We start from the raw sequence: 72,089 nt of genomic DNA, 5'->3' as shown, positions 1-72,089 counted from the left end.
GATTTATTTGGACACTAGGGGAACATATTCTAAGTAACAAAGACTTAATTTAGAGTTATTTGGACACAAGGGGAACATATTCTAAGTAACAAAGACTACACTTAGAGTTATTTGGACATTAGGGGAACATATTCTAAGTAACAAAGACTACATTTAGAGTTATTTGGAGACTAGGGGAACATATTCTAAGTAACAAAGACTAAATTTAGAGTTATTTGGACACTAGGGGAACATATTCTAAATAACAAAGACTACATTTAAGAGTTATTTGGACACTAGGGGAACATATTCTAAGTAACAAAGACTAAATTTGAGTTATTCGGACACTAGGGGAACATATTCTAAGTAACAAAGACTTAATTTAGAGTTATTTGGACACTCGGGGAACATATTCAAAGTAACAAAGACTAAATTTAGAGTTATTTGGACACTAGGGGAACATATTCTAAGTAACAAAGACTACATTTAGAGTTATTTGGACACTAGGGGAACATATTTTCAGTAACAAAGACTAAATTTAGAGTTATTTGGACACTAGGGGAACATATTCTAAGTAACAAAGACTTAATTTAGAGTTATTTGGACACTAGGGGAACATATTCTAAGTAACAAAGACTCAATTTAGATTTATTTGGACACTAGGGGAACATATTCTAAGTAACAAAGACTCAATTTAGATTTATTTGGACACTAGGGGAACATATTCTAAGTAACAAAGACTTAATTTAGAGTTATTTGGACACAAGGGGAACATATTCTAAGTAACAAAGACTAAATTTAGAGTTATTTGGACACTAGGGGAACATATTCTAAGTAACAAAGACTTAATTTAGAGTTATTTGGACACTAGGGGAACATATTCTAAGTAACAAAGACTCAATTTAGATTTATTTGGACACTAGGGGAACATATTCTAAGTAACAAAGACTTAATTTAGAGTTATTTGGACACAAGGGGAACATATTCTAAGTAACAAAGACTACACTTAGAGTTATTTGGACATTAGGGGAACATATTCTAAGTAACAAAGACTTAATTTAGAGTTATTTGGACACTAGGGGAACATATTCTAAGTAACAAAGACTTAATTTAGAGTTATTTGGACACTAGGGGAACATATTTTAAATAACAAAGACTAAATTTGAGTTATTCGGACACTAGGGGAACATATTCTAAGTAACAAAGACTTAGTTTAGATTTATTTGGACACTAGGGGAACATATTCTAAGTAACAAAGACTTAGTTTAGATTTATTTGGACACTAGGGGAACACATTCTAAGTAACAAAGACTTAATTTAGATTTATTTGGACACTAGGGGAACACATTCTAAGTAACAAAGACTACATTTAGTTATTTGGACACTAGGGGAACATATTCAAAGTAACAAAGACTCAATTTAGAGTTATTTGGACACTAGGGGAACATATTCTAAGTAACAAAGACTACATTTAGAGTTATTTGGACACTAGGGGAACATATTCTAAGTAACAAAGACTACATTTAGAGTTATTTGGACACTAGGGGAACATATTCTAAGTAACAAAGACTAAATTTAGAGTTATTTGGACAATAGGGGAACATATTCTAAGTAACAAAGACTCAATTTAGATTTATTTGGACACTAGGGGAACATATTCTAAGTAACAAAGACTCAATTTAGATTTATTTGGACACTAGGGGAACATATTCTAAGTAACAAAGACTTAATTTAGAGTTATTTGGACACAAGGGGAACATATTCTAAGTAACAAAGACTACACTTAGAGTTATTTGGACATTAGGGGAACATATTCTAAGTAACAAAGACTACATTTAGAGTTATTTGGAGACTAGGGGAACATATTCTAAGTAACAAAGACTAAATTTAGAGTTATTTGGACACTAGGGGAACATATTCTAAATAACAAAGACTACATTTAAGAGTTATTTGGACACTAGGGGAACATATTCTAAGTAACAAAGACTAAATTTGAGTTATTCGGACACTAGGGGAACATATTCAAAGTAACAAAGACTAAATTTAGAGTTATTTGGACACTAGGGGAACATATTCTAAGTAACAAAGACTACATTTAGAGTTATTTGGACACTAGGGGAACATATTTTCAGTAACAAAGACTAAATTTAGAGTTATTTGGACACTAGGGGAACATATTCTAAGTAACAAAGACTTAATTTAGAGTTATTTGGACACTAGGGGAACATATTCTAAGTAACAAAGACTCAATTTAGATTTATTTGGACACTAGGGGAACATATTTTAAGTAACAAAGACTCAATTTAGATTTATTTGGACACTAGGGGAACATATTCTAAGTAACAAAGACTTAATTTAGAGTTATTTGGACACAAGGGGAACATATTCTAAGTAACAAAGACTAAATTTAGAGTTATTTGGACACTAGGGGAACATATTCTAAGTAACAAAGACTTAATTTAGAGTTATTTGGACACTAGGGGAACATATTCTAAGTAACAAAGACTCAATTTAGATTTATTTGGACACTAGGGGAACATATTCTAAGTAACAAAGACTCAATTTAGATTTATTTGGACACTAGGGGAACATATTCTAAGTAACAAAGACTTAATTTAGAGTTATTTGGACACAAGGGGAACATATTCTAAGTAACAAAGACTACACTTAGAGTTATTTGGACATTAGGGGAACATATTCTAAGTAACAAAGACTTAATTTAGAGTTATTTGGACACTAGGGGAACATATTCTAAGTAACAAAGACTTAATTTAGAGTTATTTGGACACTAGGGGAACATATTTTAAATAACAAAGACTAAATTTGAGTTATTCGGACACTAGGGGAACATATTCTAAGTAACAAAGACTTAGTTTAGATTTATTTGGACACTAGGGGAACATATTCTAAGTAACAAAGACTTAGTTTAGATTTATTTGGACACTAGGGGAACACATTCTAAGTAACAAAGACTTAATTTAGATTTATTTGGACACTAGGGGAACACATTCTAAGTAACAAAGACTACATTTAGTTATTTGGACACTAGGGGAACATATTCAAAGTAACAAAGACTCAATTTAGAGTTATTTGGACACTAGGGGAACATATTCTAAGTAACAAAGACTACATTTAGAGTTATTTGGACACTAGGGGAACATATTCTAAGTAACAAAGACTAAATTTAGAGTTATTTGGACAATAGGGGAACATATTCTAAGTAACAAAGACTCAATTTAGATTTATTTGGACACTAGGGGAACATATTCTAAGTAACAAAGACTCAATTTAGATTTATTTGGACACTAGGGGAACATATTCTAAGTAACAAAGACTTAATTTAGAGTTATTTGGACACAAGGGGAACATATTCTAAGTAACAAAGACTACACTTAGAGTTATTTGGACATTAGGGGAACATATTCTAAGTAACAAAGACTTAATTTAGAGTTATTTGGACACTAGGGGAACATATTCTAAGTAACAAAGACTTAATTTAGAGTTATTTGGACACTAGGGGAACATATTTTAAATAACAAAGACTAAATTTGAGTTATTCGGACACTAGGGGAACATATTCTAAGTAACAAAGACTTAGTTTAGATTTATTTGGACACTAGGGGAACATATTCTAAGTAACAAAGACTTAGTTTAGATTTATTTGGACACTAGGGGAACACATTCTAAGTAACAAAGACTTAATTTAGATTTATTTGGACACTAGGGGAACACATTCTAAGTAACAAAGACTACATTTAGAGTTATTTGGACACTAGGGGAACATATTCAAAGTAACAAAGACTCAATTTAGAGTTATTTGGACACTAGGGGAACATATTCTAAGTAACAAAGACTACATTTAGTTATTTGGACACTAGGGGAACATATTCAAAGTAACAAAGACTCAATTTAGAGTTATTTGGACACTAGGGGAACATATTCTAAGTAACAAAGACTACATTTAGAGTTATTTGGACACTAGGGGAACATATTCTAAGTAACAAAGACTAAATTTAGAGTTATTTGGACAATAGGGGAACATATTCTAAGTAACAAAGACTCAATTTAGATTTATTTGGACACTAGGGGAACATATTCTAAGTAACAAAGACTCAATTTAGATTTATTTGGACACTAGGGGAACATATTCTAAGTAACAAAGACTTAATTTAGAGTTATTTGGACACAAGGGGAACATATTCTAAGTAACAAAGACTACACTTAGAGTTATTTGGACATTAGGGGAACATATTCTAAGTAACAAAGACTACATTTAGAGTTATTTGGAGACTAGGGGAACATATTCTAAGTAACAAAGACTAAATTTAGAGTTATTTGGACACTAGGGGAACATATTCTAAATAACAAAGACTACATTTAAGAGTTATTTGGACACTAGGGGAACATATTCTAAGTAACAAAGACTAAATTTGAGTTATTCGGACACTAGGGGAACATATTCTAAGTAACAAAGACTTAATTTAGAGTTATTTGGACACTCGGGGAACATATTCAAAGTAACAAAGACTAAATTTAGAGTTATTTGGACACTAGGGGAACATATTCTAAGTAACAAAGACTACATTTAGAGTTATTTGGACACTAGGGGAACATATTTTCAGTAACAAAGACTAAATTTAGAGTTATTTGGACACTAGGGGAACATATTCTAAGTAACAAAGACTTAATTTAGAGTTATTTGGACACTAGGGGAACATATTCTAAGTAACAAAGACTCAATTTAGATTTATTTGGACACTAGGGGAACATATTCTAAGTAACAAAGACTCAATTTAGATTTATTTGGACACTAGGGGAACATATTCTAAGTAACAAAGACTTAATTTAGAGTTATTTGGACACAAGGGGAACATATTCTAAGTAACAAAGACTAAATTTAGAGTTATTTGGACACTAGGGGAACATATTCTAAGTAACAAAGACTTAATTTAGAGTTATTTGGACACTAGGGGAACATATTCTAAGTAACAAAGACTCAATTTAGATTTATTTGGACACTAGGGGAACATATTCTAAGTAACAAAGACTTAATTTAGAGTTATTTGGACACAAGGGGAACATATTCTAAGTAACAAAGACTACACTTAGAGTTATTTGGACATTAGGGGAACATATTCTAAGTAACAAAGACTTAATTTAGAGTTATTTGGACACTAGGGGAACATATTCTAAGTAACAAAGACTTAATTTAGAGTTATTTGGACACTAGGGGAACATATTTTAAATAACAAAGACTAAATTTGAGTTATTCGGACACTAGGGGAACATATTCTAAGTAACAAAGACTTAGTTTAGATTTATTTGGACACTAGGGGAACATATTCTAAGTAACAAAGACTTAGTTTAGATTTATTTGGACACTAGGGGAACACATTCTAAGTAACAAAGACTTAATTTAGATTTATTTGGACACTAGGGGAACACATTCTAAGTAACAAAGACTACATTTAGTTATTTGGACACTAGGGGAACATATTCAAAGTAACAAAGACTCAATTTAGAGTTATTTGGACACTAGGGGAACATATTCTAAGTAACAAAGACTACATTTAGAGTTATTTGGACACTAGGGGAACATATTCTAAGTAACAAAGACTACATTTAGAGTTATTTGGACACTAGGGGAACATATTCTAAGTAACAAAGACTAAATTTAGAGTTATTTGGACAATAGGGGAACATATTCTAAGTAACAAAGACTCAATTTAGATTTATTTGGACACTAGGGGAACATATTCTAAGTAACAAAGACTCAATTTAGATTTATTTGGACACTAGGGGAACATATTCTAAGTAACAAAGACTTAATTTAGAGTTATTTGGACACAAGGGGAACATATTCTAAGTAACAAAGACTACACTTAGAGTTATTTGGACATTAGGGGAACATATTCTAAGTAACAAAGACTACATTTAGAGTTATTTGGAGACTAGGGGAACATATTCTAAGTAACAAAGACTAAATTTAGAGTTATTTGGACACTAGGGGAACATATTCTAAATAACAAAGACTACATTTAAGAGTTATTTGGACACTAGGGGAACATATTCTAAGTAACAAAGACTAAATTTGAGTTATTCGGACACTAGGGGAACATATTCTAAGTAACAAAGACTTAATTTAGAGTTATTTGGACACTCGGGGAACATATTCAAAGTAACAAAGACTAAATTTAGAGTTATTTGGACACTAGGGGAACATATTCTAAGTAACAAAGACTACATTTAGAGTTATTTGGACACTAGGGGAACATATTTTCAGTAACAAAGACTAAATTTAGAGTTATTTGGACACTAGGGGAACATATTCTAAGTAACAAAGACTTAATTTAGAGTTATTTGGACACTAGGGGAACATATTCTAAGTAACAAAGACTCAATTTAGATTTATTTGGACACTAGGGGAACATATTCTAAGTAACAAAGACTCAATTTAGATTTATTTGGACACTAGGGGAACATATTCTAAGTAACAAAGACTTAATTTAGAGTTATTTGGACACAAGGGGAACATATTCTAAGTAACAAAGACTAAATTTAGAGTTATTTGGACACTAGGGGAACATATTCTAAGTAACAAAGACTTAATTTAGAGTTATTTGGACACTAGGGGAACATATTCTAAGTAACAAAGACTCAATTTAGATTTATTTGGACACTAGGGGAACATATTCTAAGTAACAAAGACTCAATTTAGATTTATTTGGACACTAGGGGAACATATTCTAAGTAACAAAGACTTAATTTAGAGTTATTTGGACACAAGGGGAACATATTCTAAGTAACAAAGACTACACTTAGAGTTATTTGGACATTAGGGGAACATATTCTAAGTAACAAAGACTTAATTTAGAGTTATTTGGACACTAGGGGAACATATTCTAAGTAACAAAGACTTAATTTAGAGTTATTTGGACACTAGGGGAACATATTTTAAATAACAAAGACTAAATTTGAGTTATTCGGACACTAGGGGAACATATTCTAAGTAACAAAGACTTAGTTTAGATTTATTTGGACACTAGGGGAACATATTCTAAGTAACAAAGACTTAGTTTAGATTTATTTGGACACTAGGGGAACACATTCTAAGTAACAAAGACTTAATTTAGATTTATTTGGACACTAGGGGAACACATTCTAAGTAACAAAGACTACATTTAGTTATTTGGACACTAGGGGAACATATTCAAAGTAACAAAGACTCAATTTAGAGTTATTTGGACACTAGGGGAACATATTCTAAGTAACAAAGACTACATTTAGAGTTATTTGGACACTAGGGGAACATATTCTAAGTAACAAAGACTAAATTTAGAGTTATTTGGACAATAGGGGAACATATTCTAAGTAACAAAGACTCAATTTAGATTTATTTGGACACTAGGGGAACATATTCTAAGTAACAAAGACTCAATTTAGATTTATTTGGACACTAGGGGAACATATTCTAAGTAACAAAGACTTAATTTAGAGTTATTTGGACACAAGGGGAACATATTCTAAGTAACAAAGACTACACTTAGAGTTATTTGGACATTAGGGGAACATATTCTAAGTAACAAAGACTTAATTTAGAGTTATTTGGACACTAGGGGAACATATTCTAAGTAACAAAGACTTAATTTAGAGTTATTTGGACACTAGGGGAACATATTCTAAATAACAAAGACTAAATTTGAGTTATTCGGACACTAGGGGAACATATTCTAAGTAACAAAGACTTAGTTTAGATTTATTTGGACACTAGGGGAACACATTCTAAGTAACAAAGACTTAATTTAGATTTATTTGGACACTAGGGGAACACATTCTAAGTAACAAAGACTACATTTAGAGTTATTTGGACACTAGGGGAACATATTCAAAGTAACAAAGACTCAATTTAGAGTTATTTGGACACTAGGGGAACATATTCTAAGTAACAAAGACTACATTTAGAGTTATTTGGACACTAGGGGAACATATTCAAAGTAACAAAGACTCAATTTAGAGTTATTTGGACACTAGGGGAACATATTCTAAGTAACAAAGACTACATTTAGAGTTATTTGGACACTAGGGGAACATATTCTAAGTAACAAAGACTAAATTTAGAGTTATTTGGACAATAGGGGAACATATTCTAAGTAACAAAGACTAAATTTAGACTTATTTGGAGACTAGGGGAACATATTCTAAGTAACAGAGACTAAATTTAGAGTTATTTGGACACTAGGGGAACATATTCTAAATAACAAAGACTAAATTTGAGTTATTCGGACACTAGGGGAACATATTCTAAGTAACAAAGACTTAGTTTAGATTTATTTGGACACTAGGGGAACACATTCTAAGTAACAAAGACTTAATTTAGATTTATTTGGACACTAGGGGAACACATTCTAAGTAACAAAGACTACATTTAGAGTTATTTGGACACTAGGGGAACATATTCAAAGTAACAAAGACTCAATTTAGAGTTATTTGGACACTAGGGGAACATATTCTAAGTAACAAAGACTACACTTATAGTTATTTGGACATTACGGGAACATATTCTAAGTAACAAAGACTTAATTTAGAGTTATTTGGACACTAGGGGAACATATTCTAAGTAACAAAGACTTAATTTAGAGTTATTTGGACACTAGGGGAACATTCTAAATAACAAAGACTAAATTTGAGTTATTCGGACACTAGGGGAACATATTCTAAGTAACAAAGACTTAGTTTAGATTTATTTGGACACTAGGGGAACACATTCTAAGTAACAAAGACTTAATTTAGATTTATTTGGACACTAGGGGAACACATTCTAAGTAACAAAGACTACATTTAGAGTTATTTGGACACTAGGGGAACATATTCAAAGTAACAAAGACTCAATTTAGAGTTATTTGGACACTAGGGGAACATATTCAAAGTAACAAAGACTTAATTTAGATTTATTTGGACACTAGGGGAACACATTCTAAGTAACAAAGACTACATTTAGAGTTATTTGGACACTAGGGGAACATATTCAAAGTAACAAAGACTCAATTTAGAGTTATTTGGACACTAGGGGAACATATTCTAAGTAACAAAGACTACATTTAGAGTTATTTGGACACTAGGGGAACATATTCTAAGTAACAAAGACTAAATTTAGAGTTATTTGGACAATAGGGGAACATATTCTAAGTAACAAAGACTAAATTTAGACTTATTTGGAGACTAGGGGAACATATTCTAAGTAACAAAGACTAAATTTAGAGTTATTTGGACACTAGGGGAACATATTCTAAGTAACAAAGACTTAATTTAGAGTTAGTTGGACACTAGGGGAACATATTCTAAGTAACAAAGACTTAATTTTGAGTTATTTGGAGACTAGGGGAACATATTCTAAGTAACAAAGACTAAATTTAGAGTTATTTGGACACTAGGGGAACATATTCTAAATAACAAAGACTAAATTCAAGAGTTATTTGGACACTAGGGGAACATATTCTAAGTAACAAAGACTAAATTTGAGTTATTCGGACACTAGGGGAACATATTCTAAGTAACAAAGACTTAATTTAGAGTTATTTGGACACTCGGGGAACATATTCAAAGTAACAAAGACTCAATTTAGAGTTATTTGGACACTAGGGGAACATATTCTAAGTAACAAAGACTACATTTAGAGTTATTTGGACACTAGGGGAACATATTCAAAGTAACAAAGACTCAATTTAGAGTTATTTGGACACTAGGGGAACATATTCTAAGTAACAAAGACTACACTTAGAGTTATTTGGACATTAGGGGAACATATTCTAAGTAACAAAGACTTAATTTAGAGTTATTTGGACACTAGGGGAACATATTCTAAGTAACAAAGACTTAATTTAGAGTTATTTGGACACTAGGGGAACATATTCTAAATAACAAAGACTAAATTTGAGTTATTCGGACACTAGGGGAACATATTCTAAGTAACAAAGACTTAATTTAGTTTTATTTGGACACTAGGGGAACACATTCTAAGTAACAAAGACTACATTTAGAGTTATTTGGACACTAGGGGAACATATTCAAAGTAACAAAGACTCAATTTAGAGTTATTTGGACACTAGGGGAACATATTCTAAGTAACAAAGACTACATTTAGAGTTATTTGGACACTAGGGGAACATATTCAAAGTAACAAAGACTCAATTTAGAGTTATTTGGACACTAGGGGAACATATTCTAAGTAACAAAGACTACATTTAGAGTTATTTGGACACTAGGGGAACATATTCTAAGTAACAAAGACTAAATTTAGAGTTATTTGGACAATAGGGGAACATATTCTAAGTAACAAAGACTAAATTTAGACTTATTTGGAGACTAGGGGAACATATTCTAAGTAACAAAGACTAAATTTAGAGTTATTTGGACACTAGGGGAACATATTCTAAGTAACAAAGACTTAATTTAGAGTTAGTTGGACACTAGGGGAACATATTCTAAGTAACAAACACTTAATTTTGAGTTATTTGGAGACTAGGGGAACATATTCTAAGTAACAAAGACTAAATTTAGAGTTATTTGGACACTAGGGGAACATATTCTAAATAACAAAGACTAAATTTAAGAGTTATTTGGACACTAGGGGAACATATTCTAAGTAACAAAGACTAAATTTGAGTTATTCGGACACTAGGGGAACATATTCTAAGTAACAAAGACTTAATTTAGAGTTATTTGGACACTCGGGGAACATATTCAAAGTAACAAAGACTAAATTTAGAGTTATTTGGACACTAGGGGAACATATTCTAAGTAACAAAGACTACATTTAGAGTTATTTGGACACTAGGGGAACATATTCTAAGTAACAAAGACTAAATTTAGAGTTATTTGGCCACTGGGGGAACATATTCTAAGTAACAAAGACTACATTTAGAGTTATTTGGACACTAGGGGAACATATTCTAAGTAACAAACACTAAAGTTAGAGTTATTTGGACACTAGGGGAACATATTCTAAGTAACAAAGACTTACTTTAAAGTTATTTGGACACTAGAGGAACATATTCTAAGTAAGAAAGACTTCATTTAGATTTATTTGGACACTAGGGGAACATATTCTAAGTAACAAAGACTTAATTTAGATTTATTTGGACACTAGGGGAACATATTCTAAGTAACAAAGACTAAAGTTAGAGTTATTTGGACACTAGGGGAACATATTCTAAGTAACAAAGACTTACTTTAAAGTTATTTGGACACTAGAAGAACATATTCTAAGTAACAAAGACTTAATTTAGATTTATTTGGACACTAGGGGAACATATTCTAAGTAACAAAGACTTACTTTAAAGTTATTTGGACACTAGAAGAACATATTCTAAGTAACAAAGACTTAATTTAGATTTATTTGGACACTAGGGGAACATATTCTAAGTAACAAAGACTCAATTTAGAGTTATTTGGACACTAGGGGAACATATTCTAAGTAACAAAGACTTAATTTAGAGTTATTTGGACACTAGGGGAACATATTCTAAGTAACAAAGACTTAATTTAGAGTTATTTGGACACTAGGGGAACATATTCTAAGTAACAAAGACTTAATTTAGAGTTATTTGGACACTAGAGGAACATATTTTAAGTAACAAAGACTCAATTTAGAGTTATTTAGACACTAGGGGAACATATTTTAAGTAACAAAGACTCAATTTAGAGTTATTTGGACACTAGGGGAACATATTCTAAGTAACAAAGACTTAATTTAGAGTTATTTGGACACTAGGGGAACATATTCTAAGTAACAAAGACTTAATTTAGAGTTATTTGGACACTAGGGGAACATATTCTAAGTAACAAAGACTAAATTTAGAGTTATTTGGACACTAGGGGAACATATTCTAAATAACAAAGACTAAATTTAAGAGTTATTTGGACACTAGGGGAACATATTCTAAGTAACAAAGACTAAATTTGAGTTATTCGGACACTAGGGGAACATATTCTAAGTAACAAAGACTTAATTTAGAGTTATTTGGACACTCGGGGAACATATTCAAAGTAACAAAGACTAAATTTAGAGTTATTTGGACACTAGGGGAACATATTCTAAGTAACAAAGACTACATTTAGAGTTATTTGGACACTAGGGGAACATATTCTAAGTAACAAAGACTAAATTTAGAGTTATTTGGCCACTGGGGGAACATATTCTAAGTAACAAAGACTACATTTAGAGTTATTTGGACACTAGGGGAACATATTCTAAGTAACAAACACTAAAGTTAGAGTTATTTGGACACTAGGGGAACATATTCTAAGTAACAAAGACTTACTTTAAAGTTATTTGGACACCAGAGGAACATATTCTAAGTAAGAAAGACTTCATTTAGATTTATTTGGACACTAGGGGAACATATTCTAAGTAACAAAGACTTAATTTAGATTTATTTGGACACTAGGGGAACATATTCTAAGTAACAAAGACTAAAGTTAGAGTTATTTGGACACTAGGGGAACATATTCTAAGTAACAAAGACTTACTTTAAAGTTATTTGGACACTAGAAGAACATATTCTAAGTAACAAAGACTTAATTTAGATTTATTTGGACACTCGGGGAACATATTCAAAGTAACAAAGACTAAATTTAGAGTTATTTGGACACTAGGGGAACATATTCTAAGTAACAAAGACTACATTTAGAGTTATTTGGACACTAGGGGAACATATTCTAAGTAACAAAGACTAAATTTAGAGTTATTTGGCCACTGGGGGAACATATTCTAAGTAACAAAGACTACATTTAGAGTTATTTGGACACTAGGGGAACATATTCTAAGTAACAAACACTAAAGTTAGAGTTATTTGGACACTAGGGGAACATATTCTAAGTAACAAAGACTTACTTTAAAGTTATTTGGACACTAGAAGAACATATTCTAAGTAACAAAGACTTAATTTAGATTTATTTGGACACTCGGGGAACATATTCAAAGTAACAAAGACTAAATTTAGAGTTATTTGGACACTCGGGGAACATATTCAAAGTAACAAAGACTAAATTTAGAGTTATTTGGACACTAGGGGAACATATTCTAAGTAACAAAGACTACATTTAGAGTTATTTGGACACTAGGGGAACATATTTTCAGTAACAAAGACTAAATTTAGAGTTATTTGGACACTAGGGGAACATATTCTAAGTAACAAAGACTACACTTAGAGTTATTTGGACATTAGGGGAACATATTCTAAGTAACAAAGACTTAATTTAGAGTTATTTGGACACAAGGGGAACATATTCTAAGTAACAAAGACTACACTTAGAGTTATTTGGACATTAGGGGAACATATTCTAAGTAACAAAGACTTAATTTAGAGTTATTTGGACACTAGGGGAACATATTCTAAGTACCAAAGACTTAATTTAGAGTTATTTGGACACTAGGGGAACATATTTTAAATAACAAAGACTAAATTTGAGTTATTCGGACACTAGGGGAACATATTCTAAGTAACAAAGACTTAGTTTAGATTTATTTGGACACTAGGGGAACATATTCTAAGTAACAAAGACTTAGTTTAGATTTATTTGGACACTAGGGGAACACATTCTAAGTAACAAAGACTTAATTTAGATTTATTTGGACACTAGGGGAACACATTCTAAGTAACAAAGACTACATTTAGAGTTATTTGGACACTAGGGGAACATATTCAAAGTAACAAAGACTCAATTTAGAGTTATTTGGACACTAGGGGAACATATTCTAAGTAACAAAGACTACATTTAGTTATTTGGACACTAGGGGAACATATTCAAAGTAACAAAGACTCAATTTAGAGTTATTTGGACACTAGGGGAACATATTCTAAGTAACAAAGACTACATTTAGAGTTATTTGGACACTAGGGGAACATATTCTAAGTAACAAAGACTAAATTTAGAGTTATTTGGACAATAGGGGAACATATTCTAAGTAACAAAGACTCAATTTAGATTTATTTGGACACTAGGGGAACATATTCTAAGTAACAAAGACTCAATTTAGATTTATTTGGACACTAGGGGAACATATTCTAAGTAACAAAGACTTAATTTAGAGTTATTTGGACACAAGGGGAACATATTCTAAGTAACAAAGACTACACTTAGAGTTATTTGGACATTAGGGGAACATATTCTAAGTAACAAAGACTACATTTAGAGTTATTTGGAGACTAGGGGAACATATTCTAAGTAACAAAGACTAAATTTAGAGTTATTTGGACACTAGGGGAACATATTCTAAATAACAAAGACTACATTTAAGAGTTATTTGGACACTAGGGGAACATATTCTAAGTAACAAAGACTAAATTTGAGTTATTCGGACACTAGGGGAACATATTCTAAGTAACAAAGACTTAATTTAGAGTTATTTGGACACTCGGGGAACATATTCAAAGTAACAAAGACTAAATTTAGAGTTATTTGGACACTAGGGGAACATATTCTAAGTAACAAAGACTACATTTAGAGTTATTTGGACACTAGGGGAACATATTTTCAGTAACAAAGACTAAATTTAGAGTTATTTGGACACTAGGGGAACATATTCTAAGTAACAAAGACTTAATTTAGAGTTATTTGGACACTAGGGGAACATATTCTAAGTAACAAAGACTCAATTTAGATTTATTTGGACACTAGGGGAACATATTCTAAGTAACAAAGACTCAATTTAGATTTATTTGGACACTAGGGGAACATATTCTAAGTAACAAAGACTTAATTTAGAGTTATTTGGACACAAGGGGAACATATTCTAAGTAACAAAGACTAAATTTAGAGTTATTTGGACACTAGGGGAACATATTCTAAGTAACAAAGACTTAATTTAGAGTTATTTGGACACTAGGGGAACATATTCTAAGTAACAAAGACTCAATTTAGATTTATTTGGACACTAGGGGAACATATTCTAAGTAACAAAGACTCAATTTAGATTTATTTGGACACTAGGGGAACATATTCTAAGTAACAAAGACTTAATTTAGAGTTATTTGGACACAAGGGGAACATATTCTAAGTAACAAAGACTACACTTAGAGTTATTTGGACATTAGGGGAACATATTCTAAGTAACAAAGACTTAATTTAGAGTTATTTGGACACTAGGGGAACATATTCTAAGTAACAAAGACTTAATTTAGAGTTATTTGGACACTAGGGGAACATATTTTAAATAACAAAGACTAAATTTGAGTTATTCGGACACTAGGGGAACATATTCTAAGTAACAAAGACTTAGTTTAGATTTATTTGGACACTAGGGGAACATATTCTAAGTAACAAAGACTTAGTTTAGATTTATTTGGACACTAGGGGAACACATTCTAAGTAACAAAGACTTAATTTAGATTTATTTGGACACTAGGGGAACACATTCTAAGTAACAAAGACTACATTTAGTTATTTGGACACTAGGGGAACATATTCAAAGTAACAAAGACTCAATTTAGAGTTATTTGGACACTAGGGGAACATATTCTAAGTAACAAAGACTACATTTAGAGTTATTTGGACACTAGGGGAACATATTCTAAGTAACAAAGACTACATTTAGAGTTATTTGGACACTAGGGGAACATATTCTAAGTAACAAAGACTAAATTTAGAGTTATTTGGACAATAGGGGAACATATTCTAAGTAACAAAGACTCAATTTAGATTTATTTGGACACTAGGGGAACATATTCTAAGTAACAAAGACTCAATTTAGATTTATTTGGACACTAGGGGAACATATTCTAAGTAACAAAGACTTAATTTAGAGTTATTTGGACACAAGGGGAACATATTCTAAGTAACAAAGACTACACTTAGAGTTATTTGGACATTAGGGGAACATATTCTAAGTAACAAAGACTACATTTAGAGTTATTTGGAGACTAGGGGAACATATTCTAAGTAACAAAGACTAAATTTAGAGTTATTTGGACACTAGGGGAACATATTCTAAATAACAAAGACTACATTTAAGAGTTATTTGGACACTAGGGGAACATATTCTAAGTAACAAAGACTAAATTTGAGTTATTCGGACACTAGGGGAACATATTCTAAGTAACAAAGACTTAATTTAGAGTTATTTGGACACTCGGGGAACATATTCAAAGTAACAAAGACTAAATTTAGAGTTATTTGGACACTAGGGGAACATATTCTAAGTAACAAAGACTACATTTAGAGTTATTTGGACACTAGGGGAACATATTTTCAGTAACAAAGACTAAATTTAGAGTTATTTGGACACTAGGGGAACATATTCTAAGTAACAAAGACTTAATTTAGAGTTATTTGGACACTAGGGGAACATATTCTAAGTAACAAAGACTCAATTTAGATTTATTTGGACACTAGGGGAACATATTCTAAGTAACAAAGACTCAATTTAGATTTATTTGGACACTAGGGGAACATATTCTAAGTAACAAAGACTTAATTTAGAGTTATTTGGACACAAGGGGAACATATTCTAAGTAACAAAGACTAAATTTAGAGTTATTTGGACACTAGGGGAACATATTCTAAGTAACAAAGACTTAATTTAGAGTTATTTGGACACTAGGGGAACATATTCTAAGTAACAAAGACTCAATTTAGATTTATTTGGACACTAGGGGAACATATTCTAAGTAACAAAGACTCAATTTAGATTTATTTGGACACTAGGGGAACATATTCTAAGTAACAAAGACTTAATTTAGAGTTATTTGGACACAAGGGGAACATATTCTAAGTAACAAAGACTACACTTAGAGTTATTTGGACATTAGGGGAACATATTCTAAGTAACAAAGACTTAATTTAGAGTTATTTGGACACTAGGGGAACATATTCTAAGTAACAAAGACTTAATTTAGAGTTATTTGGACACTAGGGGAACATATTTTAAATAACAAAGACTAAATTTGAGTTATTCGGACACTAGGGGAACATATTCTAAGTAACAAAGACTTAGTTTAGATTTATTTGGACACTAGGGGAACATATTCTAAGTAACAAAGACTTAGTTTAGATTTATTTGGACACTACGGGAACACATTCTAAGTAACAAAGACTTAATTTAGATTTATTTGGACACTAGGGGAACACATTCTAAGTAACAAAGACTACATTTAGTTATTTGGACACTAGGGGAACATATTCAAAGTAACAAAGACTCAATTTAGAGTTATTTGGACACTAGGGGAACATATTCTAAGTAACAAAGACTACATTTAGAGTTATTTGGACACTAGGGGAACATATTCTAAGTAACAAAGACTAAATTTAGAGTTATTTGGACAATAGGGGAACATATTCTAAGTAACAAAGACTCAATTTAGATTTATTTGGACACTAGGGGAACATATTCTAAGTAACAAAGACTCAATTTAGATTTATTTGGACACTAGGGGAACATATTCTAAGTAACAAAGACTTAATTTAGAGTTATTTGGACACAAGGGGAACATATTCTAAGTAACAAAGACTACACTTAGAGTTATTTGGACATTAGGGGAACATATTCTAAGTAACAAAGACTTAATTTAGAGTTATTTGGACACTAGGGGAACATATTCTAAGTAACAAAGACTTAATTTAGAGTTATTTGGACACTAGGGGAACATATTCTAAATAACAAAGACTAAATTTGAGTTATTCGGACACTAGGGGAACATATTCTAAGTAACAAAGACTTAGTTTAGATTTATTTGGACACTAGGGGAACACATTCTAAGTAACAAAGACTTAATTTAGATTTATTTGGACACTAGGGGAACACATTCTAAGTAACAAAGACTACATTTAGAGTTATTTGGACACTAGGGGAACATATTCAAAGTAACAAAGACTCAATTTAGAGTTATTTGGACACTAGGGGAACATATTCTAAGTAACAAAGACTACATTTAGAGTTATTTGGACACTAGGGGAACATATTCAAAGTAACAAAGACTCAATTTAGAGTTATTTGGACACTAGGGGAACATATTCTAAGTAACAAAGACTACATTTAGAGTTATTTGGACACTAGGGGAACATATTCTAAGTAACAAAGACTAAATTTAGAGTTATTTGGACAATAGGGGAACATATTCTAAGTAACAAAGACTAAATTTAGACTTATTTGGAGACTAGGGGAACATATTCTAAGTAACAAAGACTAAATTTAGAGTTATTTGGACACTAGGGGAACATATTCTAAATAACAAAGACTAAATTTGAGTTATTCGGACACTAGGGGAACATATTCTAAGTAACAAAGACTTAGTTTAGATTTATTTGGACACTAGGGGAACACATTCTAAGTAACAAAGACTTAATTTAGATTTATTTGGACACTAGGGGAACACATTCTAAGTAACAAAGACTACATTTAGAGTTATTTGGACACTAGGGGAACATATTCAAAGTAACAAAGACTCAATTTAGAGTTATTTGGACACTAGGGGAACATATTCTAAGTAACAAAGACTACACTTATAGTTATTTGGACATTACGGGAACATATTCTAAGTAACAAAGACTTAATTTAGAGTTATTTGGACACTAGGGGAACATATTCTAAGTAACAAAGACTTAATTTAGAGTTATTTGGACACTAGGGGAACATTCTAAATAACAAAGACTAAATTTGAGTTATTCGGACACTAGGGGAACATATTCTAAGTAACAAAGACTTAGTTTAGATTTATTTGGACACTAGGGGAACACATTCTAAGTAACAAAGACTTAATTTAGATTTATTTGGACACTAGGGGAACACATTCTAAGTAACAAAGACTACATTTAGAGTTATTTGGACACTAGGGGAACATATTCAAAGTAACAGACTCAATTTAGAGTTATTTGGACACTAGGGGAACATATTCAAAGTAACAAAGACTTAATTTAGATTTATTTGGACACTAGGGGAACACATTCTAAGTAACAAAGACTACATTTAGAGTTATTTGGACACTAGGGGAACATATTCAAAGTAACAAAGACTCAATTTAGAGTTATTTGGACACTAGGGGAACATATTCTAAGTAACAAAGACTACATTTAGAGTTATTTGGACACTAGGGGAACATATTCTAAGTAACAAAGACTAAATTTAGAGTTATTTGGACAATAGGGGAACATATTCTAAGTAACAAAGACTAAATTTAGACTTATTTGGAGACTAGGGGAACATATTCTAAGTAACAAAGACTAAATTTAGAGTTATTTGGACACTAGGGGAACATATTCTAAGTAACAAAGACTTAATTTAGAGTTAGTTGGACACTAGGGGAACATATTCTAAGTAACAAAGACTTAATTTTGAGTTATTTGGAGACTAGGGGAACATATTCTAAGTAACAAAGACTAAATTTAGAGTTATTTGGACACTAGGGGAACATATTCTAAATAACAAAGACTAAATTCAAGAGTTATTTGGACACTAGGGGAACATATTCTAAGTAACAAAGACTAAATTTGAGTTATTCGGACACTAGGGGAACATATTCTAAGTAACAAAGACTTAATTTAGAGTTATTTGGACACTCGGGGAACATATTCAAAGTAACAAAGACTCAATTTAGAGTTATTTGGACACTAGGGGAACATATTCTAAGTAACAAAGACTACATTTAGAGTTATTTGGACACTAGGGGAACATATTCAAAGTAACAAAGACTCAATTTAGAGTTATTTGGACACTAGGGGAACATATTCTAAGTAACAAAGACTACACTTAGAGTTATTTGGACATTAGGGGAACATATTCTAAGTAACAAAGACTTAATTTAGAGTTATTTGGACACTAGGGGAACATATTCTAAGTAACAAAGACTTAATTTAGAGTTATTTGGACACTAGGGGAACATATTCTAAATAACAAAGACTAAATTTGAGTTATTCGGACACTAGGGGAACATATTCTAAGTAACAAAGACTTAGTTTAGATTTATTTGGACACTAGGGGAACACATTCTAAGTAACAAAGACTTAATTTAGATTTATTTGGACACTAGGGGAACACATTCTAAGTAACAAAGACTACATTTAGAGTTATTTGGACACTAGGGGAACATATTCAAAGTAACAAAGACTCAATTTAGAGTTATTTGGACACTAGGGGAACATATTCTAAGTAACAAAGACTACATTTAGAGTTATTTGGACACTAGGGGAACATATTCAAAGTAACAAAGACTCAATTTAGAGTTATTTGGACACTAGGGGAACATATTCTAAGTAACAAAGACTACATTTAGAGTTATTTGGACACTAGGGGAACATATTCTAAGTAACAAAGACTAAATTTAGAGTTATTTGGACAATAGGGGAACATATTCTAAGTAACAAAGACTAAATTTAGACTTATTTGGAGACTAGGGGAACATATTCTAAGTAACAAAGACTAAATTTAGAGTTATTTGGACACTAGGGGAACATATTCTAAGTAACAAAGACTTAATTTAGAGTTAGTTGGACACTAGGGGAACATATTCTAAGTAACAAACACTTAATTTTGAGTTATTTGGAGACTAGGGGAACATATTCTAAGTAACAAAGACTAAATTTAGAGTTATTTGGACACTAGGGGAACATATTCTAAATAACAAAGACTAAATTTAAGAGTTATTTGGACACTAGGGGAACATATTCTAAGTAACAAAGACTAAATTTGAGTTATTCGGACACTAGGGGAACATATTCTAAGTAACAAAGACTTAATTTAGAGTTATTTGGACACTCGGGGAACATATTCAAAGTAACAAAGACTAAATTTAGAGTTATTTGGACACTAGGGGAACATATTCTAAGTAACAAAGACTACATTTAGAGTTATTTGGACACTAGGGGAACATATTCTAAGTAACAAAGACTAAATTTAGAGTTATTTGGCCACTGGGGGAACATATTCTAAGTAACAAAGACTACATTTAGAGTTATTTGGACACTAGGGGAACATATTCTAAGTAACAAACACTAAAGTTAGAGTTATTTGGACACTAGGGGAACATATTCTAAGTAACAAAGACTTACTTTAAAGTTATTTGGACACTAGAGGAACATATTCTAAGTAAGAAAGACTTCATTTAGATTTATTTGGACACTAGGGGAACATATTCTAAGTAACAAAGACTTAATTTAAAGTTATTTGGACACTAGAAGAACATATTCTAAGTAACAAAGACTTAATTTAGATTTATTTGGACACTAGGGGAACATATTCTAAGTAACAAAGACTTACTTTAAAGTTATTTGGACACTAGAAGAACATATTCTAAGTAACAAAGACTTAATTTAGATTTATTTGGACACTAGGGGAACATATTCTAAGTAACAAAGACTCAATTTAGAGTTATTTGGACACTAGGGGAACATATTTTAAGTAACAAAGACTCAATTTAGAGTTATTTAGACACTAGGGGAACATATTTTAAGTAACAAAGACTCAATTTAGAGTTATTTGGACACTAGGGGAACATATTCTAAGTAACAAAGACTTAATTTAGAGTTATTTGGACACTAGGGGAACATATTCTAAGTAACAAAGACTTAATTTAGAGTTATTTGGACACTAGGGGAACATATTCTAAATAACAAAGACTAAATTTGAGTTATTCGGACACTAGGGGAACATATTCTAAGTAACAAAGACTTAGTTTAGATTTATTTGGACACTAGGGGAACACATTCTAAGTAACAAAGACTTAATTTAGATTTATTTGGACACTAGGGGAACACATTCTAAGTAACAAAGACTACATTTAGAGTTATTTGGACACTAGGGGAACATATTCAAAGTAACAAAGACTCAATTTAGAGTTATTTGGACACTAGGGGAACATATTCAAAGTAACAAAGACTCAATTTAGAGTTATTTGGACACTAGGGGAACATATTCTAAGTAACAAAGACTACATTTAGAGTTATTTGGACACTAGGGGAACATATTCTAAGTAACAAAGACTAAATTTAGAGTTATTTGGACAATAGGGGAACATATTCTAAGTAACAAAGACTAAATTTAGACTTATTTGGAGACTAGGGGAACATATTCTAAGTAACAAAGACTAAATTTAGAGTTATTTGGACACTAGGGGAACATATTCTAAGTAACAAAGACTTAATTTAGAGTTAGTTGGACACTAGGGGAACATATTCTAAGTAACAAAGACTTAATTTTGAGTTATTTGGAGACTAGGGGAACATATTCTAAGTAACAAAGACTAAATTTAGAGTTATTTGGACACTAGGGGAACATATTCTAAATAACAAAGACTAAATTTAAGAGTTATTTGGACACTAGGGGAACATATTCTAAGTAACAAAGACTAAATTTGAGTTATTCGGACACTAGGGGAACATATTCTAAGTAACAAAGACTTAATTTAGAGTTATTTGGACACTCGGGGAACATATTCAAAGTAACAAAGACTAAATTTAGAGTTATTTGGACACTAGGGGAACATATTCTAAGTAACAAAGACTACATTTAGAGTTATTTGGACACTAGGGGAACATATTCTAAGTAACAAAGACTAAATTTAGAGTTATTTGGCCACTGGGGGAACATATTCTAAGTAACAAAGACTACATTTAGAGTTATTTGGACACTAGGGGAACATATTCTAAGTAACAAACACTAAAGTTAGAGTTATTTGGACACTAGGGGAACATATTCTAAGTAACAAAGACTTACTTTAAAGTTATTTGGACACCAGAGGAACATATTCTAAGTAAGAAAGACTTCATTTAGATTTATTTGGACACTAGGGGAACATATTCTAAGTAACAAAGACTTAATTTAGATTTATTTGGACACTAGGGGAACATATTCTAAGTAACAAAGACTAAAGTTAGAGTTATTTGGACACTAGGGGAACATATTCTAAGTAACAAAGACTTACTTTAAAGTTATTTGGACACTAGAAGAACATATTCTAAGTAACAAAGACTTAATTTAGATTTATTTGGACACTCGGGGAACATATTCAAAGTAACAAAGACTAAATTTAGAGTTATTTGGACACTAGGGGAACATATTCTAAGTAACAAAGACTACATTTAGAGTTATTTGGACACTAGGGGAACATATTCTAAGTAACAAAGACTAAATTTAGAGTTATTTGGCCACTGGGGGAACATATTCTAAGTAACAAAGACTACATTTAGAGTTATTTGGACACTAGGGGAACATATTCTAAGTAACAAACACTAAAGTTAGAGTTATTTGGACACTAGGGGAACATATTCTAAGTAACAAAGACTTACTTTAAAGTTATTTGGACACTAGAGGAACATATTCTAAGTAAGAAAGACTTCATTTAGATTTATTTGGACACTAGGGGAACATATTCTAAGTAACAAAGACTTAATTTAGATTTATTTGGACACTAGGGGAACATATTCTAAGTAACAAAGACTAAAGTTAGAGTTATTTGGACACTAGGGGAACATATTCTAAGTAACAAAGACTTACTTTAAAGTTATTTGGACACTAGAAGAACATATTCTAAGTAACAAAGACTTAATTTAGATTTATTTGGACACTAGGGGAACATATTCTAAGTAACAAAGACTTACTTTAAAGTTATTTGGACACTAGAAGAACATATTCTAAGTAACAAAGACTTAATTTAGATTTATTTGGACACTAGGGGAACATATTTTAAGTAACAAAGACTCAATTTAGAGTTATTTAGACACTAGGGGAACATATTTTAAGTAACAAAGACTCAATTTAGAGTTATTTGGACACTAGGGGAACATATTCTAAGTAACAAAGACTTAATTTAGAGTTATTTGGACACTAGGGGAACATATTCTAAGTAACAAAGACTAAATTTAGAGTTATTTGGACACTAGGGGAACATATTCTAAGTAACAAAGACTAAATTTAGAGTTATTTGGACACTAGGGGAACATATTCTAAGTAACAAAGACTTAATTTAGAGTTATTTGGACACTAGAGGAACATATTCTAAGTAACAAAGACTTAATTTAGAGTTATTTGGACACTAGAGGAACATATTCTAAGTAACAAAGACTTAATTTAGAGTTATTTGGACACGAGGGGAACATATTCTAAGTAACAAAGACTTAATTTAGATTTATTTGGACACTAGGGGAACATATTTTAAGTAACAAAGACTCAATTTAGAGTTATTTGGACACTAGGGGAACATATTTTAAGTAACAAAGACTCAATTTAGAGTTATTTGGACACTAGGGGAACACATTCTAAGTAACAAAGACTTAATTTAGAGTTATTTGGACACTAGGGGAACATATTCTAAGTAACAAAGACTAAATTTAGAGTTATTTGGACACTAGGGGAACATATTCTAAGTAACAAAGACTAAATTTAGAGTTATTTGGACACTAGGGGAACATATTCTAAGTAACAAAGACTTAATTTAGAGTTATTTGGACACTAGAGGAACATATTCTAAGTAACAAAGACTTAATTTAGAGTTATTTGGACACGAGGGGAACATATTCTAAGTAACAAAGACTTAATTTAGAGTTATTTGGACACTAGGGGAACATATTCTAAGTAACAAAGACACAATTTAGTTATTTGGACACAAGGGGAACAAATTCTAAGTAACAAAGACTACATTTAGAGTTATTTGGACACTAGGGGAACATATTCTAAGTAACAAAGACTAAATTTAGAGTTACCGGTATTTGGACACTAGGGGAACATATTCTAAATAACAAAGACTAAATTTAGATTTATTTGGACACTAGGGGAACATATTCTAAGTAACAAAGACTAAATTTAGAGTTATTTGGACACTAGGGGAACATATTCTAAATAAAGACACAATTTAGTTATTTGGACACAAGGGGAACAAATTCTAAGTAACAAAGACTACATTTAGAGTTATTTGGACACTAGGGGAACATATTCTAAGTAACAAAGACTAAATTTAGAGTTATTTGGACACTAGGGGAACATATTCTAAATAACAAAGACTACATTTAGATTTATTTGGACACTAGGGGAACATATTCTAAGTAACAAAGACTAAATTTAGAGTTATTTGGACACTAGGGGAACATATTCTAAGTAACAAAGACTTAATTTAGAGTTATTTGGACACTAGGGGAACATATTCTAAGTAACAAAGACTAAATTTAGAGTTATTTGGACACAAGGGGAACATATTCTAAGTACAAAGAGTGAAGAAGTGTTGCTATATATGTCTGCTGAAATAAATACATTCATTCATTCATTGTACTTGTGCAATGACAATAAAGACCTACCTACCTTCCTACCTTCTTATGGGGCATTCATCATCCATTGTTTCTAATATAAAGTAGTGTAAAGTTCTTACTTATATCTGTCAGTAAACTCGCCATGAAAGCGCTAAAACATACCGGTGTAGTGAGTTTACATTATTCACCCAAAGGACTTTAGGTTTTGGAGAGTTGGACGGTTTTTCACAGGACACATTTCCAGCCTTGTTGTTGCACTAGTGAGCCACGGATGAGAAGATGATGCTCCGTTATTGATTGAAGTAAAGTCTGAATGTCATTAAAACAGTTAGCTTCATCTTTTGGCACTTCTTCCACTCCCGTCCTTGCACGCTACAGGCAAATAACTGCAATACTTGTTGATGTTGAAGTATCCAAATATATGTTTATTGTGAAAGAGCTAAAAGTATTAGCACTACCAAGGAAAATGTGTATGAAGTATCCAAACATATGTTTATTGTGAAAGAGCTAAAAGTATTAGCACTACAGAGGAGAATGTGTAAAGTACTGCCATTTTTCTCGAAGACGTCAAGAACTTCTTAGAACCCAAATATAGTCTATTGGCGTCCTAAGAGAGGTCACATGACCCCGCTTATAGTCCGTCTTTCCCTCGCGAGAAGAGGTTAAAGTTCAGTTCTGTTAAATCTGAGTGTGTCCGAGTGGTGCTTTCGTACCCGTTCTGAGTCTGATGCGGTTTTAGCGGCCGTTCCTGGCTGGTCCATGCCAAAAAAGGAGGAGGGAAGGCCGTGGGCGTCCCTCTCTCTCTTGACGAAGGCAGAAAAAGAGGAGACACAGTTTCCGATGAAGTGGTCGGCCTGGCCCAGAATGTAAAGATCCGTCTGGGCCCAGTCAGGATGCAAACTCAGCACTTTTACCTGCAGACAACATCCCCAACAATCTGTCATCACAATAATTATTCATTTTAATGTAACTTTACTTCTGCCAAATGACTTCATTGGGGTCAATTTATTGCCACACGCCCAGGGATTAATAAATTACATTTATATTGCAACTTTATTCTTGTCAAATGTGTTTTTTTCCCTAATATCATCATGTCATTTGTCTCAAAATGTTTTAAAACTTTATTATTGTACAATTTGGATTTTTGTCTTGCAATATAACTTATTGTACAAAATATTACAACTTCTTCGGATGTGAAACACTCGCGATTCAATTTTAATCCGATTTTGACAATTATTGATTCCTCTTCATTGATGGAAAAAAAAAAAGTTCCTAAAAATTATGACGTGTTCTCAAAATATTACCAATACTTAATAACTACAACTTAATTGTTTTCCCATTATATTGTGACTTTATTTTTGTAAAACGACTGTCATTTTTATTATTTTGTCACTTTTTAAAAATCAAAACAAAAGACCTTTATCTTTGTTTGATTTCAGCTTTTTTTAATTGCAACTTTATTCTAGTAAAATTATCCTTTTTTTTTTAAATTTATGACTTTATTCTTGTAAAATGATTTATTAATTTTTTACAATATTGTGACTATACAATCTAAACACCTTTATTCTTGTAAAATAACTTGACTTTTTAAAATTAAACTACAGCAACTACATTCTATTAAAATTATGACTGTATACTCAAATTACATATTCTAGTAAAATTGTAAAAAAAATTCTTAGTATATTATGACTTCATTCTTGTAAAAAGACTACAATTTCCCACGATGTTGCAACTTTTTTTCTTAAAACATTAAAAAGGTATTCCTGCAAAATTGTAAAAAATGTCTTGAATTTGTTTTTGTAAAAATTACGTTTTTTAACAATACTGTGACTTTTTATACAACTTAAATCATAACTTTACCCTTGTAAAATCAATAATTTACTAAATTATGATTATATTCTCAAAATATAAAACAATATTTCTATGACTTAAGACGTATGTATATTCCTGTAAAAAAAGTTTCCTCTGGCAGCGGACGTTGTGACGCACAGCAAGTAAGCGCGGATACGACCTATAAAACATCTTTTGAAATATTTTGTTGATTTTCCAACACCTAACCAAACGTTTTTGTTACATTTTTTATTTTTGAAAAATTTTACCTTTTTTTTGTGCGTTTATACCAATAAAATTACAGCATTTTTAAAATATCAAAGCATTTTCAAAATCAAAATATTACAACTTCATTGTTGAAAAAAAAAAATGTTTCCTAAAAATTATGACACGTTCTCAAAGTATTACAAATACTTAACTACAACTTAATTTTTTCCCCATTGTATTGTGACTTTATTTTTGTAAAACGACTACGGCCATTTTTATTGTTTTGTCACTTTTAAAAAGTCTAAACAAAATACCTTTATTTTTGATTGATTAAAACTTTTTTTAATTGCAACTTTATTCTAGTAAAATTATCTTTTAGATCGAATTATTACTTTATTCTTGTAAAATATTTTTTTTACAACATTGTGACTATAAAAAAATCTAAACACCTTTATTCTTGTAAAATGTATTTTTAAAATCAAACTACAGCAAATATATTAATATTATGACTGTATACTCAAATTACATATTATTCTAGTAAAATTGTAAAAAAAAATTCTTAGTATATTGTGACTTCATTCTTGTAAAAAGACTACTTTTTTCCCACGATGTTGCAACTTTTTTTTTCTTAAAACATTAACAATCTATTCCTGCAAAAGTGTAAAAATGTTCTTGACTTTGTTTTTGTAAAAATTAAGTTTTTTTAACAATACTTTTAATTTAACTTAAATCATAACTTTACCCTTGTAAAATCAATACTTTATTAAATGATGATTATATTCTCAAAATATAAAACAATATTTCTATGACTTAAGACGTATGTATATTCCTGTAAAAAAAGTTTCCTCTGGCAGCGGACGTTGTGACGCACAGCAAGTAAGCGCGGATACGACCTATAAAACATCTTTTGAAATATTTTGTTGATTTTCCAACACCTAACCAAACGTTTTTGTTACATTTTTTATTTTTGAAAAATTGTACCTTTTTTTTGTGCGTTTATACCAATAAAATTACAGCATTTTTTAAATATCAAAGCATTTTCAAAATCAAAATATTACAACTTCATTGTTGAAAAAAAAAAATGTTTCCTAAAAATTATGACACGTTCAAAATATTACAAATACTTAACTACAACTTAATTTTTTCCCCATTTTATTGTGACTTTATTTTTGTAAAACGACTACGGACATTTTTATTATTTTGTCACGTTTAAAAAAATCCAAACAAAAGACCTTTATTTTTGATTGATTACAACTTTTTTTAATTGCAACTTTATTCTAGTAAAATTATCCTTTTTTAAATCAAATTATTACTTTATTCTTGTAAAAAAAATTTTTTTTACAACATTGTGACTATAAAAAAATCTAAACACCTTTATTCTTGTAAAATGTATTTTTAAAATCAAACTACAGCAAATATATTAATATTATGACTGTATACTCAAATTACATATTATTCTAGTAAAATTGTAAAAAAAAATTCTTAGTATATTGTGACTTCATTCTTGTAAAAAGACTACTTTTTTCCCACGATGTTGCAACTTTTTTTTCTTAAAACATTAACAATCTATTCCTGCAAAAGTGTAAAAATGTTCTTGACTTTGTTTTTGTAAAAATTAAGTTTTTTTAACAATACTTTTAATTTAACTTAAATCATAACTTTACCCTTGTAAAATCAATACTTTATTAAATGATGATTATATTCTCAAAATATAAAACAATATTTCTATGACTTAAGACGTATGTATATTCCTGTAAAAAAGGTTCCTCTGGCAGCGAACGTTGTTACGCACAGCAAGTAAGCGCGGATACGACCTATAAAACATCTTTTGAAATATTTTGTTGATTTTCCAACACCTAACCAAACGTTTTTGTTACATTTTTTATTTTTGAAAAATTTTACTTTTTTCTTTTGGTGCTTTTATACCAATAAAATTACAGCATTTTTTAAATATCAAAGCATTTTCAAAATCAAAATATTACAACTTCATTGTTGAAAAAAAAAAAAAGTTTCCTAAAAATTATGACACGTTCTCAAAGTATTACAAATACTTAACTACAACTTAATTTTTTCCCCATTTTATTGTGACTTTATTTTTGTAAAACGACTACGGCCATTTTTATTATTTTGTCACTTTTTAAAAAATCTAAACAAAAGACTTTTATTTTTGATTGATTACAACTTTTTTTAATTGCAACTTTATTCTAGTAAAATTATCCTTTTTTAGATCGAATTACTTTATTCTTGTAAAAAAAATTTTTTTTACAACATTGTGACTTTAAAAAAATCTAAACACCTTTATTCTTGTAAAATGTATTTTTAAAATCAAACTACAGCAAATATATTAATATTATGACTGTATACTCAAATTACATATTATTCTAGTAAAATTGTAAAAAAAAATTCTTAGTATATTGTGACTTCATTCTTGTAAAAAGACTACTTGTTTCCCACGATGTTGCAACTTTTTTTTCTTAAAACATTAAAAATGTATTCCTGCAAAAGTGTAAAAATGTTCTTGACTTTGTTTTTGTAAAAATTAAGTTTTTTTAACAATACTTTTTATATAACTTAAATCATAACTTTACCCTTGTAAAATCAATGCTTTATTAAATTTTGATTGTATTCTCAAAATATTAAAAAAAATGATATGACTTGTCTTTATTCCTGTAAAAAGGACAATACATTTTGCCAATTTTTCTAAATATACACTATATGGCGCACTTAAAATCATTTTTTTTCCTCGAAACTCGACGGTGCGCTTTAGAACCCGGTGCGCCTAATTCTCGTTTTACTTACCGACCTCAAAGCTATTTTATTTGGTACATGGTGAAATTATAAGAGTGACCAGTTGATGGCAGTCAAACATAAGAGACATGTGTAGTCTGCAATATGACTCAAGTAAACAACACCAACATTTTAAAAGTTCCATTGAAAATATAGAACATCACACATGGCGCTCAGAAATCTATCAAAATGTTTTAGTATGACTTTGGTAAGCTATGAAGCCGCACCGCTTGATGGATTGCACTGTGCTGTGCTTCAACATAAGAGTATTATTATGGTGTGTGTATAAAGGTAAGACATTATCTGGCGTTTTGTTTTGCTATATTATGCAATAGCAACTTTTCTTACCTTCTGGTACCTGTTGATTTGTATTTGGGATCTGCATAAGTCCTGAAAAATTGCGCGAGTCCGCCTTTTTAGTCAATAAGCTTCTTCTTTTTCTCTATCTTCTTGTTATGGGACATTCATCCTCCGCTGTTGCCATTTCTAATAAAATTGGGTAAACTTCTTACTTACAACTGTCAGTAAACACACCATGAAAGCGCTAAAACATACCGGTGTAGTGAGTTTACATTATTCACCCAAGGAACTTTAGCTATTAGAGAGTTCCAGTCGGACGGGACACATTTCCAGCCTTGTTGCACTAGTGAACCACGGCTGAGGAGATGCTGCTCCGTTATTGATTGAAGTAAAGTCTGAATGTCATTAAAACAGTTAGCGCCATCTTTTGACACTTCTTCCACTCCCGTCCTTGCACGCTACACCGCTACAACAAAGGTGACGGGGAGAAGACGCTGTCGAAGGTGAGCCACGTAAATAAGACCCGCCCACAAAACGGCGCATCCTGAAGCGACTGTCAGAAAGGGGCTTGAAGATTATGTGTAAAACATCCTCTATGCAACATTTTGACCAAATAACCACCATTACATGTTATGTAGACCACAAGCAAGTCTTTTACATTTAGAAAAGTAAACAATAATATGACTCCTTTAATGCGCCCTATAATCCGGTGCGCCTTATATAAGAAAACAAGATTAAAAAATAGACCATTCATCGGCAGTGCACCTTATAATTCGGTGCGCCCTATCGTCCGGAAAATACGATATTAAAACTTTCTAATAATTAAGTTGTATTCCGATGCCGTCGTACTGCAAGACTTCCTCCACTTATTATTTATTAATGATATTTTTATAGTATGGACTAACTGTTATGATCATGATTAGGGATATCCGATAATGGCTTTTTGCCGAAATTTGATATTCCGATATTGTCCAACTCCTTAATTACCGATACCGATATCAACAGATATATACAGTCATGGAATTAACACATTATTATGCCTAATTTAGACAACCAGGTATGGTGAAGATAAAGTACTTTTCTAAAAAATTAATAAAATAAGATAAATAAATTAAAAACATTTTCTTGAAAAAAAAAGAAAGTAAAACTATATAAAAACAGTTACATAGAAACTAGTAATTAATGAAAATGAGTAAAATTAACTGTTAAAGGGGAACATTGTCACAATTTCAGAATGGTTAAAACTATTAAAAATCAGTTCCCAGTGGCTTATTATATTTTTCGAAGTTTTTTTCAAAATTTTACCCATATCCCTAAAAAAAAGCTTCAAAGTGCCTGATTTTAACCATCGTTATATACACCCGTCCATTTTCCTGTGACGTCACATAGTGAAGCCAACACAAACAAACATGGCGGAAAGAACAGCAAGCTATAGCGACATTAGCTCGGATTCAGACTCGGATTTCAGCGGCTTAAGCGATTCAACAGATTACGCATGTATTGAAACGGATGGTTGTAGTGTGGAGGCAGGTAGCGAAAACGAAATTGAAGAAGAAACTGAAGCTATTGAGCCATATCGGTTTGAACCGTATGCAAGCGAAACCGACGAAAACGACATGACAGCCAGCGACACGGGAGAAAGCGAGGACGAATTCGGCGATCGCCTTCTAACCAACGATTGGTATGTGTTTGTTTGGCATTAAAGGAAACTAACAACTATGAACTAGGTTTACAGCATATGAAATACATTTGGCAACAACATGCACTTTGAGAGTGCAGACAGCCCAATTTTCATCAATTAATATATTCTGTAGACATACCCTCATCCGCGCTCTTTTCCTGAAAGCTGATCTGTCCAGTTTTGGAGTTGATGTCAGCAGGCCAGGGAAGCTAGGGTCGATATTCTTCTCTTGATCATCTTCGGTGGCATAAGGGACGGTGTGAGCCAAGACATCCAGGGGGTTTAGCTCGCTCGTCTGCGGGAACAAACTGCCGCCATTGCTTGCCGTGCTACCGAGGTCCTTTGTCCCTGAATTGCTCACACACTCCGGCAGATTCAATGGGGGTCTGGCGGCAGATTTCTTTGACTTTATCGTTGGAAATGCATCTGCTTTGAGTGTCGCAGGATATCCACACATTCTTGCCATCTCTGTCGTAGCATAGCTTTCGTCGGTAAAGTGTGCGGAACAAACGTCCAATTTCTTGCCACTTTCGTATCTTTGGGCCACTGGTGCAACTTGAATCCGTCCCTGTTCGTGTTGTTACACCCTCCGACAACACACCGACGAGGCATGATGTCTCCAAGGTACGGAAAACAGTCGAAAAAACGGAAAATAACAGAGCTGATTTGACTCGGTGTTTGAGAAAATGGCGGATTGCTTCCCGATGTGACGTCACGTTGTGGCGTCATCGCACCGAGAGCGAATATTAGAAAGGCGTTTAATTCGCCAAAATTCACCCATTTAGAGTTCGGAAATCGGTTAAAAAAATATATGGTCTTTTTTCTGCAACATCAAGGTATATATTGACGCTTACATAGGTCTGGTGATAATGTTCCCCTTTAATGATATTTTTATAGTATGGACTAAATGTTATGATCAGGATTAGGGATGTCCGATGATGGCTTTTTGCCGATATCCGATATTGTCCAACTCTTTAATTACCGATACCGATATCAACAGATACTGTATATACAATCGTGGAATTAACACATTATTATGCCTAATTTGGACAACCAGGTATGGTGAAGATAAGGTACTTTTAAAAAAAAATTAATAAAATAAGATAAATAAATTAAAAACATTTTCTTGAATAAAAAAGAAAGTAAAACAATATAAAAACAGTTACATAGAAACTAGTAATGAATGAAAATGAGTAAAATTAACTGTTAAAGGTTAGTACTATTAGTGGACCAGCAGCACGCACAATCATGTGTGCTTACGGACTGTATCCCTTGCAGACTGTATTGATATATATTGATATATAATGTAGGAACCAGAATATTAATAAAAGAAAGAAACAACCCTTTTGTGTGAATGAGTGTAAATGGGGGAGGGATATGGCGTCACATTAGTGCCAAAAATCCGAGCGCATAAAAACTGTTATTGCGCCGTGCGCGCGACACCCTTTTGCGCGCGCGTGGTGCCTTTTTGCGCACGCGCGGTGCCTTTCTGTGCGCGCGCGGTGCCTTTTTGCTCGCGTGCGGTCCCTTTCTGCGCGCGCGTGACGCCTTTCTGCGCGCTCTCTGTGTACTCCTGGCATCTCTCCTCGCGCTGTCATGTTTCTTTTTGGCACTTTGGGGGCCGGTATGCTTAGACGGCCCCTCCTTTCTGATTGGCTGTGAGCATTTTTCATATGACCAATCATTCTCCAGTGTAGCAACGTCGTAGCCATCTTACCTCGGACAGCTAGCCTCAATCATTACATTGATGTCAATGGTACATGTACTAATTAAATGACCATAACTTGCTCGATTTTCGACCAATTTACAAACGGTTTGCCTTGTTACAAATCTTATTACATGTAGATATGACATAGGATGCTGTACCCGTTGAAATTACCTCTTTCGCTTAAAAAAAAAAAAAAGACTTAATTGTGCAACATAGTTGTGTAGGGTCAGTGTTAGTCAGTTGTCTGATTATTTTAAACAGTTTCAGAATACATTATTAAAAGCTATTTTTAACATTTTAAAAACAAAATTCAAAGATTATTTCATTAATTTTATGGCTGAATCAAAAGAAATTCCATAAATTAGAAAACAAATGTTCAAGAAGAAGTGAAATGATAAAATAATGTTATGGTTGGATGTTATTGCTGGTGGACCAGTTCTGGCTGAAAGATGTGATTATGGTGTTTGTTGTCTTATTATTTATTTGGGTCACATTTTGTATTACCCTGTATTGTGTTTATGTGGTATGAAATAACCTTCATCAGCGCGCAACATTTTTTTATCCACTTCTTCCCCCCTAAATCTTGATACATATTGATGATGACCCGCCCTGCTATACTTCTGATTGGCTCTGAGCATTTTTCAGCATTTTTCGCCTGACCAATCAGAAAGAAGGGGCCGTCTAAGCATACCCGCCCCCAAAGTGCCAAAAAGAAACATGACAGCGCGAGGAGAGATGCCAGGAGTACACAGAGAGCGCACAGAAAGGCACCACGCGCGCGCAAAATGGTGTCGCGCGCGTGCACGAAGTGGAGAATCAGCGCGCGATAACAGTTTTTATGCGCTCGGATTTTTGGCACTAATGTGACGCCATAGAGGGAGGTTTTTTGGGTTGGTGCACTAATTGTAAGTGTATCTTGTGTTTTTTATGTTGATTTAATAAAAAATAAATAAAATAAAATAAAAAAATACCATACCGATAATAAAAAACAAAACGATTCCGATAATTTCCGATATTACATTTTAAAGCATTTATCGGCATCCCTAATCATGATCATGAATTCATCAACGTGTTGAGAAGTGACCTCTCTCACCTTGCCCTTAAAGAGTTTCTCGATGTCGCCGCTGTGGGACTCGGAGTCGGTGGCGATGTAGACGGAGCGAGCCGAGGTCTTCTTCACCCACAGCTTGACGGCGCGGCGGATCTCGGCCAGGTCGGGCAGACACATGGCGGCGGTGAGAGGCAGCGCCGTCTGTCGGCTGTAGCCCACGCACTGCGGGGAGGCCATGAAGTGCGGCCCCGCGTCGCCGCTCTTTAGCAGTTCACAGGCGTTTTGCTGCGCGGAGAACAAGTCTTGACAACATGGAAGACGGTCATTACGGGAGGCGACGCTCCTCTCTGACGACATCTCACCCAGTCGCTGCCGATCCTCAAGTGAATGCCGACATACGGTCTGGTCAGCAGGGAAGCAATGTGCCCCTGACCCTCCTCCGCCATCTTGTCCGACCACACCACGTAGCGCTGCAGACCCACGTGGTCCTCCACCACCGGGAACTGGGCCGGCGCTCCGGGCATGGCCAGGACCGGGTGCTCGTCGGGGGGGAAACTGACACAAACAACCCGTGATTACTCGGTTTAGTGACGCTTTTCAAGGTGAATGAAAGGATTTATTCTCACGTCTTCATCCACTGCTGCCGATGGTAGCTACTGAAGGATATTCCACTAAAAAGAACCGACTCGTCAAATTCCACGCCGGCGTAATCCCAGAACGGACCGAACGGGTTCCCGTCCTGAAAGAAGCAGAATCATCCAAGCACATCAGAGCAATCATGACAGTCATACTTGCCAACCCTCCCGGATTCTCCGGGAGACTCCCGAAATTCAGCACCTCTCCCGAAAACCTCCCGGGACAAATTTTCTCCCGAAAATCAGGCGGACCTGAGTGACGTGTCGACAGCCTGTTTTCAAGTCCGCTTTCCCACAATATAAACAGCATGCCTGCCCAATGACGTTATAACTGTAGAATGATCGAGGGCGAGTTCTTATTTTCTTATGTGGGTTTATTGTTAGGCAGTTTCATTAACGTCCTCTCAGCGCGGCAACAACAGCAGTCACGTTTTCGTCTACCGTAAAGCAGTTCGTCTGCCGTAAACAGCAATGTTGTGACACTCTTAAACAGGACAATACTGCCATCTACTGTGCATGCATATGTGACAATAACATCTACGGCTTTTAGGAGTGCAGTGCACAACTGCGCACACAACAAGGAGACGAAGCAGAATGCATCATCAGAGAGGGTGTTCTGCATGGTTAGAAAAATAGTGACAGAGAATAGAACAAGGATGGACAATTCAACCCTTAACTCAACAATGAGTAGATGAGTGTTATGTGTGTGTATATGTGTAAATAAATGAACACTGAAATTCAAGTATTTCTCTTATTTATATATATATATATATATATATATATATATATATATATATATATATATATATATATATATTAAAATAAATATATATATATATATATATATATATATAGCTAGAATTCACTGAAAGTCAAGTATTTCTTTTATATATATATATCAATCATTCAATCAATGTTTATTTATATAGCCCTAAATCACAAGTGTCTCAAAGGGCTGCACAAGCCACAACGACATCCTCGGTACAAAGCCCACATAAGGGCAAGGAAAAACTCACCCCAGTTCATATATATATATATATATATATATATATATATATATATATATATATATATGAAATACTTGACTTGGTGAATTCTAGCTGTAAATATACTCCTTCCCTCTTAGCCACGCCCCCCCCCCCCCCGAAATCGGAGGTCTCAAGGTTGGCAAGTATGATGACAGTCAGGAAGAAGGCTGAAGAATAGTTGTCTGTGTGTCATTTGGCAACTGGACCACTAGAGGGCAGCATTTCACCACATTCAAGACAGAGTTGACATTAGCCCCATTTAACTGGGCCCATGGGACAAATCTAGCCCATTAGTGACATCACACCCACCTGCCAGTTCACTTCCACATGTAAAACATTTTTGCAGCGGATTCCTATGAACAGAAGAGCGCTCCTGTTTTATAGAGGATCTTCACTAGGATTTTTGCAGCAAATTCATAGAAACAGCAGAGCAATCCTGTTGTATAGAGTAGAGATGTCCGATAATATCGGCCGATAAATGCGTTAAAATGTAATATCGGAAATGATCGGTATCGTTTTTTTTAATTATCGGTATCGTTTTTTTTGTTAGTTTTTTTATTAAATCAACATAAAAAACACAAGATACACTTACAATTAGTGCACCAACCCAAAAAACCTCCCTCCCCCATTTACACCCATTCACACAAAAGGGTTGTTTCTTTCTGTTATTAATATTCTGGTTCCTACATTATATATCAATATATATCAATACAGTCTGCAAGGGATACAGTCCGTAAGCACACATGATTGTGCGTGCTGCTGGTTCACTAATATTACTAACCTTTAACAGTTAATTTTACTAATTTTCATTTATTACTAGTTTCTATGTAACTGTTTTTATATTGTTTTACTTTCTTTTTTATTCGAGAAAATGTTTTTAATATATTTATCTTCTTTTATTAATTTTAAAAAAAAGTACCTTATCTTCACTATACCTGGTTGTCCAAATTAGGCATAATAATGTGTTAATTCCACGACTGCATATATCGATTGATATCGGTATTGGTAATTAAAGAGTTGGACAATATCGGAATATGTTTTTTTGTTTAATTTTTGTCATAAAAAATACAATCATGTGTGCTTACGGACTGTATCCCTGCAGACTGTATTGATATATATTGATATATAATGTAGGAACCAGAATATTAATAACAGAAAGAAACAACCCTTTTGTGTGAATGAGTGTAAATGGGGGAGGGAGGTTTTTTGGGTTGGTGCACTAATTGTAAGTGTATCTTGTGCTTTTTTTGTTGATTTAATAAATAAAAAAATAAAAACAATTTTTATTTTTTTCTTGTGCGGCCCGGTATTAATCGATCCACGGACCGGTTGGGGACCACTGGTATAGAGCAGTGGTTCTCAAATGGGGGTACGCGTACCCCTGGGGGTACTTGAAGGTATGCCAAGGGGTACGTGAGATTTTTTTTAAATGTCTGTCAAAAAGAACTGTGAAAAGAAATGCAACAATGCAATAGTCAGTGTTGACAGCTAGATTTTTTTGTGGACATGTTCCATAAATATTGATGTTAAAGATTTCTTTTTTGTGAAGAAATGTTTAGAATTAAGTTCATGAATCCAGATGGATCTCTATTACAATCCCCAAAGAGGGCACTTTAAGTTGATGATTACTTCTATGTGTAGAAATCTTTATTTATAATTGAATCACTTGTTTATTTTTCAGTATGTTTTTTGTTATTTTTATATCTTTTTTTCCAAATAGTTCAAGAAAGACCACAACAAATGAGCAATATTTTGCACTGTTATACAATTTAATACATCAGAAACTGATGACATAGTGCTGTATTTTACTTCTTTATCTCTTTTTTTCAACCAAAAATGCTTTGCTCTGATTAGGGGGTACTTGAATTAAAAAAATGTTCACAGGGGGTACATCACTGAAAAAAGGTTGAGAACCACTGGTATAGAGGATCTTTGACAAGCATTTTTGCAGTAGGTCATTAAAAACAGCAGAGCGCTCCTGTTATATAGAGGACCTTTGACTATAATTTTTGCGGCAGATTCCTAAAAACAGCAGAGCACTCCTGTTGTATAGAGGATCTTTGACCAGCATTTTTGCAGTGGGTCATTTAAAAAACAGCAGAGCGCTCCTGTCATGGAAAGGATTTATGACTAGCATTTTTACAGCAAATCCCTCCTGTTACATAGAGGATATTTGACTAGCCTTTCTGCAGCAGATTCCTAAAAAAAAAAGTCACATGTCACAGAGAATTTTTAACTAGCAATTTTGCAGTTGGTCATTAAAAACAGCATTTTTTTTTTTTCAGTAAGATTCCCAAAAACAGCAGAGCACATCTGTCATGTAGAGCAGTGGTTCTCAACCTTTTTTCAGTGATGTACCCCCTGTGAATTTTTTTTTAATTCAAGTACCCCGTAATCAGAGCAAAGCATTTTTGGTTGAAAAAAAAGAGATAAAGAAGTAAAATACAGCACTATGTCTTCAGTTTCTGATGTATTGAATTGTATAACAGTGCAAAATATTGCTCAGTTGTAGTGGTCTTTCTTGAACTATTTGGAAAAAAAGATAGGTTTTTATTTATATTTATAAAAGATTTTTGAATTGTTGCTATTTTTAGAATTTTTTTTTTTTTTAAACTCACGTACCCCTTGGCATACCTTCAAGTACCCCCAGGGGTACGCGTACCCCCATTTGAGAACCACTGATGTAGAGGATCTATGCCTAGCATCTTAACAGCAAGCACCCCTGTTTAGAGAGGATCTCTGACTAGCATTTTTGCAGTTCATTAAAAAATAGCAAGAAGTATGATTCCTAAAAACAGCAGAACAGTCCTGTTAAATAAAATATATTTGACTAGCATCCTTGAAGCAGATTTCTTAAAAACAGCAAAGCAATCCTGTTATTAAGGGTGTAATGGTACACAAAAATGTCGGTTCGGTACGTACCTCGGTGTAGAGGTCACGGTTCGGTTCATTTTCGGTACAGTAAGAAAACAACAAAATATACATTTTTTGGTTATTTATTTACCAAATGTGTAAACAATGGCATAACATACATACAGTATACACACAGGGTCCATTGCCAGGGTTAATGTGGTCAACATACGGTATATAAAATAAAAACTAAATAAGATAAGGCTTAGAATGATTTCTTAACAAAACCTTTCTACATATAAAGAGCTTTTTTTGATTGATTGATTGAGACTTTTATTAGTAGATTGCACAGTACAGTACATATTCCGTACAATTGACCACTAAATGGTAACACCCCAATAAGTTTTTCAACTTGTTTAAGTCGAGGTCCACGTTAATCAACATTAAACTGCCTCAAGTTGTTGCTCAGATTAAATAAAATGACAACTTTTCTTCTACGTATAAAAAGTGCAACATTAAACAGTTTCAAGTCAACTCAGCCTCAGATTAACTTTTCTTTACCCCCCCAGCCTGGCTAACTTGGCAGTAAGAGGATATATGGGCTCATTGTTCTTCCACCATAGAAGTGGGTCAAAATCTAGTTTCTAATGCAATATGGACTAATATCTGCTGCTATAAAAACATTTGTTATTGCTTAAGCCCTGCCTGACTCGCCGAGGAGTGGCTGCTTGAATGCGGTGGTGACGCTTCAAATGGGTTAGCACACGAGTCAGCAACCCGCGGCTCCGGAGCCGCATGCGGCTCTTTGATCACTCTGATGCGGCTCAGCTGCTTACTTGCCGACCCTCCCGATTTTCCCGGGAGATTTCCGGATTTCAGTGCCTCTGGCAGAAAACTCCCGGGATTAATATTCTTCGATTTTCACCCTAACAATAATAATAAGGGCGTGCCATGATGGTACAGCATTCAGCACCCTCTACAATCTGTACAAACAGCGTGCCAGCCCAGCCTTTTGTTGTATGCATTTTCTACTTGCACACGCAAGTGATAGCAAGGCATACTTGGTCAACAGCCACACAGGTTACACTGACGGTGGCCATATAAAATAACTTTAACATTCTTACTAATAATGCGCCACACTTTGAACCAAAACCAAACAAGAATGACAAACACATTTCGGGAGAACATCTGCACCTTAACACAACATAAACACGACAGAACAAATACCCAGAATCCCATGCAGCCCTGACTCTTCCGGGCTACATTATACACCCCTGCTACCACCAAACCCCGCCCCCGCCCCCACCCCAACCCTGCCCCCCCCCTCAGTGCGTCGGTTGATGTGGGCGGGGTTTGGTAGCGGGTGTGTATAATGTAGCCCGGAAGGGTCAGGGCTGCATGGGATTCTGGGTATTTGTTCTGTTGTGTTTATGTTGTGTTACGGTGCGGATGTTCTCCCGAAATGTGTTTGTCATTCTTGTTTGGTGTGGGTTCACAGTGTGGCGCATTATTAGTAAGAGTGTTAACGTTTATACCGCCACCGTCAGTGTAACCTGTGTGGTTGTTGACCAACTATGCCTTGCTGTCATTTACGTGAGCAAGCAGAAGTCCCATCCCACATGTAGCTGGGCGCTATATGCTGTACCATCACGGCACGTTCGAGAGAAGAGATGCCCTGAATTTCGTTGCATGCTGGAAAAATTGGGAGGTTGACAAGTCAAGCGCCATTCATACAAAACTCGAAACCCTTGGTTTATACATAGCACAAAGCAAAAAAAAAAACTTTGTATGCAGTGTCATTTCATTTTAATTTTCAAAATAATTTTGTCGCTCCCATTGATTTCTTTGATTTGTGAAACTGGTCAAAATGGCTCTTTGACTGGTAAAGGTTGCCGACCCCTGGGTTAGCATGAGTTATGAGAGTAGCGTATGTGTGTGCGTGTGTGTGTGGCCCTTTAATATGTGACAGCATGTGAGGTGAGTGTGTGGGCGAGCGAGGTGAGGGAGTGCGGGGAGTGGCTAGCGTTTTGTTGGATTGGATGTGTGCAAGACCTCATTAAAGCCACAACTAAATCGCCGGACTCGTCATTTACCCTGGAGTCCGGAGCTGTGGAGACCCACTGCCGGGTAGAGTGAAGGGTGTTGCCCCTGAGAATACATTGGCTCTGGAGGAGTGTCTCGCCTGCGCTCCTCGACTACGGTCTGGGAGCCGGAAGCAGGAAAGGTGCGACACATGTTTGACGTGCTGTCAGAAGCAGCCGCTGAACAATGTCGGCAAACCTCCATCCTCCATTGTTGTATCGCACAGCCAAAGTGTTCCCAAACGGGAGATCTTAACGAGGCAGGAGGGTCTTTTACATGTTGTCCTAGCCCGGTCGCTGCTAGCACATGTACTCGTTCGGTACACCTCCGAACCGAACCGAAACCCCCGTACCGAAACGGTTCAATACAAATACACGTACCGTTACACCCCTACCTGTTATATATTCTTTGATAAGCATTTTTGCACTATGTCATTAAAAACAGAAGAACGCTTCTGTTACATAGAGGATCTTTGACTAGCATTTCTGCAACAGCTTTTTAGAAGCCTTGTTGCAGATTATCTTTGACTAGCACTCATGCCATATCGAGGATCTTTGACTAACATATTTCTTATGTTTGAAATTCAGCCCTGGTTGCTATTATCTATTTGGGAAGGTACAAATGTTTAGACATGGCAGAGCTCTAATTGGACAATATTACAAAAGATGAGCCATAATGAAAGTGTGGCCCCCATGGCGGACCCTCACCTTCATGGGACAGGAGAGTTTGTCGGCGCTCCGCTGAGCAGCCGCCTCGAAGCAATAGGCCTTCCTGTGTCCTGGAGGCCAGTGTTGGTCTGCCAGCTCCCTCATGAAGTCCTCCAAAGCCACCACGCGATGGTAGGCGGACAAGGCCTCCAGTTTGAAGAAGTCCCTGTATGGGACGTGGACCTGCAGAAACATGGAAGATGACGCCTGTGCAATGGTTCATGACGTTATCACGTTGCCATAATCCTGCTAGTGTTTACAAACCCTGTTTCCATATGAGTTGGGAAATTGTGTTAGATGTAAATATAAACGGAATACAATGATTTGCAAATCATTTTCAACCCATATTCAGTTGAATATGCTACAAAGACAACATATTTGATGTTCAAACTGATAAACATTTTTTTTAATGCAAATAATCATTAACTTTAGAATTTGATGCCAGCAACACGTGACAAAGAAGTTGGGAAAGGTGGCAATAAATACTGATAAAGTTGAGGAATGCTCATCAAACACTTATTTGGAACATCCCACAGGTGAACAGGCAAATTGGGAACAGGTGGGTGCCATGATTGGGTATAATAATAGATTCCATGAAATGCTCAGTCATTCATAAACAAGGATGGGGCGAGGGTCACCACTTTGTCAACAAATGCGTAAATGCGTTGTTGAACAGTTTAAGAAAAACCTTTCTCAAGCAGCTATTGCAAGGAATTTAGGGATTTCACCATCTACGGTCCGTAATATCATCAAAGGGTTCAGAGAATCTGGAAAAATCACTGCACGTAAGCAGCTAAGCCCGTGACCTTCGATCCCTCAGGCTGTACTGCATCAACAAGAAACATTAGTGTGTAAAGGATATCACCACATGGGCTCAGGAACACTTCCGAAACCCACTGTCAGTAACTACAGTTGGTCGCTACATCTGTAAGTGCAAGTTAAAACTCTCTTATGCAAGGCGAAAACCGTTTATCAACAACACCCAGAAACGCAGTCGGCTTCGCTGGGCCTGAGCTCATCTAAGATGGACTGATACAAAGTGGAAAAGTGTTCTGTGGTCTGACGAGTCCACATTTCAAATTGTTTTTGGAAACTGTGGACATCGTGTCCTCCGGACCAAAGAGGAAAAGAACCATCCGGATTGTTATAGGCGCAAAGTTGAAAAGCCAGCATGTGTGATGGTATGGGGGTGTATTAGTGCCCAAGACATGGGTAACTTACACATCTGTGAAGGCGCCATTAATGCTAAAAAGGTACATATAGATTTTGGAGCAACATATGTTGCCATCCAAGCAACGTTACCATGGACGCCCCTGCTTATTTCAGCAAGACAATGCCAAGCCACGTGTTACATCAACATGGCTTCATAGTAAAAGAGTGCGGGTACTAGACTGGCCTGCCTGTAGTCCAGATCTGTCTCCCATTGAAAATGTGTGGCGCATTATGAAGCCTAAAATAGCACAACGGAGACCCCCGGACTGTTGAACAACTTAAGCTGTACATCAAGCAAGAATGGGAAAGAATTCCACCTGAGAAGCTTAAAATATGTGTCTCCTCAGTTCCCAAACGTTTACTGAGTGTTGTTAAAAGGAAAGGCCATGTAACACAGTGGTGAACATGCCCTTTCCCAACTACTTTGGCACGTGTTGCAGCCATGAAATTCTAAGTTAATTATTATTTGCAAAAAAAAAATTTTTTTTTTGCCTGTTCACCTGTGGGATGTTCCAAATAAGTGTTTGATGAGCATTCCTCAACTTTATCAGTATTTATTGCCACCTTTCCCAACTTCTTTGTCACGTGTTGCTGGCATCAAATTCTAAAGTTAATGATTATTTGCAAAAAAAAAAAAGTTTATCAGTTTGAACATCAAATATTTTGTCTTTGTAGCATATTTAACTGAATATGGGTTGAAAATGATTTGCAAATCATTGTATTCCGTTTATATTTACATCTAACACAATTTCCCAACTCATATGGAAAAGGTGTTTGTAGACTGTTAAGTAAATTAGTAAGTAGGTAAATAAGTAAGCAGGTAAATAGGTGTGTAGGTAGTAAATATTAGGTAAGTAAGTTACTAGGTAGATGAGTAAACAGGTAAGTAGGTAAATATGTCGGCAGGTAAGTAAGTTAACAGGTAAATAAGTAGATGGGTAAGTAAATTAGTAAGTAGGTAAATAAGTAAGCAGGTAAATAGGTAGTAAATATTAGGTAAGTAAGTTAGTAGGTAGATAAGTAAGCAGGTAAGTAGGTAAGTACATTAACAGGTAAATAAGTAGGCAGGTGAATAGGTAAATAAGTAGATGGGTAAGTAAATTAGTATGTAGGTAAATTAGTAAGCAGGTAAATAGGCGTGTAGGTAGTAAATATTAGGTAAGTAAGTTAGTAGGTAGATAAGTAAGCTGGTAAGTAGGTAAATATGTCGGTAGGTAAGTAAGTTAACAGGTAAATAAGTAGATGGGTAAGTACATTAGTAAGTAGGTAAATACGTAAGCAGGTAAATAGGTAGTAAATATTAGGTAACTAAGTTAGTAGGTAGATAAGTAAGTAGGTAAGTAAGTTAACAGGTAAATAAGTAGGCAGGTGAGTAGGTAAATAAGTAGATGGGTAAGTAGATTAGTAAGTAGGTAAATAAGTAAGCAGGTAAATAGGTTTGTAGGTAGTAAATATTAGGTAAGTAAGTTAGTAGGTATATAAGTAAGCAGGTAAGTAGGTAAATATGTCGGTAGGTAAGTAAGTTAACAGGTAAATAAGTAGATGGGTAAGTAAATTAGTAAGTATGTAAATAAGTAAGCAGGTAAATAGGTGTGTAGGTAGTAAATATTAGGTAAGTTAGTAGGTAGATAAGTAAGCAGGTAAATATGTCGGTAGGTAAGTAAGTTAACAGGTAAATAAGTAGATGGGTAAGTAAATTAGTAAGTAGGTAAATAAGTAAGCAGGTAAATAGGTGTGTTAGGTAAGTAAGTTATTGGGTAGATATGTAAGCAGGTAAGTAGGTAAATATGTTGGTAGGTAAGCAAGTTAACAGGTAAATAATTAGATGGGTAAGTAAATTAGTAAGTAGGTAAATAAGTAAGCAGGTAAATAGGTAGTAAATATTAGGTAAGTAAGTTAGTAGGTAGATAAGTAAGCAGGTAAGTAAGTAAGTAAGTTAACAGGTAAATAAGTAGGCAGGTGAGTATGTAAATAAGAAAGCAGATGAATAGGTGTGTAGGTAGTAGATATTAGGTAAGTAAGATATTAGGTAGATAAGTAAGCAGGTAAGTATGTTGGTAGGTAAATAAGTTAACAGGTAAATAAGTAGATGGGTAAGTAAATTAGTAAGTAGGTAAATAGGTGTGTAGATAGTAAATATTAGGTAAGTAAGTTAGTAGGTAGATAAGATAAGGTAAGTAGGTAAGTAAGTTAACAGGTAAATAAGTAGACAGGTGAGTAGGCAAGTAAGTAGATGGGTAAGTAAATTAGTAAGTAGGTAAATAAGTAAGCAGGTAAATAGGTGTGTAGGTAGTAAATATTAGGTAAGTTAGTAGGTAGATAAGTAAGCAGGTAAATATGTCGGTAGGTAAGTAAGTTAACAGGTAAATAAGTAGATGGGTAAGTAAATTAGTAAGTAGGTAAATAAGTAAGCAGGTAAATAGGTGTGTTAGGTAAGTAAGTTATTGGGTAGATATGTAAGCAGGTAAGTAGGTAAATATGTTGGTAGGTAAGCAAGTTAACAGGTAAATAATTAGATGGGTAAGTAAATTAGTAAGTAGGTAAATAAGTAAGCAGGTAAATAGGTAGTAAATATTAGGTAAGTAAGTTAGTAGGTAGATAAGTAAGCAGGTAAGTAAGTAAGTAAGTTAACAGGTAAATAAGTAGGCAGGTGAGTATGTAAATAAGAAAGCAGATGAATAGGTGTGTAGGTAGTAGATATTAGTTAAGTAAGATATTAGGTAGATAAGTAAGCAGGTAAGTATGTTGGTAGGTAAATAAGTTAACAGGTAAATAAGTAGATGGGTAAGTAAATTAGTAAGTAGGTAAATAGGTGTGTAGGTAGTAAATATTAGGTAAGTAAGTTAGTAGGTAGATAAGATAAGGTAAGTAGGTAAGTAAGTTAACAGGTAAATAAGTAGACAGGTGAGTAGGCAAGTAAGTAGATGGGTAAGTAAATTAGTAAGTAGGTAAATAAGTAAGCAGGTAAATAGGTGTGTAGGTAGTAAATATTAGGTAAGTAAGTTAGTAGGTAGCTAAGTAAGCAGGTAAATATGTCAGTAGGTAAGTAAGTTAACAGGTAAATAAGTAGATGGGCAAGTAAATTAGTAAGTAGGTAAATTAGTAAGCACGTAAATAGGTGTGTAGGTAGTAAATATTAGGTAAGTAAGTTATTAGGTAGATATGTAAGCAGGTAAGTAGGTAAATATGTTGGTAGGTAAGCAAGTTAACAGGTAAATAATTAGATGGGTAAGTAAATTAGTAAGCAGGTAAATAGGAAGTAAATATTAGGTAAGTAAGTTAGTAGGTAGATAAGTAAGCAGGTAAGTAGGTAAGTAAGTTAACAGGTAAATAAGTAGGCAGGTGAGTATGTAAATAAGTAAGCAGATAAATAGGTGTGTAGGTAGTAGATATTAGGTAAGTAAGATATTAGGTAGATGAGTAAGTAGGTAAATATGTTGGTAGGTAAATAAGTTAACAGGTAAATAAGTAGATGGGTAAGTAAATTAGTAAGTAGGTAAATAGGTGTGTAGGTAGTAAATATTAGGTAAGTAAGTTAGTAGGTAGATAAGATAAGGTAAGTAGGTAAGTAAGTTAACAGGTAAATAAGTAGACAGGTGAGTAGGCAAGTAAGTAGATGGGTAAGTAAATTAGTAAGTAGGTAAATAAGTAAGCAGGTAAATAGGTGTGTAGGTAGTAAATATTAGGTAAGTAAGTTAGTAGGTAGCTAAGTAAGCAGGTAAATATGTCAGTAGGTAAGTAAGTTAACAGGTAAATAAGTAGATGGGCAAGTAAATTAGTAAGTAGGTAAATTAGTAAGCACGTAAATAGGTGTGTAGGTAGTAAATATTAGGTAAGTAAGTTATTAGGTAGATAAGTAAGCAGGTAAGTAAGTTAACAGGTAAATAAGTAGGCAGGTGAGTAGGTAAATAAGTCGATGGGTAAGTAAATTAGTAAGTAGGTAAATTGGTGTGTAGGTAGTAAATATTAGGTAAGGAAGTTAGTAGGTAGAGATGTAAGCAGGTAAATATGTCGGTAGGTAAGTAAGTTAGCAGGTAAATAAGTAGTTATATAAGTAAATAAAGTAGTAAATAAATACGTGTGTAGTTACATTGGTGTATGGAGGAGTGTGATGCCGGTACACAATCCAAGGAGGGACTGCCAAGGTTCGGTTTAACATCTTCGCAAAGGCCAGAGAACCCAGGAAGTGGTCTGCTTGGTTCCCAAAGCGACCTGAGCAAAGAAAGACAAACATGTTTTATTTCTTATTTCTTATTCGTGTTTCATGAGCGAAATAAGAAACAATAGCTGCCTGATGATGAATTACCTACAACTAGGAATAATGGCATCTAAAGGCGAGAATGCAAGTGTTTATTACCCATGCAAGGACAGTACAACACGTAACCATGTTCATCCCACCGGAGATCTCCCGCAGCCGTCCGACAACTTTGCTGTAAGAGTAAAGAAAAGAAATAAAAGAATGTCACAGTTTGTGATGCGAGCTTTTTTCTGACCGCCATTGTGGTTTATATTAACTCCCAGCATGCAACGCGCGGGCTTCTGCTCCTGCAGTGGTGCAGTGAAAGCGCGTGTTAGAGCGTTTGTTGCCACCTAGAGGGCTAAAAGCGTATTGCATCAGGTTTTTAATTGAACTAAAAAAAGACTTGTTTTTACAATTGATGATACAACGTGTTAGTATTTACTGCTTTTTTTTAACAGCAACTTAAACGTACACATGCTGTGTTAGTTCCACAAAATTATCTTTAAATAGTCGCATATATGTTTATTTAATGCATTTTTCATGAAAAAAAAAACCACTTTGAAGAGGTTTGTAGGCTTTAGTGACGTGTGGTGTCAATGTAAAGCTACGTAAAAAAAACAAAAAAAAAAAAAACCGCATTCAATTACTCAAAACAAAACATTCAAATATTCTTTACAAAAAAAACTTTTTGAGAGTAAATAAAAAAAAAATTCTAAAGACAAAATATTACAATGGCATTTTTAATTACTTTAATTTGGTAAGAGTATTTTATCCTAATAAGAAATACAGTGCTTTTATACACAATTGTTTATTCATACACAGAACTTTGAACAGGTTCGTAGGCTTTAGTGACGTGGTGTCTATGTAAAACTATGTAAAAATAAAAATTCAATATTAAATTATTGAATGATCAATTATTCTAATATTTATAGAAAAAAAAATTGAGAGTAAATGCAACAATTATTTTGAAGACAAAAAAATTACAATGACATTCTTAATGATTTTAATTTGGTAAGAGTATTTCATCCTAATAAGCAATACAGTGTTTTTATACACAATTGTTTATTTATACACAGAACACAGAATGTGGTGTCAATGTAAAGCTATGTAAAAAATAATAATAATAATAATAAAATGCAGTAATGAATTATCAAATTATCAATTATTCAAATATTTTATAGAAAAACATTTTTGAGTTTAATTCGGTAAGATTATTTTTATCATATTAAGTTCAGTGGCTATTAACATACAGTGCTTTTATACACAAATGTTTAATTTTACAGAGAACTTTGAACAGGTGTGTAGACTTTAGTGACGTGAGTGTGGTGTCAATGTAAAGCTATGTAAAAAAAAAAAAAATTAAAACGCAATAATCAATTATTGAATCACAATTATTCAAAATACAACAAATTCAGATATTTGTTACAAAAAAAGGTTTTGAGAGTAAATTAAAAAAATATTTTGAAGACAAAATATTACAATGACATTTTTAATTACCTTAATTTGGTAAGTGTATTTTATCCTAATAAACAATGCATTGCTTTTATACACAATTGTTTATTTATGTAAAAAAAAAAAAAAAAAAAAAAAAAAAAAAAGCAATAATGAATTATTGAATTATCAACTATTCAAATATTTTATAGAAAAAAAATGTTTTTAAGTAAATGTAAAAATTATTTTGAAGACAAATAATTACAGTGGTATTTTAATGAGTTTAATTTGGTAAGAGTATTTTATCCTAATAAGCAATACAGTGCTTTTATACACAATTGTTTATTTATACACATAACTTTGAACAGGTTTGTAGGCTTTAGTGACATGAATGTGGTGTCAATGTAAAGCAATATAAAAAAATAAAAATAAAAATTATAAAAAGCAATAATGAATTATTGAATGATCAACTATTCAAATATTTTATAGAAAAAACATTTTTTTAAGTAAATGTAAAAATTATTTTGAAGACAAATAATTACAGTGGTATTTTAATGAGTTTAATTTGGTAAGATTATTTTATCAACATTTTTTGAGAGTAAACTAAAAAAATATTTTGAAGACAAAATATTACAATGACATTTTTAATTACTTTAATTTGGTATGAGTATTTTATCCTAATAAACAATACAGTGTTTTTATGCACAATTGTTTATTTATACAAATAGCTTTGAACAGGTTTGTAGGCTTCAGTGACGTGTATATGGTGTCTATGTAAAACTATGTAAAAATAAAAATTCAATATTAAATTATTGAATGATCAATTATTCTAATATTTTAAAGGAAAAAAATTGAGAGTAAATGCAACAATTATTTTGAAGACAAAAAATTGCAATGACATTTTTAATGAGTTTAATTTGGTAAGAGTATTTTATCCTAATAAGCAATACAGTGCTTTTATACACAATTGTTTATTCATACACAGAACTTTGAACAGGTTTGTAGGCTTTAGTGATGTGAATGTAGTGTCAATGTAAAGCAATATAAAAAAAATAAAAAATAAAAATGCAAAAAGCAATAATGAATTATTGAATTATCCACTATTCAAATATTTTATAGAAAAAACATTTTTTAAAGTAAATGTAAAAATGATTTTAAAAACAAATAATTACAGTGGTATTTTAATGAGTTTAATTTGGTAAGATTATTTTATCAACATTTTTTGAGAGTAAACTAAAAAAATATTTTGAAGACAAAATATCACAATTACATTTTTAATTACTTTAATTTGGTAAGAGTATTTTATCCTAATAAACAATACAGTGCTTTTATGCACAATTGTTTATTTATACAAAAAGCTTTGAACAGGTTTGTAGGCTTCAATGACGTGTATATGGTGTCTATGTAAAACTATGTAAAAATAAAAATTCAATATTAAATTATTGAATGATCAATTATTCTAATATTTTAAAGAAAAAAAATTGAGAGTAAATGCAACAATTATTTTGAAGACAAAAAATTGCAATGACATTTTTAATGAGTTTAATTTGGTAAGAGTATTTTATCCTAATAAGCAATACAGTGCTTTTATACACAATTGTTTATTTATACACATAACTTTGAACAGGTTTGTAGGCTTTAGTGATGTGAATGTGGTGTCAATGTAAAGATATGTAAAAAAAAAATAAAAAAAATAAAATGCAATAATGAATGATCAAATTATCAATTATTCAAATATTTTATAGAAAAAACATTTTTGAGTTTGATTCGGTAAGATTATTTTTTATCATATTAATTTAAGTGGCTATTAACATACAGTGCTTTTATACACAATTGTTTAATTATACAGAGAACTTTGAACATGTGTGTAGACTTTAGTGACGTGAATGTGGTGTCAATGTAAAGCAATGTAAAAAAAAAATTTAAAAAACGCAATAATCACTTATTGAATCACAATTATTCAAAATACAACTAATTCAAATATTCCTTACAAAAAAAAGGTTTTGAGAGTAAATTAAAAAAATATTTTGAAGACAAAATATTACAATGACATTTTTAATTACCTTAATTTGGTAAGAGTCTTTTATCCTAATAAACAATACATTGCTTTTATACACAATTGTTTATTTATGTAAAAAAAAAAAAAAAAGCAATAATGAATTATTGAATTATCAACTATTCAAATATTTTATAGAAAAAAAATGTTTTAAAGTAAATGTAAAAATTATTTTGAAGACAAATAATTACAGTGGTATTTTAATGAGTATTTTATCCTAATAAATAAATAATAGTGCTTTTATACACAATTGTTTATTTATACACATAACTTTGAACAGGTTTGTAGGCTTTAGTGACGTGAATGTAGTGTCAATGTAAAGCAAAAAAATAAAAAATAAAAATAAAAATGCAAAAAGCAATAATGAATTATGGAATTATCCATTATTCAAATATTTTATAGAAAAAACATTTTTTTAAAGTAAATGTAAAAATTATTTTAAAAACAAATAATTACAGTGGTATTTTAATGAGTTTAATTTGGTAAGATTATTTTATCAACATTTTTTGAGAGTAAACTAAAAAAATATTTTGAAGACAAAATATCACAATTACATTTTTAATTACTTTAATTTGGTAAGAGTATTTTATCCTAATAAACAATACAGTGCTTTTATGCACAATTGTTTATTTATACAAAAAGCTTTGAACAGGTTTGTAGGCTTCAATGACGTGTATATGGTGTCTATGTAAAACTATGTAAAAATAAAAATTCAATATTAAATTATTGAATGATCAATTATTCTAATATTTTAAAGAAAAAAAATTGAGAGTAAATGCAACAATTATTTTGAAGACAAAAAATTGCAATGACATTTTTAATGAGTTTAATTTGGTAAGAGTATTTTATCCTAATAAGCAATACAGTGCTTTTATACACAATTGTTTATTTATACACATAACTTTGAACAGGTTTGTAGGCTTTAGTGACGTGAATGTGGTGTCAATGTAAAGATATGTAAAAAAAAAAATAAAAAAATAAAATGCAATAATGAATGATCAAATTATCAATTATTCAAATATTTTATAGAAAAAACATTTTTGAGTTTAATTCGGTAAGATTATTTTTTATCATATTAATTTAAGTGGCTATTAACATACAGTGCTTTTATACACAATTGTTTAATTATACAGAGAACTTTGAACAGGTGTGTAGACTTTAGTGATGTGAGTGTGGTGTCAATGTAAAGCAATGTAAAAAAAAAATTTAAAAATGCAATAATCACTTATTGAATCACAATTATTCAAAATACAACTAATTCAAATATTCCTTACAAAAAAAAGGTTTTGAGAGTAAATTAAAAAATTATTTTGAAGACAAAATATTACAATGACATTTTTAATTACCTTAATTTGGTAAGAGTCTTTTATCCTAATAAACAATACATTGCTTTTATACACAATTGTTTATTTATGTAAAAAAAAAAAAAAAAAAAGCAATAATGAATTATTGAATTATCAACTATTCAAATATTTTATAGAAAAAAAATGTTTTAAAGTAAATGTAAAAATTATTTTCAAAACAAATAATTACAGTGGTATTTTAATGAGTTTAATTTGGTAAGAGTATTTTATCCTAATAAGCAATACAGTGCTTTTATACACAATTGTTTATTTATACACAGAACTTTGAACAGGTTTGTAGGCTTTAGTGACATGAATGTGGTGTCAATGTAAAGCAATATAAAAAAATAAAAATAAAAATTATAAAAAGCAATAATGAATTATTGAATGATCAACTATTCAAATATTTTATAGAAAAAACATTTTTTTAAGTAAATGTAAAAATTATTTTGAAGACAAATAATTACAGTGGTATTTTAATGAGTTTAATTTGGTAAGATTATTTTATCAACATTTTTTGAGAGTAAACTAAAAAAATATTTTGAAGACAAAATATTACAATGACATTTTTAATTACTTTAATTTGGTATGAGTATTTTATCCTAATAAACAATACAGTGTTTTTATGCACAATTGTTTATTTATACAAATAGCTTTGAACAGGTTTGTAGGCTTCAGTGACGTGTATATGGTGTCTATGTAAAACTATGTAAAAATAAAAATTCAATATTAAATTATTGAATGATCAATTATTCTAATATTTTAAAGAAAAAAAATTGAGAGTAAATGCAACAATTATTTTGAAGACAAAAAATTGCAATGACATTTTTAATGAGTTTAATTTGGTAAGAGTATTTTATCCTAATAAGCAATACAGTGCTTTTATACACAATTGTTTATTCATACACATAACTTTGAACAGGTTTGTAGGCTTTAGTGACGTGAATGTAGTGTCAATGTAAAGCTATGTAAAAAAAAAAAAAAAAAAAAAAAAAAAAAAAATGCAGTAATGAATTATCAAATTATCAATTATTCAAATATTTTATAGAAAAAACAGTTTTGAGTTTAATTCGGTAAGATTATTTTTATCATATTAAGTTCAGTGGTTATTAACATACAGTGCTTTTATACACAATTGTTTAATTATACAGAGAACTTTGAACGGGTGTGTAGACTTTAGTGACGTGAGTGTGGTGTCAATGTAAAGCTATGTAAAAAAAAAAAAAAATTAAAACGCAATAATCAATTATTGAATCACAATTATTCAAAATACAACAAATTCAGATATTCGTTACAAAAAAAAGGTTTTGAGAGTAAATTAAAAAATATTTTGAAGACAAAATATTACAATGACATTTTTAATTACCTTAATTTGGTAAGTGTATTTTATCTTAATAAACAATACATTGCTTTTAAACACAATTGTTTATTTATGTAAAAAAAAAAAAAGCAATAATGAATTATTGAATTATCAACTATTCAAATATTTTATAGAAAAAAATTGTTTTTAAGTAAATGTAAAAATTATTTTGAAGACAAATAATTACAGTGGTATTTTAATGAGTTTAATATGGTAAGAGTATTTTATCCTAATAAGCAATACAGTGCTTTTATACACAATTGTTTATTTATACACATAACTTTGAACAGGTTTGTAGGCTTTAGTGACGTGAATGTGGTGTCAATGTAAAGCAATAAAAAAAAAAAAAAGCAATAATGAATTATTGAATATATACTATTCAAATATTTTATAGAAAAAACATTTTTTAAAGTAAATCTAAAAATTATTTTGAAGACAAATAATTACAGTGGTATTTTAATGAGTTAAATTTGGTAAGATTATTTTATCAACATTTTTTGAGAGTAAACTTTTGTGACGTGAATGTGGTGTCTATGTAAAGCTATGTAAAAAAAAAAAAAATAAACAGAATAATGAATTATTGAATCATCAATTATTCAAAATTAAACAAATTAACATATTTTTTTAGAAAAAACATTTTTGAGGGTAAATTTTACAGTAATTATTACAATGACCTTTTTCATGACTATTGATCATTAAGTATGTTATACTACTAAGTTTAGTGGGTATTAACACACAGTGCTTTTATACACAAGTTTTATGCATAGACATTTTTTTTTGTTCACTGAATTCCCTCCAAAAAACCAAAACAAACAAAAAAAAGAGGACTGAAAATGACTAAAACGAATTCATTCTCTTTCTCTTTTTATCGCGTCTTCATCATCACATGTTGCTCAACATGCCCACAGTCACACTGCTGGGTAACCACGGCAACATGCAGCCTGGGTGGGCGTGGCTTAAATCTTTCTTCCAGGGTGATGCGCCCATAAGACTTGATTGACTAAAAACACACGTGTATGAACGTTGTTTACAGAACACGTCGTCCGTGCACTTTATCTTCCACCCCATCGGATATTTGAACTTTTACTTCCCTTGTTCTCTCCTTTTTGTTTGGTTCTTCTTCTGCGCCTGCGATGCGCGGCAGCTGGCTGTTGTTTGCCTCCTTCCCTGTGAGCGCTCCATCCCCCACTATGGAACACACACTGTTTCTCATTGTTGCTGATGACAGCCGCGATAACAATGCACCGCGCCGTAACTCAGAGCAGGGCCACGGGAACCAGAAGAAGAAGAAGATGATGAGGTTTGCTGCAGGTGACAGCTAATAACAGGGCCCGACCAATACTTAATCTTTCAGAACTGATGGACATATGGGTACCGTATTTTTCGGACTATAAGTCGCAGTTTTTTTGTGCGACTTATATATGTTTTTTTTCCTTTCTTATTATGCATTTTTGGCAGGTGCGACTTATACTCCGGTGCGACTTATACTCAGAAAAATACCAGGGTTAAAGTGGAACATTATCACCAGACCTATGTAAGCGTCAATATATACCTTGATGTTGCAGAAAAAAGACCTTTTTTTTTTTTAACCGATTTCCGAACTCTAAATGGGTAAATTTTGGCGAATTAAACGCCTTTCTAATATTCGCGATGACGTCACAACGTGGCGTCACATCGGGAAGCAATCCGCCATTTTCTCAAACACCGAGTCAAATCAGCCCTGTTATTTTCCGTTTTTTCGACTGTTTTCCGTACCTTGGAGACATCATGCCTCGTCGGTGTGTTGTCGGAGGGTGTAACTACACGAACAGGGACGGATTCAAGTTGCACCAGTGGCCCAAAGATGCGAAAGTGGCAAGAAATTGGACAAAATTTGTTCCGCACACTTTACCGACGAAAGCTATGCTACGACAGAGATGGCAAGAATGTGTGGATATCCTGCGACACTCAAAGCAGATGCATTTCCAACGATAAAGTCAAAGACATCTGCCGCCAGACCCCCATTGAATCTGCCGGAGTGTGTGAGCAATTCAGGGACAAAGGGCCTCGGTAGCACGGCAAGCAATGGCGGCAGTTTGTTCCCGCAGACGAGTGAGCTAAACCCCCTATCGACTCTAGCTTCCCTGGCCTGCTGACATCAACTCCAAAACTGGACAGATCAGCTTTCAGGAAAAGAGCGCGGATGAGGGTATGTCTACAGAATATATTAATTGATGAAAATTGGGCTGTCTGCACTCTCAAAGTGCATGTTGTTGCCAAATGTATTTCATATGCTGTAAACCTAGTTCATAGTTGTTAGTTCCCTTTAATGCCAAACAAACACATACCAATCGTTGGTTAAAAGGCGATCGCCGAATTCGTCCTCGCTTTCTCCCGTGTCGCTGGCTGTCGTGTCGTTTTCGCTTGCATACAGTTCAAACCGATATGGCTCAATAGCTTCAGTTTCTTCTTCAATTTCGTTTTCGCTACCTGCCTCCACACTACAACCATCCGTTTCAATACATGCGTAATCTGTTGAATCGCTTAAGCCGCTGAAATCCGAGTCTGAATCCGAGCTAATGTCGCTATAGCTTGCTGTTCTTTCCGCCATGTTTGTTTGTGTTGGCATCACTATGTGACGTCACAGGAAAATGGACGGGTGTATATAACGATGGTTAAAATCAGGCACTTTGAAGCTTTTTTTAGGGATATTGCGTGATGGGTAAAATTTTGAATTTTTTTTCGAAAAATATAATAAGCCACTGGCAACTGATTTTTAATGGTTTCAACCATTCTGAAATTGTGATAATGTTCCCCTTTAATTCCTGGGGTTATGGATGGCTAGTAGCGCTTTATAGCAGCAGGCCGGCCTCCAGGGCCCCAAATCCCCCCACCCTCTGTTGCGAGTTGTTGTGATTATATGTACCATGTTTATGTGTGCTATGCTATGTGAGGTTTTTTCTCTTGGACTCAGTCTGGACCCCCTCCCGAGGGTCCAGCCTTAGACTAATATATTTTTTTTACACTTCCCCCCTTTCCCAATATCACCTTTTTCCCACCTTTTTTAAGGAGCGCCGTAAGTGGCTGATTCGCCGGCGGTCCCGTCTTGTCTCCCTGTAAACGTATGTCTGCTCTTAGTGGGACTGTGCCGAAAATGACATTTCAGTTCTTATGTGTCTTGTACATGTTAAAGAATGGACAATAATAAAGCATCTTGATATTTTGTGGAAACTACTGCCGAGCTCTACACAGTTCGGGCATCTGGTCAGGATGCCACCCGGACGCCTCCCTAGGGAGGTGTTTAGGGCACGTCCGACCGGTAGGAGGCCACGGGGAAGACCCAGGACACGTTGGGAAGACTATGTCTCCCGGCTAGCCTGAGAACGCCTCAGGATCCCCCGGGAAGAGCTGGAAGAAGTGGCTGAGGAAAGGGGAGTCTGGGCTTCCCTGCTTAGGCTGCTGCCCCCGCGACCCGACCTCGGATAAGCGGAAGAAGATGGATGGATGGATATTCATTTTTTTTCAACTGCAGCAGGAGGTTGCTTACAGCCACGGCTGTTGAATCCACTGTGTTTTTGACGTGGCGGTTATATCTAAAAGTGAAAACTCTGTGGTTGTTATTTGAGCGAGGTAGGACCGCTAAGATGACAACATGCTAACTGCCGCCAGACGGCGCCCTATAGCGACTTAGCTGGACCGGACTCTCCAGCAATCCGCCCATCCGTCCTTATCAAGCCTGCTGCAGACCCCCGGCGCCGGCTGATAGTCGCCGGTGTCGGGGCCAAGATAGTTGACGTGCTTGCTTGTTACGTCACCGTAAGCCTTTAACGATTTACACTTTTCCCGCAGGGTGTGAAGGGGTCACGACTTGTCTCACTTCATCAACGCTGGATTGAACACCAACATCTCAACAGGAGCAGTAAACTAATCCCATCTTCCCCGCGACTCTACACAAACATGGACTTAGAGTTGAGAGTAGTCCGTGTACAGCTTGAATAGCAGTGTTCAGTGAAAATGAGTAGGGTTGCAAAGGGGTGGAAAGTTTCCGGGTAAATTTCCGGAAAGTTTCCGGAACTTTACCACGGGAAGTTAAGCTCGGGGAGTTTGGAAATATTGACCATTTTTTGATTATTCAAAGGAATTAATGGGAATATATGGGAATGAATGGGGAATTACAATAATGATATATTATTGGGCACTTGTCTGCAAACCCCGTTTCCATATGAGTTGGGAAATTGTGTTAGATGTAAATATGAACGGAATACAATGATTTGCAAATCCTTTTCAACCCATATTCAGTTGAATATGCTACAAAGACAACATATTTGATGTTCAAACTGATAAACATTTTTTTTTTTTGCAAATATTCATTAAGAAGTTGGGAAAAATGGCAATAAATACTGATAAAGTTGAGGAATGCTCATCAAACACTTATTTGGAACATCCCACGGGTGAGCAGGCTAATTGGGAACAGGTGGGTGCCATGATTGGGTATAAAAGTAGATTCCATGAAATGCTCAGTCATTCACAAACAAGGATGGGGCGAGGGTCACCACTTTGTCAACAAATGCGTGAGCAAATTGTTGAACAGTTTAAGAAAAACCTTTCTCAAGCAGCTATTGCAAGGAATTTAGGGATTTCACCATCTACGGTCCGTAATATCATCAAAGGGTTCAGAGGATCTGGAGAAATCACTGCACGTAAGCAGCTAAGCCCGTGACCTTCAATCCCTCGGGGCTGTACTGTATCAACAAGCGACATCAGTGTGTAAAGGATATCACCACATGGGCTCAGGAACACTTCAGAAATCCACTGTCAGTAACTACAGTTGGTCGCTACATCTGTAAGTGCAATGAAAACTCTCCTATGCAAGGCAAAAACCGTTTATCAACAACACCCAGAAACGTTGTCGGCTTCGCTGGGCCTGAGCTCATCTAAGATGGACTGATACAAAGTGGAAAAGTGTTCTGTGGTTTGACGAGTCCACATTTCAAATTGTTTTTGGAAACTGTGGCCGTCGTGTCCTCCGGACCAAAGAGGAAAAGAACCATCCGGATTGTTATAGGCGCAAAGTTGAAAAGACAGCATCTGTGATGGTATGGGGGTGTATTAGTGCCCAAGACATGGGTAACTTACACATCTGTGAAGGCGCCATTAATGCTGAAAGGTACATACAGGTTTTGGAGCAACATATGTTGCCATCCAAGCAACGATACCATGGACGCCCCTGCTTATTTCAGCAAGACAATGCCAAGCCACGTGTAACATCAACGTGGCTTCATAGTAAAAGAGTGCGGGTACTAGACTGGCCTGCCTGTAGTCCAGACCTGTCTCCCATTGAAAATGTGTGGCGCATTATGAAGCCTAAAATATCATAACGGAGACCCCCGGACTGTTGAACAACTTAAGCTGTACATCAAGCAATGGATTATAAGAGTATAAAAGTGACTAAAGTGTTACTTTATGTTTAAAGCAGACCTTTGTGCGTCCCTGTCCTGCCCGCGTGAGGCCAATCATAAATTACAAAATACATTTTAAAAAGTATCTATGTCGAGTGTGCAATACAACGGTGCTGCTTTTGTTTTGAAAAGCGTTAAATGTATTACTTCCGTGTGGACGTATGCTCGTGCGCGATTGTGAGTGAATGTGAACAGCGGCAATCACAAATGACAAAATAAATAAAAAAAAACATCTATGTCGTGCATGCAACACAACTGTGCTGCTTTTATTTTGAAAAGTGTTATTTATGGGCGTATGTCCGTGTGTAACCTGTGAGTGAAGGTGCACAGCAACAAGTGATGCCCGGTTACGTATCGCCACTACACGACGAAGCACGAGGAAAAATACCGGAATCTGTCTGATGAAGCACGCGCAAGGGAGGCTGATGCGTTGATGGTAAAACTGCAAACCCAACAAGGACTTTTTGCCAAATTTCACACCCTCAGATATGCAGCCGTCAGGACAAGTTTCGTCATTTCTCACAAAATCGCCAGAAAAAGTAAGGCGTTTTCTGACGGAGAGTTTATTAAGGAGCGCTTATTGGACTCTGTTGCGCTGATATTGCCCGGAGAAGAGGGGGCGCATTTGAGAACGTGTCACTCTCCCGACGCACTGTAACAAGGCGGGTTGAGACCATCTGAAGAACAGAACGGCCGACTTTGACTGTTTTTCGCTGGCTTTGGATGAGAGCTGCGATGCACGTGACACCGCCCAGCTGCTCATCTTCTTACGTGGGATAACTGCAGACTTTCAAATCACGGAGTAGCTGGCAGCCATGCAGTCAATTAAAAGAGACAACCACAGGTAATGACTTGTTCACAGAGGTAAATGCGTGTTTGGACTGAAATGGGACAAGCTGGCAGGTGTGACAACAGATGGTTGTCCAAATCTGACGGGGAAAAATTTTGGACTTTTAAAGAGGATGCAGGATAAAGTGACAGAAATTGACATTTTTGCATTGTATTATACATCAGAAAGTGTTGTGTAAGACAGTGTTAAAAATAAAACCATCAAAAGTAATCTGCTTTTGTATAAAGTTAAGTTAGGTTAAATGAAATTATTAGGGACCGCAATGTCCCTTTGGGACAGAGGACCCTATTGTATTTCGTGCGTTTTATTATTATTATTATTCCGCCGCCTCTTTGAGCTCTAATTTGACCCCCTTAACATGCTTCAAAAACTCACCATATTTGACACACACATCAGGACTGGCGAAAATTGCCATCTAATAAAGAGACAAAACCTCAAAACTCAAAATTGCGCTCTAGCGGCCCCTAGGAAAAAACACAGACAAAACTGCTTGTAACTTCCGGTAGGAATGTCGTAGAGACATGAAACAAAAACCTCTATGTAGGTCTAACTTAGACATAGATTTCATACATTAACATCCTTCAGCAAAAATCAACAGGAAGTTGGCAATTCACCCTTCAAAATAAAATGTTAGTAAAAACAGTCACTTTTGCCTTTTTGAGCTGTAATTTGACCCCCTTAACAAGCTTCAAAACTCACCAAACTGGACACACACATCAGGACTGGCAAAAATTGCGATCTAATAAAAAACCCAAACCCCAAAACTCAAAATTGCGCTCTCGCGCCCCCTAGGAAGAAACCACAGACACAACTGCTCATAGGAGGAAAACTCAGACAAAACTGCCTGTAACTTCCAGTAGGAACGTCTTAGGGACATGAAACACTCTATGTAGGTTTCACTTAGACCTACATTTCATATACTGACAACCCCCAGCAAAAATCAACAGGAAGTTTGCAATTCCCCCTTCAAAACAAAAGTTTTGTAAAAACCGGTCACCTTTTTTCAAACATGATCTCCTCTGAGCGCGTTTGTCGTGTCGGCTTCAAACTAGCACAGGAGAGAGATTGAACCCTTCTGATTAAAAGTTGACCAAAGAGTTTTAATTACTGTTTTGGTTTGGATTTTATGCGCCATCAAAGTCGGTCCCGTCCATCGCTGCTTGCAGCTTTAATTATTATTCTTATTTATCTTACGGTATATAAAAAATAATTTGAGCAAAATTTAATTGAAATATTGTCGGTGTGGCCCTCCAGCAGTGCTCGAGTTGCTCATGCGGCCCCCGGTAAAAATTAATTGCCCACCCCTGGTTTAGAGGGATCCCATATTGTTGAAAAACACATTTAAAAGGTTGTAAACAGTTTTTTTTAATGCTCTAATTATTAATTGTGGCACGGTCAGGCCCTGGCAATGATCGACAGCAATAAACAATTATAGAAAATAAAATTGTAATTTTGGTGTTTTCTTTTTCATTTTGGATCTCGTGTGTTTACAACATCAACTCTGGTGAAAAACACATTTCTGAAACATAACATAATAGAAGTGCAAAAACATATTAAATGAAATAAAATGCATGGCCACATGGTTTGGATATCTGTTTTTAGCAATTAAAAACAAAAACAAAAAATATATATATATAAAAAATACTTGACTTTTCAGTCTGCTGCCCTTGGTGAAAAATATTGAACGCTAAAATATTAGAAACTCTCAAAATAAAAATAAAGTCTACTTAATATATGAGCAAAGTTTGGATCGTTAATTAAAAATTAAATAATAGTACGTTATAAATTCATTTGAAAAATTACAACAACCATACTAAACACCGTTAAATACGTAACTTATTATTTTTCACTTGCTACGTGATGCAATATCTCAATTGTATTAGTAATATTTTTATTTTTATTATAGATGGAGAAAAAAAAACAGTAAAAATGTAAGAAAAAAGAACAGAAAATGAGAGAAAGCTGAAATGTTCTAACTAATGATTAATAATAATAAACATTAATAACACAAAGCTGATACAAGCCTTTTTATTTATTTTTTATAATAATAAAAAAACAACTATCAACATGTCCCCCACATTCTTTGACTTCTTAGTGAGTGGTTCTTGGGAGGAAAAGTTTGAACACCCATGAACTAAAGTATCAAAAGTATCGATATTTTGATTTTAAAATTATTATTAGAGCATAAAGATATGGTATCGATATTTTAGAATCGATCCGCACATCACTACTGATTGGTTCTGTCTCATCTCCTGGCCAATATTACTCTAATATTGATCTTTATAGTCCTTTCAGCCATATTAATTCTTAAAAATGCTTATTTTAAGCCAAAATACATTTACTATTAGGGCTGTGCATGTTTGTGCACCACACGATTCGATCCGATTCTTGCGGGTAACGATTCGATTCGGAATAGATTCTGGATTCAAAATGATTCTTGATTCAAAATCACTAGTGATCTCTTCTTATTACCTTATTCAAGGAGCTTTGTTTGTAGGAAAAAATGACAGAAAATGTCTTGCGCTTTTGTTCAAATTGCATTTTCCCCCTCATGTTTTCCTTTAAGAATGCTTTCATATTAACAATAAAACTCAAGTGTTCATGTTCCAACTGATTTACTTGGATATATTCTTCTTCTATTGTATCATCATCATCATCAAAGTGTCAAATGTAAAGTTTGTATTATTTCATAGTGGGTATAGTTTACTGTTTTTTTTGTTGTTTTTTTATCATTCATAAGATGAAACATAATCAAAAACAATAATTTTTAAAAGGCCAACATTTTTTTTTATTTCTTTTATGTATATTTTTTCCATTAAAACGTTAATTTAATTGATGTCATGAAATAAAAATAACAATAAATGTTTACAATGTTGTCAACTCTGCTCGTGTTTATTAATGTCGTCATTTCATACACTTTAACATTTATTCCTTAAACTTTATACTTATAAATAATCAATATTTGTTATTTATGCATGTTTATTATTTACACTTTGCAAGTTGATTTTCCACATCCCAATTTGATTAAACGTGTTTTAATCAACTACTTTAATTAATTACTTTTAATTATTAACGCACTTTCTTCTTAAATCTCAACCAAATATTTTCAATCCAATTGTGTTGATTTGTTTCTTCCCTGAGATTTAATCGAATGCTTCAAATTTAGATGTATTCATCTTTTTGACGCCAATTTTGAACAGAAACGATTAAAAAGCACGAAGTAATATTTTGAAAAGTGAGAAATAAAGTCATTTAAAAATCGGGAAGTAGTTTTTCTCCCCTTGAATAAGATGTCAGAACAGAACAAACACACACAAAAAAACATTTAAAAAAAAATAAATAAATATGTTGAGGGCGTTAATAGTTTCGGTGATGAATGGGGATGTTTAAAAGACGTTTTTGGACCGAAAAGTTGACAAAAACAACTCAGGTAAAAACCGTTGCGCTTTGGGGGCGTGGCTCAGATAGAAAAGGCCTCTGGTGCCTTCAAATGCAGTCGGAAATGTAACAACTTTGAGGAATTGGTCACTAATCGATGAATGAATGAAACATAATGTTAATAAATAGCGATCGTGTGTGAACGGACAGAGTTAGCGCGTTAAAGCGTTTTGGAAGGGAAAAAAAACCCAGAAAGTTAAGTAAAGAAGACGTGGATGCATCAATACATCGGAAGAGGGGGACGCTGTTATTTACGGTGCGTTTCCGTGCGTGACGGGAGGAACCTGAACGCAGCACAATTACCCCACCCCCTATGTTCCCCCCATGGCTGCACAAACATGTCCCCCCCCCCCCCCCCCTGCATGAGTCTGCGGTGGGCTGCCAGGAGGAAACCACCTCACATGCCCTGGAAGTCATTCTTTCACAAAACACACACACACACACACACACACACACACACACACACACACACACACACACACACACACACACACACACACACACACCCTATATATAGAAGAAAGGCCATACACTTTATTTTTTACAGCCACTAACTTTTAGAATGCAACTTTTTTCCTGGTTATTTTCCTTTTCAAATGTATAAAGAAAAAAGAAAAGAAAAATATGGTTCATAATATGTAATTATTTAAAAAATTTAAAAAAAATAAAAATAAAAAAAAGTTTAGTTAATAAATAAGCACATTTTGTATTGCTATATAGCTGCAGTGTAAACTCCAGAAAATGTTTTTCTATTTCTTCTATTTATTATTTTTCTACAATTCGTTTCAAAGCTGAACATTTTTTATCGGTCAAATACGTTTTTAAATGTTTGTTTGTTTTGTTTTTACAAATAGTTATTCTTTTGAAGATGATTATTAAGTGGTTATTTGAGCATTTTTACAGTCATTAAAGAAGAATAACAAATGCATCAGATTTGATTGTAGTTTCTGTTTTTATTACTTTTTATTTAGTGACTTATTTTTATTTTTTTGTAGCTTTTTATTCATTGAATACCTTTTTTTTTTTTTTGGAAATGAAAGCGTAAAAGCTCAAACTTCATATACTTTACTAGTTTATGTGATACAGTAGCAAACAATGTTAGACTAATTTTAAAAGATGTATCACATTTTGTTTCGGTTAGTTTGATTGTTTGGATTATTTTGATGTACTTTATATGCCATGTGTTGTGCATACAATGTTCGAATCGTTCATATTTGTATATTTCCTCGTGGTTTTTTGCATGCTGGACTTAAGAAAAGTTTGAAATATGTACTTTCAAATGTTGTTGTTTTTTTTGGATAAGTTTTGTGTAATGTTTTGAAGCATTGCCATTCATTATTCATACATAATATACAATAGACTGAGATTTAGACTGACACACTTTTTTGATCCACAAAGGAAATTGTTCCACACAGTAGCTCAGTTACAAAGGATGGAAAGGGAAATGATGGAAAGGATAACAAAAGGTATAAAGTAGTCTAAAAATGTACCATAGTAGCAATATGAAATATAACATATATGTAACATTTACATATTATATATACAATATATAATATATACTGAAACATTATATTATTATATTATAATATATTATTATATAATACATACAACAAATCCCAATTACCATGTACAAGATTACATTATATGTAACAGAAACATATCATATAAAATATAATACATTATTACAAATGATGAGAATGTGCAGCCTTTTTGTAATCCGTTTATTTTTTTTATAAAGAAAGTAAATAATTCAAATGTTTTGTTTTGGCCATACAAAAATGTATACATACACTGTAAAAAAAAAATAAAAAAATCCTATTTTTATGGTTAATTTACTCTAAATTTCTACTGTAATTTTTCTATCTTTTTTAAATAGTTTATAAAACTGTAGAATTGAAGACATTATCTGTAAATAAACAATCCGCCTGTTATTTTAAGTAATATGCCAGTTATGACAAACTATGTATATTTCTATTTTTTTTTACAGAAAAATACCAAATTAATTATACATAGCATTTTCTGTTTTCTTAAATTACTTTCAAATTCATGTAAAATTAGAGTAATTATCGTTCATTAAATATGTAGCTTGTTATATAAAAGTCTATGTCCAAACTAACAATCTAAGTGTAGAATAAAGGTACTTTTCTGCAGAACTGTTTGCATCGTCATTTTTTATTTATTTATTTGATCAATTTTGAAGCTTGTTTTTAAATGTATTTTCACAAATACTTTAATCTTGTCATAATTATGGGTATTTAAAGTGGTTATTTGTGCATTTTTACACAAACAAACGCTATAGAAAAAACGACTAACTATAAAAAGCCAACTTTTTTACCGTTAGTTTCTTTTTAAAATGATTGAAGAAAAAATACAAATATGGTTCATATTTAATTATTATTTTAAAAGATTTAGTCAACAAGTAAACAAAGGCATATAAGTGTTTGTTGCTATAAATGTACATTTTTTCTATTTTATTTATTTATTTTTATTTATTTGATCTATTTGAAGCTTTTTTTCAATGTATTTTTACAAATACTTTAATCTTGTCATACATATGGGTATTTAAAGTGGTTATTTTGTGCATTTTTACACAAACAAACGCTATAGAAAAAATTACTCACTATAAAAAGGCAACTTCTTTACCGTTAATTTCTTATTAAAATGATTGAAGAAAAAATACAAATATGGTTCATGATATTTAATTATTATTTCAGAAGTTTTTGTCAACAAATAAACAAATACATATAAGTGTTTGTTGCTATAAATTTACATTTTTTCTATTTTATTTATTTATTTTTATTTATTTAATCTATTTTGAAGCTTTTTTTCAATGTATTTTTACAAATACTTTAATCTTGTCATAAATATGGGTATTTAAAGTGGTTATTTTGTGCATTTTTAAACAAACAAACACTATAGAAAAAACGACTCACTATAAAAAGCCAACTTTTTTACCGTTAATTTCTTTTTAAAATGATTGAAGAAAAAATACAAATATGGTTCATGATACTCAATTATTAGTTCAAAAGTTTTTGTCAACAAATAAACAAATAAATATAAGTGTTTGTTGCAATAAATGTACTTTTTTTTAAATTGTATTATTTATTTATTTATTTATTTGATCAATTTTGAAGCTTGTTTTTAAATGTATTTTTACAAATGCTTTAATCTTGTCATAATTATGGGTATTTAAAGTGATTATTTGTGCATTTTTACGTGAACAAACCCTATAGAAAAAACGACTCACAATAAAAAACAAAGTTTTTCCCGTTAATTTTGTTTTCAAAATAATTGAAGAAAAAAATAAAAATATGGTTCGTAATATTTAATTATTATTTTAAAAATGTCAAATTCAGAAAAAGTTGTTCTATTTTTCATATTTCATTTGTCATAGTTCTGGGTATTTAAAGGGGCTTTGTGTGCATTTTTACAGTAGTAAAATCGAGCTGTGTTTTTTTTTAAATACTTTATTATCTTACAAGGCAATGTTTTAGGTCACTTTTGAACATCCTTCACAGTTTTACAAGTGTAAAAAGAAGACAAAGTGTGACTCATTTGGTTATAGCTGTATAAGTACTAACACAACACTCTCGACTTTAAGACGTGTAGCAAAGATGCTCCTCAAGCACACACAGAAACACTACAGAAAAAACGACTAACTATAAAAAGCCAACTTTTTTCCCCGTTAATTTCTTTATAAAATTGAAGAAAAAATACAAATACGGTTCATAATATTTAATTATTATTTTAAAAAGGGTCAAATTCAAAAACATTTTCTATTTTATTGTTATTTTTTGTTTATTTGATCTATTCTGAAGCTTGTTTTTAAATGTATATTTTCAAATACTTTAATTTTGTCATAATTATGGGTATTTAAAGTGGTTATTTGTGCATTTTTAAACAAACAAACACTATAGTAAAAACGACTCACTATAAAAAGCTCTTTTTAAAATGATTGAAGAAAACAATACAAATATGGTTCATGATATTTAATTATTATTTCAAAAGTTTTTGTCAACAAAAAAACCCAACATATTAGTGTTTGTTGCTATAAATTTAAATTTGTATTTATTTATTTATTTTATTTATTTGATCTATTTTGAAGCTTGTTTTTAAATATATTTTTACAAATACTTTAATCTTGTCATATTTATGGGAAAAAACGACTCACTATAAAAAGCCAACTTTTTTACCGTTAATTTCTTTTTAAAATGATTGAAGAAAAAATACAAATATGGTTCATGATATTTAATTATCATTTCAAAAGTTTTTGTCAACAAATAAACAAATAAATATAAGTGTTTGTTGCTGTAAATTTACTTTTTATTTATTTTATTATTTTTTTATTTATTCATTTGATCTATTTTGAAGCTTGTTTTTAAATTTATTTTTTACAAATACTTTAATCTTGTCATAATCATGGGTATTTAAAGTGATTATTTGGGCATTTTTACACAAACAAACACTATAGAAAAAAATGACTCACTAAAAAAAGCCAACTTTTTTCCATTTAATTAATTTTTTTAAATGATTGAAGAAAAAATACAAATATGGTTGATGATATTTAATCATTATTTCAAAAGTTTTAGTCAACAAATAAACAAATACATATAAGTGTTTGTTGCTGTAAATTTACTTTTTATTTATTTTATTATTTTTTATTTATTCATTTGATCTATTTTGAAGCTTGTTTTTAAATGTATTTTCACAAATACTTTAATCTTGTCATAATTATGGGTATTTAAAGTGGTTATTTGTGCATTTTTACACAAACAAACGCTATAGAAAAAGCGACTAACTATAAAAAGCCAACTTTTTTACCGTTAGTTTCTTTTTAAAATGATTGAAGAAAAAATACAAATATGGTTCATATTTAATTATTATTTTAAAAGTTTTAGTCAACAAGTAAACAAATGCATATACGTGTTTGTTGCTATAAATGTACATTTTTTCTATTTTATTTATTTATCTTTATTTATTTGATCTATTTGAAGCTTTTTTTCAATGTATTTTTACAAATACTTTAATCTTGTCATACATATGGGTATTTAAAGTGGTTATTTTGTGCATTTTTACACAAACAAACGCTATAGAAAGAATTACTCACTATAAAAAGGCAACTTCTTTACCGTTAATTTCTTATTAAAATGATTGAAGAAAAAATACAAATATGGTTCATGATACTCAATCATTATTTCAAAAGTTTTTGTCAACAAATAAACAAATAAATATAAGTGTTTGTTTCTATAAATTGACCCTTTTTCTATTTTATTAGTTTTTATTTATTCATTTGACCTATTTTGAAGCTTGTTTTTAAATGTATTTTCACAAATACTGTAATCTTGTCATAATTATGGGTATTTAAAGTGATTATTGTGCATTTTTACACAAACAAACACTATAGAAAAAAACGACTCACTATAAAAAGCCAACTTTTTTCCGATTAATTTTTTTTTTTAATTTTTGAAAAAAAAATACAAATATGGTTGATGATATTTAATTATTATTTCAAAAGTTTTTGTCAACAAATAAACAAATAAATATAAGTGTTTGTTGCTATAAATTTACTTAAAAAAAAAATTTTTTATTCTTTTTTATTTATTTAGTTGTTCTATTTTGAAGCTTGTTTTTAAATGTATTTTTACAAATACTTTAATCTTGTCATAATTATGGGTATTTAAAGTGATTATTTGGGCATTTTTACACAAACAAACACTATAGAAAAAATGACTCAATAAAAAAAGCCAACTTTTTTCCGGTTAATTTCTTTTTAAAATGATTGAAGAAAAAATACAAATATGGTTGATGATATTTAATTATTATTTCAAAAGTTTTTGTCAACAAATAAACAAATACATATTAGTGTTTGTTGCTATAAATTTAAATTTGTATTTATTTATTTATTTTATTTATTTGATCTATTTTGAAGCTTGTTTTTAAATGTATTTTTACAAATACTTTAATCTTGTCATAATTATGGGAAAAAAACGACTCACTATAAAACGCCAACTTTTTTACCGTTAATTTCTTTTTAAAATGATTGAAGAAAAAATACAAATATGGTTGATGATATTTAATTATTATTTCAAAAGTTTTTGTCAACAAATAAAAAAATAAATATAAGCGTTTGTTTTTATAAATTTAATTTCTTTTCAATTTTATTAGTTTTTATTTATTCATTTGATCTATTTTGAAGCTTGTTTTTAAATTTATTTTTACAAATACTTTAATCTTGTCATAATTATGGGTATTTAAAGTGATTATTTGGGCATTTTTTACACAAGCAACACTATAGAAAAAACGACTCACTATAAAAAGCCTACTTTTTCCCGTTTAATTACTTTTTAAAAAAAATTTAAGAAAAAATACAAATATAGTTGATAATATTTAATTATTATTTTAAAAGTTTTAGTCAAGAAATAAACAAATACATGTAAGTACATTTATATTTTTCTATTTTATTATTATTATTTATGTATTATTTGATCAATTTTGAAGCTTGTTTTTATATGTATAAATATAAAACAAATCATTTTCTCGTGACTATGTTTTATTATTTTTGAGTAAACATATTTTGATGAAGAGGGTGGAAGTCAAAACCAAAAAACATCATTAACAAAAAAAAAAAATGTCCCTGTGTGTTAAAAAAAAAAAGTTTGTGTGAGTGCGATGACGTCACAGCTGCAGCCAGCTTAGCGCCCATTGCTGCGCTGCAGCCTGAGGAGAGACATTCACTCCCAGGCCACAAATATCTACTTTCCCCCCCCCACACAAAAAACAAAACACCAAGAACGACATCGAGCTCGGAGTGTTTGGACTTTCTCTCTCGCTTTTCTCGCTTGGTGGCTTCATGTGAAAGTTGGCTTCATGCGGCGCTGGAAACTTTTTGGTGGGTAAACTACTTTTTTATATGTGTGTGTGTGTGTGTGTGTTGTGTTTGCTGTGCGTGTTTGGAAGCACTTTTACGCAACTTTTGACGTCGACGTGCTGGTTATGTATAACTTGTTATGGGCTTTTTTTTTTTTTTTTTTTTTTTTTTTGCGTCACTTTTTTTTTTTTTGCGGCTTTTCCCGCACGTAGTGCGTGGACATTTAACAGCCACGCCAGATTTATTCGGGTGGCGTGTTATGGTTGTTATTCCGATGCAAGTGCAGCCATTTTAGGAGTGTGTTTAAAAAAAAAAAAAAAAAAAAAAAAAAAAAGAGTGTAAGTTGTGTGAACGAGTTTGTTGATGGTGCGTTCAAGTGTCACATGGAGCGTGGAGATGTGTTCACGGCACGTTTGCGACTTCCTATTGTGTATGTCATGTTTGCACGTTTCATATGCAGTTTCATGTACACTATTATATGTTCATAACCGTGCTCTTCCTCCTCCTCCTCCTCCTCCTCATGTGTGGTGTTTGCGGCTCCTCGGATGTTTTTGTTCCTCTCGGCTCGGTGCGCATGCGTGCGAGCTTTTCCTTGGAAGCAGTAAACCACGTCCAAGAATTTGAGAGGTAGAATGTCATGGAGGCTCGTATGGTATATAATATCATATTCCTCTAATATCATGTAGCGATGTGTCCGGCAGTACTGCAATATTCTGCGTGTACTCGTGTACCAAACGTGTCGTTAACGTTGTATTATTTTTTTTATTTTAACTACGCCGCTGATCGAAATAGTCTGTTCCAGGGTCAAGCTGTCAATATTAGTGTTTGTTGCTATAGCTGTAGTGTAAACTTCAGGGGGGGAAAAATAAAATAAAATATATTTTTTCAATTTTATTATTATTTTTTATTTATTTGATCTACTTAGAAGCTTGGTTTTGAATGTATTTTTTACAAATGCTTTAATCTTGTCATAACCATGGGTATTTAAAGTGATTATTTGTGCATTTTCACACGAACAAACCCTATGGAATAAAACAACTAACTATAATAAGCCAACTTTTTTCCTGTTAATTTCTTTTTAAAATTAGAGAAAAAAATACAAGAATTGTTCATGATATTCAATTATTATTTTAAAAGGTTTAGTCAACAAATACATGAATAAGTATAAGTGTTTGTTGCTATAAATTAATATTTTTCTATTTTATTATTATTATTTTATTTATTTGATCTATTTTGAAGCTTGTTTTAAATGTATTTTTTTTCCACAAATAGTTTAATCTTGTGCATTTTTACACAACATTTTTTTTTATTTAATTTAATTTAATTTAATTTCTTTTTGAAATATTTGAAGAAAAAAATACAAATATGGGTCATAATATTGAATTAATATTTGATAAAGTGTAAAATTCAGATTTTTTTTTCTATTTTTAATATTTCATTTGTTATAGTTATGGCTATTTAAATGCACTATTTGTGCATTTTTACAGTAATAAAATAGTCCGTTCCAGGGTCGAGCTGTGTTCATTATAAATACTTTATTATCTTATAAGGCAGTGTTTTAAGTCACGTTTGAACATTTTTCACAGTTGTTCAAGTGTAAAAAGAAGCCAAAGTGTGTCTCATTCGGTTATAGCTGTATAAGTACTAATACGACACTGTCGACTTCAAGACGTGTAGCGAAGATGCTCCTCAAGCGCACACACAAACAAACACTATAGAAAAAACCGACTCATTTTAAAAAGCCAACTTTTTCCCCCTTAATTTCTTTTTAGTGTTTATTG

General features: G+C 32.7%; 2 protein-coding genes across 2 annotated transcripts in view; one reads left to right on the top strand and one right to left on the bottom strand.

Moving 5' to 3' along the window:
• Window positions 1-25,615: 25,615 nt before the first annotated feature.
• pofut1 (protein O-fucosyltransferase 1) lies at window positions 25,616-47,799 on the bottom strand. The gene is made up of 7 exons (XM_061972341.1): window positions 47,642-47,799; window positions 47,375-47,496; window positions 42,073-42,255; window positions 35,397-35,509; window positions 35,133-35,325; window positions 34,813-35,055; window positions 25,616-26,120 (listed from the first exon to the last, which is right to left on the bottom strand). Exons 1-7 carry the CDS (start codon window positions 47,781-47,783, stop codon window positions 25,869-25,871), a joined length of 1,248 nt encoding a protein of 415 aa, XP_061828325.1. The 5' UTR covers window positions 47,784-47,799; the 3' UTR covers window positions 25,616-25,868.
• Window positions 47,800-70,165: 22,366 nt separating this feature from the next.
• The window catches only part of plagl2 (pleiomorphic adenoma gene-like 2), a 114,823-nt gene continuing 112,899 nt past the window's right edge, over window positions 70,166-72,089 (top strand). The window contains exon 1 of the mRNA XM_061924923.1: window positions 70,166-70,329. The gene's annotated coding sequence lies outside the window, so the exon portion shown is untranslated. The remainder of the gene's footprint in view (window positions 70,330-72,089) is intronic.

The sequence above is a fragment of the Nerophis lumbriciformis genome, linkage group LG01 (assembly GCF_033978685.3).
Source record: "Nerophis lumbriciformis linkage group LG01, RoL_Nlum_v2.1, whole genome shotgun sequence".
In the NCBI taxonomy this organism is placed as follows: domain Eukaryota; kingdom Metazoa; phylum Chordata; class Actinopteri; order Syngnathiformes; family Syngnathidae; genus Nerophis; species Nerophis lumbriciformis.
The sequence above is the reverse complement of the archived record's forward strand: the minus strand, read 5'-3'. Positions and strand labels throughout refer to the sequence as shown.

Excerpts from the sequence above, each read along its gene's own strand:
- pofut1 (XM_061972341.1), bottom strand. The coding sequence starts at position 47,783 with ATGGCGGTCAGAAAAAAGCTCGCATCACAAACTGTGACATTCTTTTAT. Across the intron at positions 42,256-47,374 it reads ACACTCCTCCATACACCAAT|GTCCACGTCCCATACAGGGA; the intron begins GTAACTACACAC and ends ATGTTTCTGCAG. Across the intron at positions 35,056-35,132 it reads TGAGGATCGGCAGCGACTGG|CAAAACGCCTGTGAACTGCT; the intron begins GTGAGATGTCGT and ends TTCTCCGCGCAG.